The 72089-nt window shown below is 46.9% G+C and overlaps 1 long non-coding RNA gene across 1 annotated transcript; it reads right to left on the bottom strand.

Moving 5' to 3' along the window:
- Positions 1–35019: 35019 nt before the first annotated feature.
- LOC112666112 (uncharacterized) lies at positions 35020–40811 on the bottom strand. Its single transcript, XR_003140743.2, has 3 exons — positions 40570–40811; positions 38533–38725; positions 35020–36553 (listed from the first exon to the last, which is right to left on the bottom strand). It is a non-coding gene; the product is annotated as an uncharacterized LOC112666112 (long non-coding RNA).
- Positions 40812–72089: the final 31278 nt, after the last annotated feature.

The raw sequence follows: 72089 nt of genomic DNA, 5'->3' as shown, positions 1-72089 counted from the left end.
ACTAGAGCCGCAGAGGAGCTGCAGCTGATGCTGGACACACTGCCTGGGATAGAGAGAGAAAGAAAGGGAGAACTACTCTGGTCTCTCTCTACTTTTGGGGAGTGTCCCCCAGTGCCTTTGACTGGCCCGACTCAGTGGGAAGGGTGCTTGGGGAGCCTGAGAAATGTAACATGCAGGGGCCAGCCCCCTGGAAAACAGACAAGAGGAGAGGAAAGATAAGGAAGACAAAAGGCCTGGCACAGTCCCCTGGAAAGAAATCTTTTTCAATAGTTCCAACAGAAGGGCTAGAAAGGAGTGTCAGCCCATTCCTGCATTTACAGAGTGGGGTGGAGGAAGGAGCTGGCAGGGGAAGTGGAGGCCATAGCTCAGACATTAAGAGTGAGGCAGGATGGCCCCAAAGCCAGGACAGGGTGCCCTTACCTGACAGGGACACAGTTATGGCAGACCCGGTTGCCCAGCACATGCCATTCCAGGGAGGCTGGGGGTACGGGGTGGGCGTTAGTGTACTGGAGGCTATGCAAATGGCCCAACTCCCATTCCTTCCACATAGCAAAATCAGAGGTTGGCTATGATGCAAACTACCACAAAGTCAGGACCTTGCTGATAAAGAGTTCCCAGTCTGTGGAAAGGTGGAAAAGGAAAAAAATAGGCGAAGAAGCACTATTTTTGTTTCTTCTAATGAGGCTCCCTCATTCTCAAGCCGGGGTTTCAAAGCCTGAGGCCCAGGGCCCTGGGTGAGAAGGGTGGCTTTAGGAACATAACCCCAGGAAATACAAAAAACTAGCGTCTCAACGGTCTTCAGTGGCGCTTGGCCATCTAAAAGAGACACTTTGCAACCCAAATGCTGAAGCCAAAGGATTTCCTACGAGTCTTTTATGATCTCTATAAATTTCAAGAGAGAGAATTGGTGAGCAACTGGGCTCTGTCACTGTCAGGTTGCTGATTGAACGTGCCTTTAATGGAGTCTCCAGCAGCCATAAAAATGCATGAAAACAGCTTCCTGGACACAGGCAACTCTGATAGATGGAGCAGGGACACCTAGTAAAAGCCAAATGGGCTGGGCTTGTCCTCATGCCTGTTAAAGAGAATACATCTTCTTCTCTTAGGAGAGAATTTGTGCTTAGAGAAATATTAAACAATCTACATGAAATTTCTCCCCCGGAGGATACCCACACATGCGCGCACACGCACACACACACGAATGCACACATGTACACACACACATAATCGAAACTAAACAGTAGTACAGGAGGATGGCTTTTATATAAGATGGTGTGGCCCAATCTTTAAAAATGGGAGCACTCTAGTGAGTTGAAGAGCATCCCTACAAATTCGTGTCTACCCAGGGCCTAGGAATATGACCTTGCTTGGAAATAGGGTCTTCAGAGATGTCACTTTACATAACATTTGAAAAATAAGCTTTGGTTTGACTTTACAAGTTGGGGGTATTAATAATGGCACCTATGGATAAAATGAGTAGAGGATATAGAACACAGACACTATGTAATAAATGCAATAAATGTCAACTACTGTCATTCCATGTGAGAAGAAGGAGGGAAAGAGGGAGTGAGAGGAGAACTCTTAACAGCTAGGTAATGCCCATCCTAACCCTGAATTCACAGAGCTAGGTCCCAAAGGACAAGGCTCTCACTTAGCAGACACATTACCTCCTTTCTCTTAATCCTCCAATTAGCTTTGGAGTCTTCTTAAACCTTCTAGAAGAGGGGGAAATGCTTTTCTGTGAGTAAAGATGCTTGGAAGGTTCCACTGTGAAGCAGTGCAGCCAGCTACCCAAAGATCTGATTGGTCCCAGTCAGGTAGTCGTCTAATGGAGGAAGCTGGCCAGGAAGTGAGGAACCCAATTCAACACTCAGGTAAGGAAAGGCACTGATCCCCTTTATTTCCTGAAAGAGGCATATGGTACAAATCATTTGGCATGCACTAAATTATTAGAATACTCATTTATTTTGGAACATATATAAAGTAAATGGAAGAAAACTTGTACCATTCTCGAAAGAACTCATTCCGTCTGCCAGCAGCAAAATACCTCTTCTGGGAAGGTATTCATTGAAAATCAATTATCTTCAGAGGAAATGTTCTAAAGGGGAACATTGTTCTCTACAAATTTTCCAATTCGAGGAGTATCTGTATCGCACATAAACACATATGTATTCAATGCAAAGTTGGAAAATCATTAACTGTATATATTAAAAACTAAAAATGCATTATGTGCCCCAAATAACGGTTGAGAGAAGTAGAATTTTTTTCTCACATATAAATAAGAGAAATTGCCGTTCAGGTAATTTAGTGTTAACCATGGTGGCTCCATAGTATTATCAGGCATGCATGTTCCTATCTTTCTACTTTGCTAAACTCACAATGAGTGGCTTCCAACCTCAGAGTCGTGTTATGGCCCAAGATAGCTCTGAGAGCCCCAGCTACCATGTGTATTCCAGGCCAGCACTGCATGAAGAGAAAAAAAGACAAAGAAGTATACCTTCCAAGTGTATCGACTTGTTTCATAGTTGTCCCCCCAAGTCCCAAACATATCACAGTCATATATAGCCCCTAACTGTAAGTAAAACTGAAATGGTGCCTTTTCACCATTTCAAATTGCCACATCAAATAGAACTGGGGTTTTGTTACTCGGAAAGAAGGGGAGAATGGGTAATGGATGGCAACCAGCAGCCTCTGCTACACATGGAAAACTAAAAGTAAACTTGACCAAGTTATTCTACATATCCAATAAGGTCTAGAACAGAGATGCGCTGTCATTTTCAGGTTAAAATTAATCATGTTTCTTTGTTTCTATTTGTAGCCTAATTAGGCATATTCAAAAGTTGAAATGCAAATATGAAAATAATCACCTACCTAAAAAAATGCACCCCTTTGTAGATTTAAGCTTACAATAGAGTTTCCTCCCTATTTGTTGGTATCGTAGTCTGCTCAGGTGGCAACAGCAAAAACCACAGATTGGGTGGCTCACAAAACAGATGTTTCTTTTCTCATAGTTCTGGAGGCTAGGAGCCTAAGGTCAAAGTGCTGGAAGGGCTGTTTTCTGGAGGCGAGCACCTTCTCGCTGTGTCCTCACATGGCCTTTCCTCCATGCACACGTGCAGAAAAAAAAGAGAGAGATCCCTGGTGTCGCTTCCTCTTATCACAAGGACACCAATCCTAAGGGATTAGGGACCCACCCTAGGACCTCATTTAACCTTAATTACCTCCTTAGAGTCGTATGTCCAAATATAGTCACACTGGGGGTTAGGGCTTCCACATATGAACTGGAGCTGGGAGGGGGAGGTAGGGGGGGCCGGGAGATACAACTTAGCCCATAACAATTAAAACGTGTGGGTAATGGGAGAACACCATTGCTCTTAAAACCATCTCACTGGTGCCTCATGTCTCCTCTAGATCTACATGAAATAGATATAAAGCAATTGAGTCAACGACCACCAGATCTACTGAGAATAGAGAATTTAAGGATGCTCACCACCCCCTTGTTTTTCCCTGCTATCTGAGGCCAGAGGCCAGATTCATTAAATTCTGTAAAAAGCAGACATGTGCATCTTTCTAGAGTAGAAACTAGTTCAGGATTTCACAAATATTCCACAATGGGTGCCAGAGGCAAGCTCATTTGAAATAACTCAGTTGATTCAAATAACAATGTTTCTTATGTTTTCATTGTTTAATTCCAGGTCTTCTTGGGGACCTTTCCTATATTTGGGAGTGGTGTGAATCCCCAAGATTAAGACACACTACAAAACACTTTCCAAATAACCTCAGATCCTTTTTAAGGGTGTATTTTCAGGGGCTTAGTGTTTTTACAAAGCACACCATGGGTGCTTTCCTCTGTAGTAAAGTTCTTCAAATCAGCACTACTGATACTTTCAGGGACATGATTCTTGGTTTGGGGGACTATCCTGTTCACTGTAGGATATTCAGCAGCATCCCTGGTCTCTGCCCATTAGCAACCCCTCCCCCACCCTGTTACCAATAGCAACCTCTCCCTTTCCTGTCATGACAACCAAAAATGTTCCCAAATACTATCAGATGTCCTCTGGGGGCAAAAATCACTCTCGGATGACCACTTTGCTCTAGGGAAAGTTTTGGAATCAAGAAAAGGCACAGTCGTCACTTTTCAAGAGAACACTCTCTCTCAGGGGATGAATACTAAATCTATTTTTAAGAGCCCATTTTAACACCATCATTATTTGTTAAAAGAGTATTACTGGGGAGGAATCATGTCAAACACCGAGATGACAATACAAGTTGCTGTTCTATGAAAACTAAGTTAAATTTTTATGGAAACTTATAGAGATAAATGAAACTTGCTTTAAAAATGTTAGAGTTTAAAAAAAAAAAAAAAGGTTAGAGTTAGGTATGCCTGAGTGGCTCAGTGGGTTGAGTGGTTGAGTGTCCAACTCTTGGTTTCGCCTCAGGTCATGATTTCAGGGTCATGAGATCAAGCCCCGTGTGGGGCTCTAGGCCAGGCTCTGCACTCAGCACAGAGTCTGCTTGGGATTCTTTCCCTTTACCTCTCCTTTCCCATCCACGCTCCCCTGTACCCGTACCCCCTCACTAGTGTGTGTGCATGTGTGTGCTCTCTTTCTCTCTCTCAAATAAATAAATAAATAAATAAATAAATAAATAAAATATTTAAAAAAATGTTAGAGTCAGGTGTAGGCAAGACAACTATATTATATTTTAAACAGAATTGGATCCCTCCCAAACTCCACTTTTGCACACTGTTTCAGGAAAACATCTAATTGTTGAAAGTCAAGTATAGCACTCTTACATAGTCTAAAATCCCAGGGGCAATCATCCTATAAATGTGGTTCACAAAAATTCTCTTCCTTCAATCAGGTCAGCATTAAACTGTGATAACCCTCCTAGGAGATGTTGGCCGCAAATTATTTCAATGGGAATAAAGAGAGATCTGAGCCTGGAATATCTTACCATCTCAGAAAGTAAGAAAGTACTCAAAGACTCATGAGGACATGTCCAAAGAACATAGGAGTCCGATGGCTGGGCTCCCACTGGCCAAATCTGGGATAATTTGAACACTAAATAGTGAACAATTGTAACATGTGAAATACACTAAGAAGCTATGACCTTACATAAGTAAATAAATAAATAAAAGTGGAGAAGCAAAAGCTCTTCCTTATTGTGAATAAAGCCAACTAGTAATAATAGCAAAGGAATGATGAAATTAGGAAATGACCATTTGACAGCCATCATCATAATAACAGATTCCATCATGAATCATCAAGGAATGCTGAAACTAGTGGGCAAAAGTTGGAGGAGTAACAATATTTACACAATCCCAATGTATCTCATCACAATATAATTAACTGCGGAAGGTAAAATGAAACTTTGCAGCAGAGAAGCCTGGAGAACATTTTACACGATCAAGGTTAACATTACCAGTAATGGGACAGGGCAATGTCAAGGATGTCTGGATGTGATGCACCAAGAAGGATACAGCCTTGCCTAAGTGGTATTCCACCAAACATGTATGACCTGAATTGATTCATGAGGACTCATCAGACAAACCCAACTTGAGGCATGCTTTATAAAATAACTGCCCTGTACACTTCAGAAGTGTCAGTGTCATGAAACACAAAGCCTGAGGAACTCTTCCAGATTAAAGAGGACTCAAGCAAGAGGCATGAGAACCGAATGCAACACGTGATTTGAGGTTCCTTTTACGGTATTGAGACAATTGATAAAGTCCACAAATGGCCTGTAGATTAGATAGTATTAATTCAGTGTTCATTGCCTGGTTTTGATCCTTGTACAGTGATTATTTAAGACAATGTCTTTTTTTTTTAGAAGTTCATAGTAGAAGGCCACCTGGGTGGCTCAGTTGGTTAAGCACCTGCCTTCAGCTCAGGTCATGATCCCTGGAGTCCCGGGATTAAGCCTCGCATCAGGCTCCCTGCTCAGTGAGGGGGTTCTGCTTTGCCCTCTGCCCCTCCCCCTACTCATGTGCACACGCTCTAAGTAAATAAAATCTTAAAAAAAAAAAAGCTGTAAAGCTAGGAGTTTCAGGCCCCCCCCCCCCCATCTTCCCAAACTGAGTTCTCCTTTCCGCTTCATCTCCCCCTTTTTCCTTCTACTGTGCCAGAACTCTTCCAGGTCTCCTCCTTCAAGGGATCCTGACTGAGCACTTTACCCATGAGCTTTTGTCTATGTGGCTTGTCATAAATAGATCCCTGGATCCCATCCCCCAAACTGCCTGGGGACACCAGGAGCACTGGTTTTCTACAGATGCCTGAGTCCCATCCCCAGAGGTTCTGGTTTGACTGGCTTGGAGTGCATTCTGGGCTTCAGAATTTTCTTAAGCTCCCCAGATGACTCTAATGAGTAGCCAAGGGTGAACGTGACTATGAGTCACCTGAGGGTTTATTCAAATGCAAATTCTCCTTCACTAACCGGGGAGGAGCAGGTGCCTGAGATTCTGCATTTCTGACCATCTTGCCAAGGATGCTCCACTGACCGCAACTCGAATAGCAACGGTCTCATCTAAAGGAGGCTCCAAGTGTTTTTGCCCACAGACCCTTCGCTGTCTTGAATTTTGACGACTCCAGGAGGGCAGAGACACCATCTGTTTTATTCTCTGCTGAATATCTAGCACGGGGTGTTCCATAAATAGTTGTTGAATTCATGCACAAATGAATGAATGAAAGTTTCCCTAATACCATGCTAATCTCCACTAGCGACTCCCAGCCGCTTAATATTTAAAAATGGTCATATTTTGCATAAAAATCCCCCCATCAGATTTCAAGAAATCAATGGCTTTTGAAACTAAGAGCCACTTTGGGCCGAGAAGAGCTGGCAAGATCTCACTCGCCTTCAGGAATCGCCCTGGTGCAGGTGCAAACGACTATAGCGGCCTCCGAGTCAGCTGCTACCCCTTCTTCTACACTTCTCAAATCATTTTCGTATTAGCATATCTCTAAGTGCATATAATTTTCACATCAAAGAGTGTAATTTTTTGCAGAAGTGGAGTAGAGAATAATTTATCCGCTGAAGTATCTCAAGCAGCAGTCTCGATAGCATGACATAAAAATTACACAGAAGACAGACATTTAGAAAAATTGGGTGGCGGAATTTGTATTATTTAAGTAGATGTGGAGAAAATTCACCCTTCGAAACTAAAAAATATCTTTTGGGGAGCTAAAAGCAAGCTCCTAGTTCAGTGACAAGGGGGCAGTCTGCCCTGATTACCCACATCATAGCTCACTGAACAAGGAGAGTATCCACGGTGCTTATTTCCCTGGGGTACTGGTCAACCAGAAACACAGGATTCACCAGCTCCCCAACCCCCACTGGTGCTCCAGCTCCCAATGGGTGCAGCCACCTCAAATCCCTCCAAGAGGAGCTCCCATTTTGAGAACGCCAAACCTAACTTTGACTTCTCAGTATCAATTCCACTGTGCAGCCAGCCAGGCTCTTAAGCTTATATCCTCATTCCAAAAAACCAGTCCCTTGCCTTTGCCCCACTTATCATATCATTGGGTTCCAATCTCCTTCCTTCTCCCAGGCCTGAAACCCTTTGCTAGTGACCTGAGTAGAATCACCATACAGGAGCCCTTAACTAAACACACACACACACACACACACACACACTCACACACTCCTAATATATAGACACACCTAATATACACACTCCTAATACACACAGACTCACCTGTACATTCACACACATACCTACCATACATATACCTCTAATGCATACACATACCTAATATATACAGCATCTAACACATGCATACAACCACATACACACATACATGCCACACACACACCTAACAAATGCACACACCTCTATACATACACACATATACCTAACAGATACACATACACACACACACATTTTTGTTTGAGAATATTTGTGTCCCTGCCCCTAGACACTCTATCAGTCAGATATCTTAGATTTTTTCATTACTTTCAAGTATAAAACACTTCAATTCTGAAATAATTTAAAAGTCGAGTCCAGGACACTGCAATGTAGTCAGGAAAGAATGGTCTTTTCAGTAGACACTGGTTATATCTATAGCTATTTCTATGGGAAAAAAAGGATCTTATCCTTCGCTTAATTCCAAATGGATGACAGACCTAAATACGAAAGGTAAAAAATAAAGCTCTAGAGGAGAAAGTAGAACATCGCTGGAATGATGGAGTAGGCAAAGAATTCTTAAAGAGGAATCAAACAGGGGTAAAACAATAAAAATGGCATGTAGCAGTACTCATTACAGTCCTGCTGTGGCAACTACGTAAACATCTATCATAGTGAAAAAGATAAATAAATGGTGATATATTCACACAACAGAACGCCACAGAAGGGAGAATGACCATCTATAACTGCACATACACACACACACACACAAAATGAGACTTAGTTTCACAAACATAAAGTTGTGTGAAAAAACAAGGCACAAAACAAGAGTAGATACTACAGGATTCCACTTAGGTAAGGTGTGAAAGCAAGCAAAGCTAATTTCTGCTGTCAAGCTTTGGGATGGTGGTTACTCTCTGGAGCTATTAATCTGGGAGCAGAAGAGGCTTCTAGTATGCCCGTGTGTTTGGTTTCTCCCATGGAGCACTGGGTGCACAGATGTGCTTACTTTATAAAAATTCCTCAGGTTGCACATGTAGAATATGTGTGACTTCCGGGACCTGTACTAGACTTCAGTGAAAAGCTTTCTTAAGTGTTGTCCAAGTGAAATCACAATGGACATTTGGCACAATGCTTATGTTGTTTTCCAATAGGTGCTTTGTAAGCATTTTTTGAATTATTTAATAGAAAAAAGATGTATACATACGGTTCAAACACAATGATTCAAATAGTACAAAACTATATAATACAGAAACCTTTCTCCCATCCAGACTCACAGTCCTGTTCTTCAGAAGAGCCCCTGAAAATGTTTCTTGTATAACCTTCCAGAAATTGCATATGCAGGTACCTGCGCATATATGCTTTTGTGTGAATCTGTGTCTATCTATGTTTTCTTTGCAAATGAGAATAAACAGTTTCCTCTGTCATTCTCTCTCTCCTTAACAACATCTTGAAGGGGTGCCTGAGTGGTTCAGTGGTTGAGCGTCTGATTTTGGCTCAGGTCATGATCCAGGGCTCCCTGCAGAGAGCCTGCTTCTCCCTCTGCCTATGTCTCTGCCTCTCTCTGTGTGTCTCATGAATAAATAAAAATCTTAAAACAACAACAACAACAACAATAACAACAATATCTTGGAGATAGGTCTATACACAAAGACTCACCTCTTCCTTTCGTCTTGTCTTGTAGAGATCTTATATTGCCTATAGTGCCAAACTATGGGCAGCATGCCAAATTCAGCCCACCACCTGTGTCTATAAATAAAGTTTTATTGGAACATAGCCATACTCATTCATTTACATATTGTCTGTGACTGCTTTGCATGCTTCCACAGCAGTGCTGAGCAGCTGCAACACAAGCTACATGTATGAGTTTCTGATTGCTGCTCTAACAAATCACCACAACTTAGTTTCTGAAAACAACTTACATTTGAGAACCTTACTACTTTATTATTAAGAGATGGTGTCTGAATCCCTTCCTCTTGACTTTGGGGTAGGCTTGTAACCAACTGTACAGAAGTTACACCATATGATTTTCACTCTTAGGTCATAAAATGCAATTCAGTTTCTTTCTTGCAAGAATACTCACCCTTGACAACTCCTGCCACCATGTAAACAATCCAACAGCCCCCAGGCAGCCATGTTGTAAGGAAGCCCAAACTACAACACTGGAGAGGCCCTGGGGCTACTGAAAGACAGGGAGATGCCTAGCCAGACCTGGCAAATGATGCTTCAACCATCATTTGTTTGCAACTGCCTAAGATTCCTGAGCCAGGACCACCCCACCAAACCCTTCCTGAGTTCCTGACCCACAGCAACTATGAGAGTGAACAAAATGATTGGTGTCGCTTTAAGCCAACCACCACAACAAACCAACCCACAGTTATTAACTTACATTTCTGGGAGTCAGCAATCTAAAATGGGGCTCCCTGGGCTAAAATCTGGGTGCTGTCAGAACCACAATCCTCTCAACGCTCTAGGCGAGAATCTGTTTCCTTGCCTTTTCCAGCTTCTCCAGAGGGTGTTTGCATTCCTAGCCTCGTGGCCCCCCTTCCATCTCAAGATGGCAACAGCTGATTGTGCCTTCCTCACATTGTATTACTCTGACACCACGGGCGAGAGTTGTGGGTTTGGTTACTGTCATAGTCAGCTCAGGCTGCTGGAGCAAAAATACCATAGACTGAGAGTCCTGGACAACAGGAATTTCTCTCTCACTATTGTGGATGCCACGAGTTCACCACTAAGGGGTAGGCAGGGTTGGTTTCTCCTGAGGTCCCTCTCCTTGGTTTGCAGATGGCCACCTTCTCCCTGTGAGCTCACACGGTGTTTCCCCTGTGTGCGCCCCCCTGGTGTCTCTATGTCCTCATTGCCTCTTCTTATAAGGACACTGATCAGATTAACTAGGGCACATCCAACCAGGTTGATTTTAACTTACTCACTTCTTAAAGGACCCTATATCCAAAGACAGTCATATTCTAAGGTACTGGGAGGTAGGGCTTCAACATATGAATCTGGGGCTGGGAGGGCACAATTTAGTCCAAAATATTCTCCCACTGCCTAGTTGTCACAACTGCACCTGCTCATACCTGTATGAGCTCATACCTGTATCATTTTTGCATGATAGGAAAGAAGGCATTGAGGCACAGGATCAGCAATGCAGGTGCTGGAGGTAGAGAGCTGCCAGCAGGGACAACGGCTGCCTCAGTGAATCCGAGATGGACAGAGGGGAGGTGAGAGGACATCACAGCATCTTCTACCCCTTCCTTGATGATTCTGTGCTCTAGCATAGCACCTCTCCATCATTTTCAGGCTCTTCATTTTGCTTTATTTCTCATCTTATCTCTCGATACACTACCCCTTAAGATACTGCTTTTATTGAGTTATAAATCACATGCTATAAAATGGACCCACTTAATGTGGGCAATTCAGTTGGTTTTAGAATATTCCTGAGGTTGTACAACTGTCCCCACCAGTCGAACTCCAGAATATGTCCAGCATCCCAGGAAGAAGCCCATTCCCATCAGCAGTTCGCTTTACATACTGGATTTTATTTTCTTAATGACTCCTCCTCCTGTTACTAGAACTTGAGCTTGTTGAGAGCAGAGACTTTGATTTGTCTCTGCTCCCTCAGAAAGGACATGGTACTTGGCAGTAACTCAAGTAACCATCTGTTGATTTAATATAGGAGCCAGAAGCTACTTCATGAAACTGACCTGAGATTTTGAGACAGGAGAGAAGACCAGGAATGGTATTGCGATGGGTATATTCTACTCAATATGACTCTCATGCTGACAGTATGGCCAGATTCTTAGTGGCTGGTCTGCAGTTACCAGCCCAGAAAGGAATGAGGGAGGGAGATTTTCAGATTTATGGTCCTGCAGTTGGAAAGTATTTTTTTTGCTGTGTGTTACATTGGCTGTGATTTCATTCTCTCCCCATATCCTGGTGAGTATTAACACTTCTCAGCTTTAGAATGAGCTGGCAAAGAGGTGATTGGTTGTCTGGCCTAGATATCTTGAAGAACAGTCCAATCTCAGCTTGGCCACTTAAGGGTGGTGTGACCTCAAAGCACGCTATGCAACCTCTCTCAAGTTCAGTTTCTCATCTGTAAAACAGGATAGGAGAGGAGAGATCACGGTTCCTATCTCATAGAATTGTTGTGAGGATAAAATGAGTAAAAACCCATGGTTTACACTTTGTGGTAGTAGACGCCCTTGACCATGAGCTGTGAGCACTGAATGAAGCAATGTTTGTAATGCTCTGAGTATGACACAAGATAAGGTACAAGTAACAAACGGTTTGGATTAACCAGTCACCTCTCTCCTAAATACTCTGAATAATCCCTAAACTCTGTGTATCTGTCCAGAAAAACTAAATGTTACAGTAATACCTTATCTAGCCAGAAGAATATTTAATTGATAAACACAGCAGCTGTGGGTTCTCGGGCAAGTCCTTCTCTGAATTTCAATTTTCTAATCTGCTAAAGGGAGATAATCTATAAAAGGAGTGATCATTAAGATGAAAAGGGACAGCACATGCAAAGGGTCTGGGATATGCGAAGTTTAATAAATGATAGTTTTTAATACCATCTCTACTCCAAGCTCATAGCTCCTTCTCTAGAACTCTGGAATCCAGAAGCGTTTAAGGAATCAGAACTTTTCAGGTATGCAGTGTACTGTGTGATACCCGAGCAGGTTTACAGGAGCAGGTGATCATCAAACATATTTATACCTCCACTGTGGGGCATGTGAATATTGACAGAAGCAGGGTCAACCATATAGATGAGCCAACAACATTGATCAGTACAGATCAGATTTACCCAAAATGATTGGAGGACAGGGCAGGTTTTAACACCAAATGAATAATGAGAGACCTCTCAGTTTTCAAAACTTTTCAGACTTAGAAGAAATAGTGGGTTTGTACTTCCACTTTAGAGATTCAAATCTTTTGTTTTTCCACCCTCCCTAAGAAGAGGCAGTGGTAATAAACATCTTTATTTCCTGAAACATGATCTATTTACATATTTAAAAAGAGGAAAAAAAATTACAATATCTGGATAAGAACAATACATGCAAAAGAAGAAGGAGAAAACAAAGGATTCAAACTTGAAACTAATTTTAGTAACAGCAGTGGATTAAAAAATTTTTTTCCTCGCTCACAAATTCAAAAAAAAAAAAAAACAAACCACTGTCATACTGACGTGTCTTCCCAAATTTGGTTGAAACATCTCCTGGTTTTGGAGAGGTCTTCTCTTGAACCCAAGCCAAGAACACATTCCCCTGTCCACGTTCAAGACTTAAAGTTATAAATGCAAACACAGAGAGGCCCTTCCAGCAAAAACTATAACATGGTTCTGGTGGTCCAGACACTTTCTGAGCTACAGAATTAGCTCTTTTGGTGAGGTACCTTCCCTGGCAAGGTCACCTTTGGTCAGGCTCAGGCAACATTTCAGCTGCCAAAAGCATGTAAATGCTACCCATTTCATCGATTTGTTGTGTTTCTTATCAAAATAATTAATGTGTACCCAACATATAAACACAATCTCCCCCCACTGGGAGTTGAGCATTCACAGAGAGGGAAGTTGGCTGAGCTGGGGACAGCAGCTGACAGGCCACCTCTGCCATCCTGGGCAGATAACAGGTGTCATGGAAGATACGGCTCCTGCTTACGGCTCCGTGCAGCTGAATCCTGCCATATAAATTATTAAAGAACGTGCAGAACATTACACAGTTCATGTACTTAATGATTATAGTTCACAGTCTAGGTCAGATATAATTAGATGTTACATTAAAATAGCTTCACAGAGCCATTTATTCTGATTTAATTACTTAAAATGATAGCATAATGAGCAATGCTTTCAAGGAAAAAAGTACTCTTTTAAATGGGCTCATTTTAAGTTAATACGAAGAAAATTAATCATTTAACTAAATGTAGGAGGACAAGTCCATGTCTTAAGCAACATTGTTTCCATGTCACAAAGGTTATTTCCCGTTAACGTCCTGTTGCAAGTGATCGGGAAATAGAGGTGGGTTTTTTTTCCCCCACTGTGGGAAGACAGCTTGGCAGTTTTCACCATCCCCTCCCAATCTTACTCCTCTTCCATGAGAGCCTGGCGACAGGCAACAATGACTTTAAACACCAGCGCTGAGACACAAACATCCAAACAAGACCCTCTCCATGACCAGCAGGGAGTTAGGAATGGCCCACATCCCCACATCATCATCCCAGCTGGCATTAGGAACTGGTCAGAAGCAACAACATAGCCCAGTGGTTATATATATATGCACAGTGTAACGTACACACTTGAACTAAGAGTTCAAGTCCAGCTCTGCCACTCAGACCCATGGGGCTGCTCACAAACTGGCTTGTCTGGGTGTCCATCTCCTCATCTTGAAACTGGGGCCAAGGGACGCCTGGGTGGCTCAGCAGTTGGGTGTCTGCCTTTGGCCCAGGGCATGTGATCCTGGAGTCCCAGGATCGAGTCCCACGTCGGGCTCCCTGCGTGGGGCCTGCTTCTCCCTCTGCCCATATCTCTGCCTATCTCTCTCTCTCTGGGTCTCTTATGTATAAATAAATAATATCTTTAAAAAAAAAAGAAAGAAAGAAACTGAGGCCAAAATGACACCTATCTCATAGGGTAGTTTCGAAAATCAAATGAGATTCAGCATGCAAAGCACTTACACTGTGTCTAACAAGCAGAAGCTGATAATAAGTCTCAGCTCTTGTTATCCTAAATAGAGATAACCAGTATTTTGTGGCTCCTAGCCCCCGCCCTGCATGCACTTCTCAGAGTCTTCAGGCTCCTGCTGCATTTTTCCAGTAGAAATTATAAAAGTCTTAAAGGAAAGGATGGAGCCTCCCCAGTCCAATTGCTTCCTTCTGTTTTTAATAACTATAAATGATAAGAGATCCCCATCTGATGCTTTTAGAGTAGTATCAGTTCCCTCAAAAAAAAAATCATACATGGTTTTAAAAAAACATATGGCAATGTTTATCTGCTATTTTTCTGTCCTGAGTTAGGCTTTGTGGTGAAAATATTCAACGCTGGGCTCAGGGGAAATTGGGGGAAAAAATGTTAAATCAGGAACGTTCCTATGAATGCCTTCTTAAGACAACTTTAAATACTACTCAGGGGATGCGGTATTTATTTGGACCCTGGGACGCTTAGCAAAGGTGATGACAGAAAACACTGGCTTATGGATACAGGGGGCTGTGGCAGCCAAAATAATGTGTCAAACTTGGCCTTGCATGAGCACACATCGTCCAAGAGAGAACTGACACAATCTCCAAACGTATAACATTCTGGATGAGAAAACCCAACAAGCCGTGGGGTTCTGAGAGCGCGGGCTGTCACGGGAATTGCTGGTGTTGGGAACGAACTCTGCTCCCTTGGGGGGACTGCATGCCATGCAGAGTCCAGGAAGACAGCAGTGTAGGGGGATCTTAGGGACCACAAAGGCTGACTCTGAAGCAAACATTTAGGCAGGAGGAGTGTCTTCGGGAGGTGTGACAGCCAGTTTTATATATCAACTTGGCTAGGCTATCGTCCCCGGCGATTTGATTCAACACTAATCTAAGTGTTGATGTGAAGGTATTTTGTAGACGTGATTAACATCTCCAGTCAATTGATTTTAAGTAAAGGAAATTATCCTCTATAATCAGGTGGGACTGATCTAATTAATCGAAAGCCCTAAAGAGCAGAACTGAGGTAGCCCGAGGAAAAGGAAATCCTACCTGCGGACTCCAATGCCAGCTTCTGCCCAGGAGCTTGCAGCCTGTCCTTCCTGAGGACCTGCCTCGTGGATTCCAGATCCACCACAAGCCTTGCTGCCGCAATCGCACACACGGACTCCTCTCAATAAAGCTCTTAATATATAAAGGAAGTGTTTTAATTTCATTAGTGATTTTTTTCCGATATATTTTTAAAATTATTTCCTTGGTGGTGGCTCCTGAGCTTACGAAAGACATCTTAATTTATCAAATCACCTTCAGATTCATAAGAACTTAATTCCAGTAAGATACAGAAATGTTTTTCATCTGCCACTCCATTCCCCTCTTCCCTTTCTTGGGTTATTTATTATCTTATATAAATTACATCTATAAGTGTTAAAAACCAAAACAATGCACTGTTATAATTACTACTTTTTAGAGTTTTATGTCTTTCAAGGATGCTAAGAGAAGAACTGAGGGTACGTATATATTTATATCTTTGGTTATATTAACCTTCTTTTTTTTCCCCTGGTTCTCTTCATTTGTTCCTGTAGATTTGGGTTACCATCTGGAGTCTTTCCTTAGTCCAATATAGCTTTGTTCCAACCCAGCTCTTTTGTGCTGCTATTGGCAAATATATTACATTTCTACATGGTATAGTTCCAACAATATATTATATACATATTTTCTTATGCAATTGCTTTTTTAAATCAATTAAGAGAAGAAGGAAAAAATATGTATGCATACTGTCTTTTACAATTAATTACCTTTACTGGTAATTTGTTTTACTGTAATTTTTTTTGTATGGATTCAAATTATTACCTTGAGTTACCTGTTTTTATCTGCACAACCTCCTTTAGTATCTGTAAAGTGAGCCTGCTGGCAATAAAGTCTCTCAATTCTTGTTTACCAGGAAATGTCTTTATTTTGCCTTCGTTTTTGAAAGAGAGTTTTGCTGGGTAAAGAGTTCTTGGTTCCCAATTGTTTTTCTTTGAGTACTTTTTTTTTTTTTTTTAAGATTTCATTTATTTATTCATGAGAGACAGAGAGAGAGGCAGAGACACAGGCAGAGGGAGAAGCAGGCTCCATGCAGGGAGCCTGACACAGGACTCGATCCCGAGATGCCAGGATCACGACCTGAGCTGAAGGCAGCACTAAACCACTGAGCCACCCAGGCTGCCCTCTTCGAGTACTTTAAATAAGTCATTTCACGGCCTCTGGCTTCCATTGCTTCTGAGGAAAAATTAGCTGATAATCTTATTGGGGTTCCTTATAAGTGATGAGTCTTTTTTCTCTTGCTGTCCTCAAGATTTTCTTTGTTTTCAGCTTTCAGGATTTGCACTATGGTGTGTCTGTGGATTTCTTTAGCTTTATTGTGGAGGTCATTATGAATTCCTTGAGCCTCTTCAATGGATAAAATTTTCTTCACATTTGTGATGTTTCAGTCATTGTTTCACTATTTTCTTCTGTTTCTCTCTCTCTCTCTCTTCACCTTTTGGTACTCCCATTACACATACATTGATGTGTTTAATGGTGTCCCACAGTTCTTGAGGCTCTGTTTATTTTTCTCATTCCTTTTTTTCTTCTAATTTTGGATTGCAAAATCCCTATTAATCTACCTGAATTCACTCATCCTTTCTTCTATCAATCTACTGAAGAACCCCTCTTATAAAATCGTCATTTGTTACTAAACCTTTCAAATCCAGAAATTGCATTTTGTTCTCTTTTGTAATTTCTCTTTATTAATAGTCTCTATTTGATGTGATATTTCATCATACATCCTTTACTTCTATAATTAGGGCTTCCTTTACTTCTGTGAACATATCTATCATGGCTATTTGAAAGTTTTTGTTTAATCTGATAAGTAGTACCCAAAGCAGTGTTTTTGCTGTTTATTTTCTAGTTAAGGGCCATATTTCCCTGTTTCTCTGCATATTTTGTAATTTTTTTTTTTGGAAATTGGACATTTTTAGATTATATACTGTAGCAACTCTGGATATTAGTCCACCTTCTTCTGGGGGTTGTTATTGTCTGTTTGTTTACTTGTTAAATGACTGGCTACATTATATCAGTGAAGTCACTCTGTAGTATGAAACTTCTTGTATTTCTCCTCAGGGATCTCAGCCTGAGGTATACTCAATCACCCTGGGATGACAACGGTTTTAGAAGACTCTCTTTGACTTTCTTTTACCCCACCCACTGTTGGGGGTTAAGAGCTGTTAAGTGCCTCTACTTACCTAACTGGCCCCTCTATCACTATCACTAATGCTCTGGAGTGTCAATAGCTTACAGACTAACCCCATTAGTTTGGCTTGCTTTTAGGGGATAATTGCTGATGTCAATGTTAGAGATTTTTTTTCTGATGCCATGAGGGCTCTTCCCAGTTCTTTTTCTGGTTCTCTCTAGCAAATTAGTTGCCCATAGTTTAGCATATGCTTCCAATGAGTTTCTCAATCTCCAAATTGCCTTTCAACGTACCACCTCTGTTTTTGCAAGACCCTTTGGGCTTGAACTTCTCCATATCTTGTTGTAAACGAAGTCAGTTCCTTTGCGGAGGTATTTGGAGATCCTTATTCTATGTCCTGCTTATCCTCCAGACACAATCTCCAAGTCAAGGCTTTAATGCTGAGGACAGGACAAGTGTGTGATAACATCTTAACTAGCAGTCTGTGGAGGGAGGGACAGGAGTGCCAAGTCACCCTAGCTTGTCTCTCAACATGGAACACCACCCAACAAGCCAGACTGAGCATTGTCTGGTCCCTAGTAGCCTCCATGGCACTGTGTCCAAGATAGAGTTTCCTTTCTATAAATTGGGGCTTGGGAAAAAAAAAAAAAGGAGGTCCCACCTCTCAGCTACCCTTGCCCAAAACTTAGCCCCTGCAACAGGTAGGTAGTGGGAGGCAGGATGAGAACAGCTGGCATCCTGTCTGTCCTGGGAAGATGGCCCTCTGACTGGGAGCTGGGGGGAAATGGAGCCTTGTGTTCTTGGCTGAATCAGCCTCAAACTCAAATGGAGTTTCTGTTTCTCTAAGCTGAAAGAGAGCAGGTCTTGGTTTCACACATCACAGACTCTCCCTGTTTTTACCAAATATTAGTATATTTTTTTCAATAAATGTTTCTTCATTTGCTGTGTGCTCTTGGAATCCTTTCTAAAGTTTTGTTTGGTCTTTTTTTAATGTTTTGTTTTATTTTGTTCTTTTAGTTTTCACCAGTTTCACTGGGGATAGGTCAGTCAGCAAGGGTCCAAACACTGTTATGCCAGAAGTAGAAGCCAGCTGAGTATTTAAATATTAATTTGACTTGTAATCTTCCTGGAAGAGTGACAAAACAAGGGGATTTATTCTGTACCTTATATGAAAATATATCACATATCCTGTTTCCAGTGGCTCTGTGATTTCAGGCAAACTCTTTTACCTCTTCATGCCTCTGTTTCCTCATCTACTGTGATGAGGAAATTTGATCCCTATGTGGTAGAGCTATTGTGAGGAATTCAAATAACATATTCAAAGTGTTTGACACACAGTAGGGTTTCAGGAAAATGAACTTATTTTGTTATCGTTAGAGTGCTCGCTTCGGCAGCACATATACTAAAATTGTTATTGTTAGAGTGAGCTCAGATGGTAAACTGGCCCATTGAAGAACTGGATCTTAGAATCAGGAACACCTAATAGTGGCTCCAGCTCACAGTTGTTCTTTGATCACAGATTAACCCTTTCTTGGGATTGGCTCATTCACTCATATCCCAGGCCTACACACACACACACACACACACACACACACACACACACTATACAATTCATTGGAACAAAGAGAAAAACAAGCAGCTGACCAATTTCTCTCTTTTTTAAGAATCTAGTTTATCAATAATATAACAGGCTGGGCCACATTCCAGAGAAACTTTCAAAGCTGGAAATGGCAATGATTGAATTATATCCATAAATTATCAACACAATGGGAAATTTGGAGAGGAGAGGTCACCCTAACCAGTGCTAATATGACAAGGAACTGCCAGCAGTGGTTCTCCAAATACAGAGCATAGAACCACTGAAGAATTTTGTAAAAAATGCTGATTGCTGGTCTCCTTCTCTTCCTCCCTTAGAGATTCTGATTCTAGACCTCTGGGTAGGACTCTGGGATGGTCATGATTAACATTCCCCAGGGGATTCTGATGCAAGTGATGTATTATTACTTGGAGAAACAACTCTCCATTGGAAGCTGACTCAAGTATCTGTAACACCTTCCAGGATTTTCCTAGATACAAATATACAGAAGATCCATACATTGGGTCCTCTCTGAGAAGTTCTGAGTAATGCTTAGGTAACCTCGGTTCTTAATTCAAGCTCACTCTCTCAGGAAAGTCTGAAGGGGTCCCAAGTCCCCTGTTTACAACCAGAATTCCTCTATGCCTTCCTTCTAGCAAGAGAAGTAGGGAGGCCTTTCCTCGATCTATTCTTATATTCATTTCCTACTCTTTCCCAGTTCTGCTGTGTATGTCAAAGGAGCTAACTCTGCATTTCCCAGGTTTGTGGGTCAGCTGACTTCTAGCTGAGCTATTTTGCCAAGTTGGAAGTAGTAGGGATCTTTCTCCTTCTCCATCCTATCCATTCCAGCAGCAACATCCCCCCATGTTTCAGTTCCCACTGGACAGGCCCACCAGGTCCCCACTTTCTAGATGGCACTTGCCACAGGAAATCTGCAATCCCACCTCTTCCCTTTTCTCCACAGGCTAAGGGGATGGTGACCCATCCCCTTGTCTTCTCAGCTTCTCCAGTTCTCCACATTCAATTATCTCTGTTGCAAATAGTTAAAGGGGTTTCTGTCTTTCTGGTTAGACCATGTCTGGCAAATAAGGGTAAAGTTTATGATGGGCAGGGGAAGACACCCTCTGCAGAGAACAGAGAAGAGGAGACCAGCAGTTCTCATCCCAAAGGGCCTTGATTGACCAACCCTCTACAACCCACCTGTAAGAAAATGGAGAAGGGATAGGACAACAATGTGGATGGGGCCAAAGAGAAGAGCACATAGGTCTAAAGATCCATTCCATTGGTCACTTTACTACGTACCAGAGTTTCTTGACTTCATACTACCTCTAGTTTTTGTTAGCTAAGTCTGTATCATGGGGGCTGTCTGTACATTGAAGGATGTTGAGGAACGTCTCTGCTCTTTATCCACCAGATGCCAGCAGCACTTTCCCAGAGTTATGACAACCCAAAGAATCTTCAGACATTGGGCATGATTTCCTGGGGGCAAAATGACTCCCTTCCCTCAATGGAGAACCACTGATCTGAACTCAGTGGTAGAGTTCAGGGGTCCTATAGCTATTTTTCTGCTACATTAGCTTGGGTGAAGTCAGAGAAGTCAGCTTAGATAAAGAATAAGTAGTTACTTCCACGTGCTCTCTGAAAGAAGTCACAACTAACCCCAAAGCTCAGAGCTGTCACCAGGAAGTATGGCATGCCAACAAACCTCCCTGCCATGCTCCTTATCCATTGCTTCTCTTCCTCCATTAATCCAGGTGAAGTCAGATACAAGCAAAACAGCAGCTTGGTTTCAGACATAAAGGAGTGGGCAGGGGAGCAGGGAATGTCTTTCCCTTTTGCCTAATTTTCATGAGGTTGTCAGGAGCTTTGGCTCCTGTTCCCTGAGCCTTCAATCTTTGGTGTATAAGTAGGCTAAGGCCTCAAATAGACGTGGATTCTAAACCCAGCTCTGCACTAGCCATCTGTACAATGCTGGGCAAGTCATTTACTCCCTCTGAGCTTCAGTTTCCCTATCTGTCAAAGGTGAACAGTAACTCCTTCCTTACTGATGTTTTTGAGGAATTAAGGGAATACTTATAAAGTGCAAACGTTAGGCACCCACTAGATTCAAAGTTGGGAAACTGGCTCATGGTCAAATCTGGCTTGTCTAAGGTTGCAGGGTTTTAGATTTTCTCTGGCAACCCTACCAACCTGCCATGTGCTCTTATAGATGAAGTTTTACTGCACACATCTTCACCTCTTCGCTCATCGTGCTATTTGAGGCCACTTTCACTATACAAGGCAGGGCCAAGTATTTGTAACAGACCCGGTGGCCCGCACAGGTGGGTGCTGTTTACTGCTGCCTGTCCCATGGCAGAAATGAGGAAAGGCCAACACAGTGGTTTGGGGGAGTACCCTGTGTGCAGTCAGCCTTCCAAGTTTAAGTCTTGGCTCTACCAGGAAACATTGAACAAGTCAATGAACCTCTTAGTACCTCAGTTTCCTTCCCTCTAAGATGCTATAAAATTGGAGCCATCACAGGAAAGCACAGTGCACTCACCTTGGCTGGTTGTTCTGAGTTTGTTCAGAAAGTCCAGAGAATCCTCTCATGGTGGCCTTGTGAAGGTTCAACACATAATGCAAATAAAGGCCAACAGCATGGTGCTGGCAACATGGTAAGTACTCAAGACGTCTTGATTATTACTGTTGCAAGTGCAAGAGCTATTTCTATTACTGCCATTATTTCTACTACTACTACTACCACTACCACCACCATTACTGCGACTCCCACCATTCCCACTACTGCTGCTGCCATGACTCCATCATCACCATCACTACCACTGCGACGGCTGCTAACACTTCACAGCACTGTTGTGAGAACTGAAAGAGCTATAAATGGGCAAGGTCTGGCCATTGTAAAGGCCCAATAAATGCCAGTTTTGCTCCTTTCTCCTCTACCTCATTGCCTAGGCCCTGCCCCTGTGCTACGGCAAGGTCTTGAGCACTGGCCAGACCTGGCAGCTCTGCTGGAAGGAGAGCGAAGTGTGGCAAGTTCTCCCACACAGAATCCAGACTGGACCTCTGGGGACAGCTCCCTGCACCTTGTCTTCCCAGAGGCTTCCTGTGACCTAACTCTCCTTGCAACAGCACCATCTGGGAGGGTCACCATGTCTCTGTTACTCCCCCAAGAGGATCCCGGTTCCCAAATCACATGCTATCACAAAGTACAGAACCTAGGGGAGGGGAAGAGCTATTAATTCCTCCATCTTGGCCCATTTCCTGGGATCTGGCCGAGAATCTCGGGCATCTGAGGCCTTGGCAGAGCCCCATAGAAGATTAGTGCGCTAATGGCCCCATAAAAATGAAACATTTATGGGAAGGGCTTTCTCTCACTTTACCCTAGTTCCCCTCCTTTTAATGAGGTTGGCTCCATCACTGGAAGCTTTGGGAGGAGGGGGGCTCACAAACCACAGTTTGGGGCTGTGGTTGTGAGGAGTTATGAGGAGCTCTGTACCCCATGGGGGTAACTGCAGGATGGGGGACAGGAGCTGAGGAGGACATAGAACAGAGGGAGGGGATTCTGAGAATACCAAGGACTCTCATCTCCTCCGAGAGTCAAAGAGCTTTTCTCAGGGATGGTACTGAAAAGCCAGAAGCACTGGCGAGACTGCCAGGCTCATGATGGACGGATTCCTCACCAACGGTAGGTCCCGGGCCCGCGGAGGACGGCCTTGGCTACCGATTCCTGAGGGAGCTGAGCTGATAGCTTGGCTGGGAAACCTGAACTCAGATGTGGCAACACGGAGCTTCTGCTGGAAACACGTCTGCTGCCCCTCCACAAACACACTCTGCTCCCTCCACCCCTACCTCACACCTCACCTCCAGACCCTTCCTCTTCTGTCTCTGTCCCGTACGGCCTAGGCATGAACCCTCACTCTGATGCTAGGGGGATCTGGATTTCACTCCCATCCCTGCTACTCCCTAGCTGCCTAGTCTTGCACAAGCTCATCCTCCTCTCTGGGTCTCATTTTCCCCACCTTTAAAATGGGGATGCCTATGCCAACAATACTAATGTCCTAGGGCGATCAGATTATGGGAGAGAATGGCATGTCTGACATTGATGATAAGCAGTTGATACACAGAGACTATTTTATTAGGACAGAATGAGATGGCTTCACTTTGGACTCAGATACACCAGGAGCTTAGCTGAAGGAACTGGATGAAGCCCTGGTAACCAGGGATACTCAAAGGATATACTCAGGTCCCTTGTTGCTATATGCCCCCTTCAGCCTCCTTTTTGCCTCTTTTTTAGAATTGCTGGCAGCCACAAACACTGATGGAACATGCCATGTGCTAGGGGCTGAGGATCCTGGACCCAGCAAGACTCCATGCCTGCCCTCCAGGCTCTCCCAAGTTCCTGTCTCATGAGGCTCAGAATACCTGTTACTCCCAAAGACCCTTGGCGACAGAGAATTGTTGGCTGCCACAAGCAAGGTTCCACTCCTCAAAACTGAGAATGCTGATTAATGATCTCACCTGTATGGACTGACTTTCTTTCCTCCCCTGTCTCACTTCCTGCTCCCTCATCCTGTGCCTGTGATCCCCTCCCCAGTCAGTTCCTTGCACCCAAATCCTTGTCTCAGAGTCTAAGGAAGACCCAGAGATCACCCCTCAAGGAAGAGACTTGAGAGGTTGTGGTCAGGAGCAGTTCAGTGCAGAGGCCAGGCTCTCCCAGGCCAGGACATTACAGCCATGGGTCAGGTGACACCTGCTGTAAAGTTCCCCACTGACTTGTCAGAAGCTGAGGCTTTGTCAGGCCTACTTGCAGCTTGCCTCCTTCCTCTGTATTGCTCCCTCCCCGATCATCTTCCAGGCCTTGACCCCTAACAAATATCTTGTATCCCAAACTCCCTCTTAAAGCACACTTTTGGAGAGCTCCACCTGCAACACTCTCCACAGGCAAACACATGTGTTAAATCTCACCCCAAGATGTGAGCAAGGAGGAAGGAAATAGCCACTAATGCAACTTCTCAGTCATTAAGACAGCACAGTGGGAGAGGGAGAGGGAGAGGGAGAGGGAGAGGGAGAGGGAGAGGGAGAGAGAGAGAGAGAGAGAGAGAGAGAGAGAGAGAGAGATGGAGATAGAGACAAAAAAGAGCGATAAAGAGAAAAATAGAGACAGAGAAGGCACCTGGGTGGCTCAGTGGTTGAGCATCTGCCTTTGGCTCAGGTCATGATCCTGGGGTCCTGGGATTGAGTCCCACATTGGGCTCCTTGAAGGAAGCCTTCCTCTCCTGCCTATGTCTCTACCTCTCTCTATGTCTCTCATGAATAAATAAATAAAATCTTAGAAAGAAAGAAATACAGAGACTGAGAGAAAGAATGCAGAAGTAGGGTACTTAATGGTGCCCAGGACTGAGCTGGCCTGAGCCTCATACCCTGTCAAACTGCCAGGTGGGAGGAAGGCAGGAAATAGGATTAGAGGAAGGAGAGAGATGGTGGCCTCTTCCCACCAGCTCTGGTCCCCCAGCTCTCTGGTCACAGAGAAGGGAGAAGCAGGAGAGAGAGCACAATGCCTACTTGTCCTGCCTTTTTTAAGTTTTTATTATTATTATTATTTTAGGAATCTCGACACCCAATGTGGGGCTTGAACTTACAACCCCGAGATCAAGAGTCACATGCTCTTCCGACTGAGCCAGCCAGGTGCCCCTGTCGTGCCTTTTAATGCAATAACCTCACCACCTAAGAAGCACTGGCCCAGTGCTTGCCCTGAGGGTGAATAAAAAGGGGTAGAGGCACAGGGACACCCTTCCTCAGAGGCCACCAGTCTCCCTGCTTTCCTTTGTCCCAAGCAGTAGTCTCCCCACCTATGAGCAGCAATCAGGTTTCTGCCAGCCCCACCATTGGGGGTCCAGAGAACCAAATTCTGCCCCAACCTGAGCTTGGCACTAGGCAACCAAATCCCTTGAGAATCAACAGTGTGGCCAACAGAGAAACCTGCCTCACCAAATCAATGCCTTATCAAGAGAATGGCAAGCTTCTGGGAAAGAGACAGCTAGACAGTGTGTCTCCTTGAGGAACTGTTGAGTTTGGTTGGTGAACAGACACAGACCCACATCCCTACAGAACAAAGTGATGATAAATGACATAAATGATTTTTGGAAAAGAATGCCTGTGGGAAATACCTCCTTCAGCTGGAGTGGTCAAGAAGCTTCTGGAAGGGGGAAATTGGAAGCCTGGACCATGTCCAACAGACCCACAATATGAACTCTAGCAAGCCACATATATACCTTAACATTTTTAGTAGCCACACTGGAAAGGGTAAAAAGGGACCAAGTGGAATCAATTTGAATCATGCTCTTCGTTTGACTGCTACACAACTCAAAATATTAATTTGACAATATTAAAATTAACTTGCTGTTTTACAGCCTTTGTTTCAGACCAAATTCTTCAAAACCTGGGGTGCACTTGACATTTCCAACACATTTCAGTTTGGAGTAGTGCTCCAAAGCACATTCCAGGTGCTTAAAAGTCACGTGAGGTTAGTGAGGGTCATACTGGACAGCGAAGTCCTAGGTTCTTGCCTTGTGGTGTGTTCACAGACCAATGTGTTCACTACAGTGGCATCACCAGAGAGCTGGTAAGAAGTGCAGAACCTCAAGCCCTGCCCCAAACCTCCTGCATTTTAACCAGATCCCCCAGTGTCCTCAGGTCAGAATTTAAGAAAAAGGGATTGAAGCGTTTTTCTCCTCCCTCACTCCACACATCCAATCCATCCATCACCCAGTCCTGTCCAGTTCAACTCCCGGTATTTCAAAGGGTCACCTGCATTTGTTCCCTGGCCCTGTCACTGCTCTGATGCAAACAACCATGCTCTCACCCTGTTCTGGGTTGAACTGTGCCCCCTGAAAGGATGTTGAAGTATCAATCCCCAGTACCCACGAATGTGACCTTATTTGGAAATAGAGTCTTTAGAGAGGACCGGTTTAGGATGAGGTCATTAGGATGGGTCCTAATCCAATACCACAGGTGTCCTTACAGAAAGGGAGGCATTTTGACACAGACACAACCAGGAAGAGTACTGTGTGAAGATGAAGGCAGAGATTAGATGTTGTAGCAGAAGCCAGGAAGCCTTAAAGATGGCCAACAAAGCACCAGGAACTAGGAACTAAGGGAGCTTACAACTAGGAACTAAGATTCGCCCTCACAGCCTCAGAAGGGCCAACCCCATGGACATGCTGATTTGGGTTTTGGATTTCTAGCCTCCAGAATGATCACAGAATATATCTCTTTTGTTTTAAGCCACCAGGTTGAGGAACAGCAGCCCTGGTGAACTACCACCTATGCAACAACTATATAGCTGCCAACACCTCTCCCTTTTTCCTCTAACACCATCTCTCACCACAAAACCCTGACCTACAAAGGATGCTTCAGTCACAACTAGAGGGACTTTCTCAAGATGAATATGGGGGCAGATCACTCCCTCAGCCTCACTCTTCCCATTGCTCTACATTCCATTTCTAATCAACCCCTGATTCTTAATATACCTCATGCGCAAACACACACACACACACACACACACACACACACACACACACACACAAACGGGGTCTTTCCATTCCTTGACAAGCCAACTCTTCACCTCCTCTGGCTTTGGTACAATGTTTCTTACTCATAAACACTGATTCCTTCACTCCCCTGTCCCGACCCAGGTTGGTTATTTCTATTCATCTTTCAGGTCTCACTTCTCCAAGGGTCCTCTATCAGTCACCCCACCTAAATAAGGCATCTGTTTTTGTCTCTTTAACCCCTCACTCATCCTTAATGGAACACCACTCAAAGTGCAGACCAGTGATAGGCCTCGACAGGTCATATGCATCCATACCAACATATAGAATCTGAGTGTTTAGAAACTTTTATTGTAAGACCTCCAAGCAAGTGATGGGTGGACCCATGTCCCTGAGCAGGATTTAGACAGGCTCATGTGTTACCAAATGCACAGGGTACAAACTACACACAAATCATGGAAAGTAGGACCATGTGTCACTTGTTAGTTGAGAAGAAATAAAAAATAACAGGTCCTTGCCCCACAGATCCTAGAGAAGCACTGCTTCATAGAAACCATCACTAATGACCCAATTTTAATTGGCCTATCTCTCCACAGACTTAGTTTCATAAGGGTGGCAACTGTTCTGCTCACCGCTGACCCCAAGACCTACCAATGCTCAGCACAGAGAAAGGGTGTGATAAACACTGGACATACAAATGAACGTGTTGAATTATGATAGGCAGGGGAGTTATGGCAGGCAGGGGTATGGGGAATGTTCTAGGGGGACAGAGGGCCTGAGGCCAACATTTGAAGGTGAGAAACCACTAGCAAACGAAAGCCTGCCTGCAGTATTTTTAAAGCCTGGTGACTTCACATTAAGGAATTACTCAAATTTTAATATGGGGCCCAGCCGGACAGATGGGGAATTCCAGAGGAATGGATAGATTCTTTCGATCTTGGGCTGCATTCTGTTTTCACAATTGTTTCTGGCAGAACCCTAAAGAAAAATGCAAACCAGATGTACAGAGAAATATTTTCTTTGTCAGGAAGAAAAGAAAAAGTTGCTTATCCTGCTTTCACACTGCTGCCCCTCCAGCGCAGGCCAGATTCCCAAACTTTACCTTGAACAGCTTGAAGAAACTACAGAACCTTCTCCAGCCTCATGTGCTTGGGGTAACTGGGAGGCCAGTGCTGTGGTGGCCGCAGTTTTCTCCCTGGGGTCTCTCCAAGCTCGAGAAGCAGATGGAAATCTGATTTCTGCTTCTTGCTATAGAAGCATGAGCTCTGGGGCTGCGTAATGAGCCTAGGGCCTAATTGAAATAAAGAAGAAGAAAGCTTATGCAAGCAGTTTGGGCGGGCTGCAGGGAATTCATCTGTCCCCTGGATTCTCTGGAGACCCTGGCTCCTCCTAGGGCCTCCCTGGTCCTCCTTCAGGCCTTGGACTCTCTGCCGTGATCGCTGGTGACCCCAACCGAGAAGAGGCAGTGTTTGCCAAAAGAAAGCAAGCGAAGTATGCCTTCAGCAACCCTAACAAATCCTGGAGTGCCCCAGTCCTCAAAGCACCTCCTGGCTGATTAGACCTCTCCCATCAGAGCCACTGCTCCTGTCCCCAACCCTAGCAAAATGTATCCATCTCACAGATCACTCCCAGGTCCTCGGAGAACCTCATCTGCAATCATGTGAGGAGGGGTGCTTTGAGGAGGACATGCTCCTTCAGTGCTTCTCAAAGTGTGGTCCCTGGACTGGCAGCATCAGCATCGCCTGGGAGCTTGGAAGGATTTCAGGTTCTCAGGCCGCACCCTGGACCTCCTAAATCAGAAGCCCTGCAGGTAGGCCCAGTGAGCCATTGTAATGAGCCCTCTGGATGATTCTTACCTGCTCTTAGGTTTAAGAACCAGTCTGCTACTTATTACCCATCCTTAAGTTCTCCCACTCAAATCCCTAAGGAGCCACGTGGGGGATCCAGCTGAGGAAACTCAAATGTGCCTGCCCGGCTAAAGGAGGAGCTGCCAGCTAGTGCTAAACAATAGATGCCAGGTAGAAGGTGGGTTCGATTTTGCCAGATCTTTCCATTTTTCAAGAGTGGCTGGAAATGTGGTTTTTTAAAAATGTGAGATCTCCCAATTTTTAAACATTGGCTTAATTTTTTTTTCTAGATGTAATGCTGCCCTCCCCATCCCCATTGAGGACATCTTCATCCTTCCAGTTGCTTGGACCAAATGTTCTCCTTGATTCAGCTTGCCCTTTCTCCATCCTCACCTCCCATCTATCAGGATGTCCTGTGGACTGCACCCTCAAAATGCATCTAGCATCCAGCTGCTTCTCCCTGACTTCACTCACCTACCGCCCCGGGCTGAGCTACCTATGTCTCTGTCCAGGTGAACCACACAACCCTCTCCCTGGTCCCCGACTTTCACCCTTGGCCTCTGCATCTGAGTTTCAACACAGCAACCAGAGCGACCCTTTAGAAACATAAGGCAGATCATGTGCCACTTTGGCTCACACCTGGCAACCGTGGTGCATTCCACTCAGTGAAAGCCAGAGTCCTCAAGGCGCTACACGACCTGTTCTCACCTGCCTCCTCAGCATTACCTCCACTCTCTCTCGCCCACCTTGTCTAGCTGCACTAAACACCTTGCTGTATCTCCAACAGGCCAGGCATGCTCCCAACATGAAGCCCTCACACTGGTGCTCTCACTCTCTGGAACATTCCTCACAGCTCATCTCTCACCTCCTTCAAGTGTCTGCCCAAAAGTCTTTCTCAATGACACCCACCCCTTCAGTCCTATCAAACATCCCCTCCTTGGCACTCTGAGTCCCTCTCAGCCAGCTCTATTTATTTCAGCCCATAATCACATAATATTTACTTGACTGCCTTCATCTGCGAGAATTTAAGATCCACAGGAACAAGAATTTGTTGGATTGACTGGATGGATCCCTAGTACCTGGAAGTCTGTGGCACACAGTAGGTACTCAGCAAGTAGGTGTCAAACGAATGAATGAAGGCAGATGAAATATTGCCGCCAAGTCACTCTGCATTTATAGTTCAATAGGAATCTTTTGAAGATTTGCTCCAAACCCAAATCTTGCCTCCACTCATAGGAATTTCAGTCCCGTTGTTGGCTGGCCAGAGGGCCATTTAAGGACAAACAGTATTTCTGGGGTCCTTGAATCAAGAGCTACCTCCCTTTCCCTCATAGAGGCCCATCCTGCCCACATCTAGACAAACAGTCATGCCTTTGCCAAGCTTTTCATTCTGGAAAGTGGCCTCTCTGAAGCCTGCACAGGAACTGTCCTCTAAACCAATGTTTTCAAAAGCATATTCTTTGCAACACTGGTCCCATGAGATGCTCCAAGAAAAATAAGTTCTGGAAATATACACTCACTCTCTTTCTCTCTCCTTGGGACTCACAATACATGTTAGCATTTTAAAGGCTTCAGTCTGGTAGCGCATCCTTTACTTCTTTATTTGCTCCTGTGTTTCTCATATTTGTTGGAGCACACAACCCCTTCCCCAATGAAATATGCATTAATACTCCGGGACAGTAATGTTCTGGGCAAACAGTTTCATAGTCTTCATCCTTTTGTGGGGCAGGGCAGAGGAGCTCTAAGAAAAGTATATCCTATTCATTTTTCCAGCTGGTTACACATCGTGAACTTGCAGAGACACTGAGACTTCTTCATGCCCGCACTTTCTGGCTAATGATGTGTTTCTCTCCCTACTGCTCTCCCCAACTCATGCTACTCCACCAGCCTCATATTATCATATCAGCTATGGCTCTTTCCATTACAAGTGACAGAAAAACAGACTCACATAGGTTTAAGTAAACAAACAGAGGGTTTATTGGTACATTTAAGCTGAAAAGTTTAAAGGCATGGCAGTTTCAGGCATGGCTAGATCAAGAGTCTTGAGCCATGAATGTTAGGATTCAATTCTATCTGTTTTCCAGTTCAGCCTTCATGGCAATATGGCTATACCACAGCACCAGCTTCACCTCCTCTCCCATTCAAATACAGCTAGATAGAACCAAATCCTTTAATGACAGCCTTTTCAAAAATCTTTTGCTCTACTTTGATTGGACCTGCTTAGAATATATCCTTGAACTGTGACCAGAAGGATAAGATGCACCAAAGCCTGATATTCCACTCTTGGAGCTAGCTTAGAATCTACCCAGACAGACCATAAGGGCTGAGAATTGGTGACAGTGGGGCTCCCTACCCCCTGTCAAAAAAAAAAAAAAATCAGGCACTATTTCTGGAAGCAGGAAGGATGGATACTGAGAAAACAATACTCACATATGTGCCACCCAGCCCTTTGTACACACATCCAAACACTGAACCTCCTCTAGGAAATGGTCCCAGATTCCCTAAGCCAGAACTAAGCAGCCCTCTTAAGGAATTGACATACACAAACAAATAACTATGGAACATAGTAGGAACTTTCCAGGTTCCCAAGTATGAATACAAAAGATTTGGAGTCAGACTTGAATTCAGTCTGGATGTATGACCTTGAATGAGTTACTTAACCTCGCTGATTTTCAGTTGTTTCATCTATAAGGATTTGAGTTTTTTAATAATTCACACTCATGGTGGGAAATGTCTATAATAAAATCTAGAGAGCAAACGCAAGTCAGCCATTAGCCCAGCTCGCTATGGCTGGATCTTGCCCATTGTTCACCTCCAGACACCACTGTGTTCAAATCAGCCCCTAATAACAGGGTCAACCCTCCCTCAGATTTCTCCAGAAACAACCGCTCCCTGGCAACTTGGGGAAACGTGTCCCCGTATCACCAAGTCTGCCAGTAGGGAACTATTCCTTGCTGTCTAGCCTGCAGCCCTGCCCATTACAATCAGTCAGCTCCTGTGTTCTCAGCCTATGCTTCTCCCACCAAGATGAGCTGGAATACCAGAAACAGAGTGCTTCCGGCAGCTGTCAGGACTCACATGAACCAGACAAGCTCTGGGAATAAAACAAAAGTAAATACTAGTATTCAGCTTCATGCCATACAAAAGCCCTACTGACTTGAGATGACAATGGAAGAAAGCATGCCCAGGCACCAAGCATACATCTTTCCACCCCCGCCCCCCCTTTAGCAGACAGCCAATCACACTGAAAGGAGAGCTGCAAAGCTCATTCTCCTTGTGGCAGAGATAAACCATGGAGATGGGAAGGAGAGACGAAAAGCAGAAAGATATGTGAAGGAAAACAAGGACCAGGCTTGTCAGCCACGGGGCTTCTAATTTACAAGAGGGATTCAAAGATCAGTGCTCTACGGGACAGTGACAGACCCCGAGGTGGAGCCTTCAAGCATTAAGGCAAGTGGACACAGTCTGAAATTCTATGGGGGCTGAAATGTATACCCATTCATTTATTCATTCATTCCCCACCTAAATATGTATTAAACATAGAACCTGTGCTGAGTATATCTGGTACAGATGGACACAAAATGCCCCTGGCCCTCCCCTTGCTGAACTCAATCCAGAGGGAAAGACAGGTGATAAACAAGCAAGCTCTTCAAATAAATATGCAGCTACAAACTGTAATAAACACTAAAAGAAAATGTACCAGAGCAGTAAGGGAGAGTACCAAGTGAGCCATGCTTGCTCACAGTGGTCAGGGAAGGCACCTATCAACCCAAAGGGGGAGAATGAAGAGCAAGCCTACAGATGCCAAGGAGGAAAGACCCATGTTCAAGGGCAGAAAGAAGCCAGTGGGACCGGAGCTTACTTAACATATGATGGGGACAAAAGAGCAAGGCAGGTCACAGGAGGAAGGAGGAGCCAGTTCATACAGGGACAGCTGGGTCCTGATACAGTGTAACCCTTTGCCAAAGGGCAAAGCCTCTTTCCTAAACCACCACCCACCACTGGTGTCCTATGCATGGCACCTGCATACATTTGAGAAATACAATTTGCATGAGGCCTCACTTATTTGAGTAACAGGCAGCACTCACAAGAGTAGAGGGGCCCTTACAGTAATCTCAGCTCTCTTAGAGGGCCGGAGCTCACAAACCAGGAAACCCCCAACTTGGACCATATCAAGAGACAACCAAGGGACCTCAAATAATCTCTGCATAGGGAGGAACAAGGAGACACAGACAAAACAGGATAATGAGAAGCTGTCATGGAAGCCACTGAAGAAATGGCTCTCTCCCACCTTCAAGTTGTCACCCAGGTCACCCAGATAGAAGTGCCACACTTGGCCAGTCTTAAGCCTCAGCATCACCTGGGAGCTACTCAGAAACGCAGCCTGAGTTTGCAGCAGTAACTGCAAACTCAGCAGTAACAAACCACCACAACATTAGTGGCTCAAAAACAATACAAAAGTGTTACCTCACAGTTCCAGAGGTCAGAAGTCTGAAACAGGTCGCTCAGGGCTAGAAGCAAGGTGTTGGTGCAGCTTTGGGCCCCTGGAGGCTCTAGGGGAGGATCCGCCTCCTTGCTTGCTCCAGCTTCTGGAAGACGCTTGCGTTCTTTAGCTCGAAACTCCCTGCTCCCTTTCCAAGGCCAGCGGAAGCAGCTGATTGCTTCTCATACTGTATCCCTCGGACCTCCTGTAGGCCCACCTGGATGGTCCAGGATAATCTCCCAGCTCCAGGGCAGCTGAATACAGTCTTTATCCACCTCTGCACATTACCCGACATGGTCACAGGATCCAGGGATTAGGATGTGGACATTCTAGGGGCCCCTCATCTGCCTACCTCATCAATGCAGAGGCTCACTCCAGACTGACTGAAGCAGAATCTACATTTTTAAAGACCCAGCAGGTGGCTCAGGTGGACATTCAAGTTCTGGAAGCCCTGGCCTGGCGGCCTAACCAGTCCAGACCTCTCAGACCAGGCACAGGACCACCAGATGAGTGAGTTCCTTCGGGCCACAAGGAGAGATGACGTTGGTTCTTCTGGGCTCTGTGGCCACAGCTGCAAACATTCCTTCTCTCTCCACACGACCCCAAGCCCCTCACGAGAAATGGGCCTTTTGTCCAGAAGTCTGGACTTGAAGACAACCTCTTATAGGTGATTTGAGCATTGCAAAAGATTCCTCAAGGGTGAGAAAATGGGATTCACACGTGGGCAGAGATGTGCATGCACCGCAGGGGAGGAAGAGAGTTTGCTCACCTCCCTCTGGAGGCCCAAGACTGGCTAGCCACGGGAAAAGGTCAGCAGAGCTGTGATTCCCTACAGTTAGGGACCACTACAGGAGGGGAGGGGCCTTGGAGGGTTCACAGATGAGGCTCAGGCTGTGATTTGCTCAAGGTCACACAGGTGAGCAGTGGAGATGTTTGGAGAACAGGAGCTAGGGCCAGCAGGGCTAAGCTATCCCCTCTGCTGTTTCTAATAGGCTATTATGGGGAGCTATGCCTCAACTAGGGGGTCACCCCTTTCCCAGGAAGGAGAGAGCAGAAATTAAGACCACTAGACTTCTGCCTCTGTTCTGAGGGAAAGCTAATCCCAACAACTGGCTGGACTCGGCCAGTTCTGGCAGCCTCCTCATGCAGCTGGCCAAACCTGAAATTTTCCAAACATGCAGGGAAGCCACAGAAGGGGATGTCCCCAGGTATCACTGCCTGGGCCCCAGGGTGGGGGATGAAGCACATGCCCTCCCGGGAGTGCTGACCGGGGCATTTCCCACCTGGAGTGGACCCATCACAGCCCCAGCCTGTGCCCATCACCAGCAGCCGACGGAGAGGACGTGGCCGGAGCCCCAGCCAGGTGCCAGCACCTGGAAACTTCCTGGGGATGTCCGCTTCCAGGCACAGCCTTCCCTTTGCTTGTCCCAGAGCCCCCCCAAGGAGCTGACATTTGGCAGCTTCCCTCCACACCCCAGCAATGTTCAGCTTCCCCGTGCTGCTGAAAAACATCTGGCTGGCTTGGCACCTAAGCTGGGTAAAAATAGCGTGCCATCTTGTGAGCGGGCACCACGCCATCTCAGCAGATGGAGAGCCGTGCTGGCAGCCAAGAGACGGCCGGACGGTATGGAAGGCATTTGCAAAGGGCAAGATTCACAGCTGGAGGGGTCGCAGGATTGAATGCTAGGACCCGAGGGGGCAGGGGCAGAAGTGCAACATGGTGACCACAGAAGGGGGCAGGACCCCTCTGCCTTTCCCACAGAGGACAGGACAGGAGAAGACAGAAAACACACTTGGACACTGGAAGGCAGTGGGGCGTGATGGTGAAGACCTGGTCTCGGAACCAGATGGACCCACACTTTAAACCTACCTCTTCCTTTACTAGCTGTGTGACCCCAAGCCAGCATGTAACCTCTCTGGGCCTCAGGGTAAAACCCACCTTACAGGGTTCTGATAAGGCTATGCAATCACCCTTTCATTCAATATTCTTTTTAAAAATATATATTTTATTTATTTATTCATGAGAGAGAGAAAGAGAGAGGGAGAGAGGCACAGAGGGAGAAGCAGGCTCCATGCAGGGAGCCTGATGTGGGAATCGATCCCAGGACTCCAGGATCATGCCCTGGGCAGAAGGCAGGTGCTAAACCACTGAGCCACCTGGGAATCCCCTTCAATAAGTATTCTATTGAAATTTTATTTATGCCGGACCCTGTGCTTGGTGTGGGACATGGCAGTGAGTGTGTAGCATTGAGTTCTCTTCTCCTGTGGGAGACAGACATTAATTTAACAAAGGCAAAAAGAAACCAAAATGTCAACTGAGGTAAGTGCCTCAAAGGGAAGGTTTGTGGTCCAAGTAGACCATGTAATTGAGGACTAGGGGAGCAGAGGCACCGGAGTTGAGAAAGATGTCCCTAAGGAGGGACAGTTAAGATCTGAAAGGTGAGTGGGGAATTAAATAGGGAAAAATGAGAGAAGGTAGGTTAAGCTTTAGCACGGTGCCTGGGACCTGATAAATGTGGGTAAGTGAAATTGGTTATTAATGACTACTTAATAGTCTAAACTGTATCAATATAAAACTGTATCAATAGCAATCTCTTTAGTGCAGGGTCAGAGCACAGGGATTCTGACCTCAGGATGGTGAGAGGTCATGGCTTAAGGGACAGTCTGACCTTTCATCTCCACTTGGAGATCCAGAGGCAGGTGGACTCTAAAAACTCATATGGTATTTCTCTTTCTCCGACTGATTTCACTTAGCATAATATTCTTTAGCTGCACCCATGTTGTTGCAAATGGCAAGATTTCATTCTCTTTTACGGCTGAGTAATAATCCACATCTTCTTTATCCATTCATCAATTGATGGATACTTGAGCTGCTTCCATAATTAGGCTATTAGAGATAATGCTGCTATAATATCTGGAATTTAAGAAACAAAACAAGTGAGCAAAGGAAAAAAAAAGAGAGAGAGGGAGGGGAAGGCAAGCCAAGAAACAGACCCTTAACTATAGAGAAGAAATGGATGATTACCAGAGAGGAGGAGGGCAGGAGGGATGGATCAAACGGGTGATGGGGCTTAAGGAGTGCACCTGTTGTGATGAGCACCAGGTGTTGTATGGGCGTGTTGAATAACTCAATTGTATACCTGAAACTAGTATTACACTGTATGGTAATGAACTGGAATTTAAATTAAAACTTTTTTTTAAAAAAATCATTAAGAAAATATCTAAAATAAATAAATAAATAAATAAATACCTCGTAAAAACGTCTCGGGCCTCTGGTGATGCTCACTTGGAGGTCCTGGATACTGCAGAGTTCAAGCAACAGAGCTCCCGAGACTCTCCTCTGCCATGATCTTGGCTGCACTCCAAACCAGGTTCCAACCTAACTTTCTCCCCCATTCTCTGGGCATACTGAGCAAAAGCCAGGCACCTCACCTGCTCAAACTTCCATAGATGGCTCCCTTGCTGTCCCCATGGAGTGCAGGCCCTGGCTACAGAGCTTGAGGCAGAGCCTGCTTGTAGGGTGAACAGGATGCAGATTCCCTCCTCTGAGTGCCTTCTGCAAAAGTAGCACCTTCTGACCAATATAAAGACTAGGAGAAAAAGATGTCAGGAAAGCAGTGTGAGGTCCCAGTGGAACATCGTTCATCAAACTGTGCTGTGCAGATAGTCAAAGGTGGAATCTTCTTTACAGACTTGCAACCCCACTGAGCCTCCTCTTCCCTGGCATCAGGCACATGTGCACATCCAAAGAGGGATGGGACAGGGGGAAGTGGCAAAGGGGTTTTCGTATGGGACACCTCTGGGGCCCTGCCCTGCTTCCTCCTCACCCACCTTTGCCTCCAGCTGATGCTGCAGTACTTATGTGCACCCAGGGAGGGGGGGGCGGCTGACAGCACCTGGTCTCAGCTACACCCTGCTTCTCACATTCCCCAAAGTAAAATACGTGTGTGCAAGCCTTCATCTTGCAGCTCTGCTTTCTTGGGGAACCCAAGCCAAGACAGGTGCCTTCCTGCCCTTTCCCCACCAGCTGTCATGAGAAAAGTGAGGCTTTCAGTTCTGTGGTTAAGAAACCAGAGACTTGGGGTGCTTGGGTGGCTCAGCGGTTAAGCATCTGCCTTCGGCCCAGGGCATGATCCTGGAGTCCCGGGATCGAGTCCCATATCGGGCTTCCTGCATGGAGCCTACTTCTGCCTCTGCCTATGTCTCTGCCTCTCTCTCTCTGTCTCTCATGAATAAATAAATAAAATCTTTTAAAAAAATAAAAAGAAAGAAACCAGAGACTTGGGGCACCTGAGTGGCTCAGATGGTTAAAAGCCTCTGCCTTGGGCAGCGCAGGTGGCTCAGCAGTTTAGTGCTGCCTTCAACCCAGGGCTTGATCCTGAAGACCCGGGATCAAGTCCCACATCAGGCTTCCTGCATGAAGCCTGCTTCTCCCTGTGCCTGTGTCTCTGCCTTTCTCTCTCTCTCTCTCTCTCTCTCTCTCTCTGTCTCTCATGAATAAATAAATACAATCTTTAAAAAAAAATGTCTGCCTTCAGCTGAGGTCATGATCCCAGGGTCCTGAGATGAGCTCCCTGCTCAACGGGGAGCCTGCTTCTCCCTCTCCCTCTGCCTGCAGCTCACCCTGCTTGTTCTCTCTCTCTGTCTCAGTCAAATAAAAAAATCAAATCTGAAAGAAAGAAAAGAAAAGAAACCAGAGACTGCCACTTTCTCATGTCCCAGCTAGAACACAGGATGAACATCTCTGATACAGGAAGGACCCCTTAGCCCAGTGCCTTCTAAACAGGTTAACTGTGGAACTGCCCTACAAACAAAAATTAATGCATATAGTGGGCATTTGTTCTTTGGGCGAACACCCACTCCTTCTTCCTAGAGAACCTCGTCTCCTTCTTAGTAAACACCTTGTGCCTATTTGTGGGGTCTTGGTTGGAAGGGCTTTTTGACCTTCTTTTGACTATTGCCCACTTTGGAATTCCAATGAGCCATGTCCCCCTTTCTGCCCCAGAGGCAAGCTTGGCCTACTGAATGGCTTCTTCTGGACTCAGTCTTGACCCAGAAACCAAAGGCCAGGAGACTGGTTGGATGGTGGTCTTCAAGATGGTGGCGTCTTGACAATGCAGCCCTTTTGGGTCTCTTGTACTATTTCTCCCTAACTAGCCTCTGGATGAATATTTGAACACAGTCCCTGGCTCTAATATCCTTTTACAATTTCCTTGCTCTTCTGTTAGGAGAGTCCATTTCTGTAGTTTGCAACTACTAATGATTACAGACACTCATAGAATCCCAATATATAAATTGAATAAGGGGTGCCTGGGTGGCTCAGTCAGTTAAGTGTCTGCCTTCAGCTCAGGTCATGATTTCGGGGTCCTGGGATCGAGTTCTGCATTGGGCTTCCTGCTCAGTGGGGAGCCTGCTTTTTCCTCTCCCTCTGCCCCTCCCCCCAAAGTAAATAAATAAATTAATTATTTTTTAAAAATTAAAGTGAATAAAAGTGGAGATGTTCTGTTGAGATGCACCACAGTGGGCAGGGGCTCCTCCATCTCATACCCCTCTCATCGGTGGTTCTTACCTCCACACCGCCACTGGAGCCCCAGAGAGCTTGGCTGGAAACTCCTGATCTGGCCCCATCTTTTTTGCACAAATAAGGGGAGTGAAGCAAGAGGGGTCCACTGACTTGCCAAGTGGTGGTGGTACAGTCCAGCCTCCTATCTCCTTGGGGCTGTGCCCTCTCTGCCACACCACAGCAACAGGCCACCCAGAATCTGAGAGGCAAGGAAACAACAGAATCAAGCCAAGGGGCCATGTAGGGATCAGGTGTATGGCGTGGTCTCTGCTACACTTCTGGAGGTCATAGGAAACAGCAACGACAGGATAGCCTCGGAGGGCTCCACTCGGGCAGCTGGCTCATTGCTCTCTCTACTCTTCCTGTCCACCTCTGCGAGCTGGTCCGTGCAGACACACCTACCCCATGACACCTTCAATCAGAATGACATTGGTGCTTCGCTAAAGCATTCCCATGGTGCAGCTAGCTCCCTAATTCTCAGTCCTACAAGATATTCTACAGAAAATGAGTCACATGAACAAATGCTTCATTTTCTGGACCCTAGGACACATTTTTCTTTTTAGTTTTTGTACATATTACTCTGAAATGAGAGGTTGTACAGGGAAGTGGTTATGAGTTCGTGCTCTGATATGCCTGGGTCTGGTGACCGGCTCTAGCCCTTCCAAGAGGTGTGACCTTGGACAAGTTATGTAACCATGCTGGGTTTCAGCTTCACTATTATAAATTGGAGATGAAATAAAAGATCCAACAGAAGCCGATGCCATGATAAGATGGGATTTGCTGGCCATGTTCTGGGGGAATGACCTGTAGGAGAGTATGGGGAGAAGTGGGGGGTGGCTGGGAACATTGGGAGGCCTTGGGGCAGACTCATTCCTGCCATAAAAGAAAGGGGAAGAAAAAAAAGCCTTAGATGACTGTGCAGTTCGAAGAAAGTTTTGGCAAAATTTTGAGGAGCTCTTGAGTTAACATCAACTGTTAGAAGAGTCCTTCATCCCCCAGGAAAGGGTCTGCCTCAGTGTCTCTGACAGGCTCCATCACTGGCTTCTGCCCAAGATGGAAATATGTTCAGAGCTCACAAGTGGGGCCCGTGGCCAGTCACCCTGCAGGAGCACTCTGACTAGAATTCTCCAGCCACCCCCAGCTCCACGCCAACCTCCAAAGGTAGGACAGTCAATTTAGATAAAAGCTCTTAAAATAGTGCCTGGCACACAGGAAGGACTCTGTAGACATTGCCTAAAAACAAACAAAGAATGTTATGAAACCAGGATGCTTCTTACAATCAATGTGTGTGCCCCATGTGATAGTTTTCCCTTTTTGTTTTGAATCCTGGAAAAGCTGTTATTGAACTGCTGAGACATCTTACAATCAGCACATCCTGGCATTGAAGAAATACGTTTGGAACATTTGCAAATTATATACCGGAGACACGCACTGGCGTACTGAAGATTCTGGGAAGTCCTACAATAGACAGATCTGCTTCACTTTGCTCCACTCACTGGTTCCCAAACTTCTTTGCCCACAGATCTCTGGTTGGCATCCACCTCCAATAAACTCCTTTTCTCTTGCGTTAGAGAAGTGAGTTTCTCTTGCTTGCATCCAAGTCCCAGCTGATCCATGGGCAATCTTCAACGTATCAAAGGAGTGAAAGTGGAGCTGCTCTGGGTGAAGGTGAGGCGGGGCTGGGGCTCAAATTCGTGGAACACATCTGGCAAATGCTGTTTCAGATGACTTGCAGGAATTAGGTTCAGATGAAACGGCACAGTGTAGACAGAAGGATGGGAGAGGAAGGACTGTTTCCTGGCACATCCAGCTCACCCCACCCCACTCGGTCCCTGGAGGACATAACTGGAAAATCCTTGTGCAACCCAACGCTTTGCCTGAGGTTTACTCAACCAGCCTCATGCTGGAGGCAGCTCACCTTCTCCACCCAGGCCCCTGAGGGGCATGCAAGCCCCATGGAAGGAGAACCTCTGGCCACCGTGACCAGAGGTGGCGCACCATGAGCAAGTTCAACAAGAGATGCTCTCTCCATCCCTCACTTACCATTGGTTTACTGTCTGTGCCCGTCAGCATGCTCAGAAGTGGAGACTCAGCTGTGACAGGGGCAGTTTCATCCCCGGTGTTACCGTTTCCGTGCCATCGCCCACTCTGGCCACCCATGACGTTGTCCTGTCCCCAGCGGTGGCAACTGGTGGGGCCGTGCTTCGGCTGCGTGGCTGTCTCTCAGGGTCTGCAGGGCTTCTCTGCCCCGGGCACGATAGGTCCCCCAGGGTCCCGCTCAGCCATGTGGCCCCTGGTAAGCATTTAAGTGCAAACATTTAAGAGTAGTCATAATCCATGGGGGGAACAAATACTCCCGTCTGTGTGTCTTGAGTGGATGCTGCTGCCATGTGCTCCACATTCTGGGAGGCTCCCGTGCCCACAGCAGTCATGCATGGATCGACCTACCTGCCTAGCCTGGAGGCCTCCCCTTTGCCACCCCCTCCCCACGCCTTTTCTGCAAGAATCACTTCTTCAAAATAAACTGTCTACATGTAACCCTTGTCTCATCCTCCGCTTTTTAGGGGAACCCATGGTGGGTCTTTTTTTAAATAACAATATTGTTTTACATTTGTAGCAACTAAAATAGCATGTACTGGGGCCCCTGGGTGGTTCCATGGTTGAGCATCTGCCTTTGGCTTAGGCCATGATTCCAGGGTCCTGGGATCGAGTCCTCCATCTGGCTCCCCGCAGGGAGTCTTCTTCTCCCTCTGCCTGTGTCTCTGCCTCTCTCTCTCTCTCTCTCTCTCTGTCTTTTATGAATAAAAAAATTAAATCCTAAAAAAATAAAATAAAATAGCATGTACTTCTAACAATTCCTTTGACCATCAGAGCAACCAGGAATGACATATAAGCCTGGTATCAACCTCATTTTAGAGAAGAGGAAAATGAGCTCAGAGAGGTTGGGTGACTTGCTGAATGTCACACAGCCAGGAAATAGCAAGAACAAGGGCTCCCATAGCTCAGCCACAACTGTGATCACTAGAGGAGTCTGTTGAGGGCCTGAGAGCCTCAACCCAGGGCTCAAAGGCAGACCCAAAGGTAGACCAGACTCAAAGGTAAACCCAAATTCAAACGTAAGCCCTTTGAATTAGCATAGGCTGGATTTTGAAAAGCATTTATGAATTAGCTAGATGAAGAATGGACTGGACAGAGGGTAGGGAACGGGATTTCTCACTGAGAGAACGGCAGAAGCCCAGAAGTGGGGGCCATTTGTCAGGGTTTCCTCATGAAAACCGTAAAGAACGTGACTTGGTAGAACAGTAAGGCCAAGGAGGCATGTGGGGGCATTGGTGAGACTCACACAGGCCTTACGAAGTAAGCATTTCGAGTTAGCTGATGATGAGCACAGGAGGCCATGGGGTGGTGGTGCGGGGAGAAGAGGTAAGGCTAGCAGAAGAGTACTGCAGATCTGCGGGGTTGCCCAGAGTCAGCTGGTCCCTATGCAGAGCCTCACGGCCTAGCACCCAGAGAAGGCTCTTTTCCCTGGGGGCTCCGGGCTCTGTTCCTGAATGATTACCCCCTGCATTGTTCTTGATTGTCTAAAAGAAAACAAAAGAAAAAAACCTGTTCTTTTTCTCTTGGGAAGAGGCACATCTTGAATCTCTAATGAGTAACTAATTAAGGCCAACGAGGGGCTAGAAAAGAATGTAGCACACTTAGATAAACCCAGAATCCGCAGGCTGGGAGGAGGCTACCTCAGGTCTCTTCCACGTCTTCCAGCTGTGGTTCTTCTGGGGAGGAAGGTGGAGCTGCTCTATCCTCAGCCGAGTTCACCACTGAAGACCTCAGCCCTCATCCACACCGGATATAAAGAACCATGTTTAGTGAGTGACCTCACGTGCCCAGGCTCACACAGACACCCCAGCAGAAACCAGCCTCAGTGGGCAGGCTCCTCCTTCCTTGCTGGGGCAGCACCGACCAGTGGAAGGCCCCTGAAGAGAGATTTGGCAGTGTGTATCCAGAACCCTAACAAAAAACCCCAACAAAACAAAACCCCAACAACAATAACAAGAACCTTAGCTACGCTTATACTTTTTGTCGCTGCCATGTCCCCTCTAGGAATTTATGCTAAGAGACAGATGAATGCAGCAGGATGCTTGTTCCAGCCTCATTTATATGAGGAGAAAATTAAAATCAACCTCAATGTCCAGCAGTTGGGGCTAGAGTAAATTATAGCATGTCCATTCAATAGAAAATAATGTGGTCATTGAACAAATATGAAGTATGTGGTAGATTGATTGCAAAAATAGCCACAATTATTCTCTTTTCTCTATGCCAGCCTTTTGCAAAGTGACTTCGCAGCAGCTCACATCCCAGGGATGGGGTCCATTTTATACTCTCTGACCAAGTGACTCACTTTGGTCAACAGAACACAGAGAATGTGACAAAGTGCTTGTTCTGAGCTTAAGTCTTAAGAGATGCTGAGCTCTCCTGCTTCTCTCTCTCTCTCTCTCTCTCTCTCTCTCTCCCTCACCGCTCCCTTTCTCCCACTCTGTTGGAAAAGCACCCATTCTGTGACTTGTGGAAGCAAATGCACCTTATGGCACTTGGCCAGTTCACCAGTAGATCTGCCCTCCCCCTCCTGTGGAAAGGGAATGAGATCTTTGCCTGTGGCACAAGAGAGGTGTATGCAGTACATCACCCTGCACTGGCTATTGGAAAGGTCCTGTGACCATGGGACACTGACACACACTACGCTGCATCTCTTCCGCGTGTGAATTACAACATTGTTCTAACCAGCGCCTTGTGTGTTGAGTCCTCCCTTGTGACTCTGAGCCTCCAGAAGATGCAGTGGGCCAGGCCTGTATTCTCTTCTGGGGTTGGTGTAAGAATCCTTACTTGGGATTGGTGGCTGTGTTTTCCAGCTCAACATTCTCTAGTCACTCAGAATTCTGCCACCACCATGTGCACAAGCCCAAGCTAGCTGTTAGAGAAGAGAGACCACAAGGGGGGAACCCAACTCTCTCAACTGAGGCCATCCTAAACCAGCCCCTAACCAGCTGACCCCCCCCCCCAACATGTGTGAAGCTGGCCGATACCCACAGAACCCCCCCACTGGCCATAGATGATTGCAGAGACATCAATGCACCCAGCTGAGACCTGAAGATCCATCCCGGTAGTCTGATGACTCAAGAGCAATAGTAAATACTAATTTTTAAAATCCAGCCGTTCTCAAAGTGTGGTCTGGCGACTAGTGAAAGTCTCCAACCCTATTAGAGGCACCACAAGGTCAAAACTCCTTTTGTAAAACTATGAAAACATTATTTGCCTTTTGCTCTCATTCTCTCATGAGTCTTCTAGAGGCCACATGGTATGTAATGACATCATCACCATGATGGCTAGGGGAATATTTGCTTGCGTAGTCTTGATTTACAATTTTCTGTTTTCATCTCCAATATAGTAAATATTGACAGATCAGCTGGCATAACCAAAAGTTCTTCAAGGTATCTAATGATTTTAAAAGTGTCAAAATGTCCTGAAACCAAAGGCATGTGAGAACCACTGTGTAAAGTCACAGGGTTTGGGGCTAAGGTATTATGCAGTGTGCATATCTGATACAAGGGAGATGCATGTGAGCAACATAGAGTGAGGTTTATCCCATACAGTCTTTGAAAACATTGCAAGGGTGCCTCTTTTGTTTGAAAAATTTCATACGAAAATATGCATATAATCAAAATGTTAGTACTGATCATTTTTTCTATAATCACCCATATTTTCTCATTTTTTCTAAGAAATGTCTTGCTTATGTAAGAAGAAAAAAGCTTTAAAAATAAAACATTTGGGACACCAGGGTGGCTCAGCAGTTGAACGTCTGCCTTTGGCTCAGGTCATGATCCCAGGGTCCTGGGATTGAGTCCTGCATCAGGCTGACTATAGGGAGCCTGCTTCTCCCTCTGTGTCTCTCATGAATAAAAAACAAAATCTTTTAAATAAATAAACAAACAAAAGAGCCCCAGACTCTTAAAATACGGAGAACAAACTGGTGGTTCCCAGAGGGAAGGGGTTGGGGGTTGTATGAAACAGATGAAGAGCATTAAGAGATATACACTTACAGGGCAGCCCCAGTGGCCCAGCAGTTTAGCGCCGCCTTCGGCCTGGGGTGTGATCTTGGAGACCCGGGATTGAGTCTCCCGTTGGGCTCCCTGCATGGAGCCTGCTTCTCCCTCTGCCTGTGTCTCTGCCTCTCTCTCTCTGTGTCTGTCATGAATAAATAAATAAAATCTTTAAAAAAAAAAGAGAGATATACACTTATAGTTATAAGACACATCAGTCATGGAGATGAAAAAGAGCAGCATAGGGAATATGGCCAATAATGTTGGAATACCATTGTACAGTGACAGATGGTGACTACACTTATTATATACATTAATGTATAGAATTGTCGAATGGATATGTTGTACACCTGCAACTAATATAACACTGCATGTCAATTATACTTCAATAATTAAAAAGAAAGTTAGCTAGTCCATATAGTCTTGTTGTTGTTGAGATATAATTGACATATAACATTGCATTTGTTGTAGGTGTACAACCTAATGGTTCAATGTGTGTATGTACATAGGGTCTTCAGAAAGAAATGTCAGCACCCTCTCTTTCACTACAACTACGGCTCCTCCCACGAGAGGGTTTTGGTGGACGGGCATCAACCAGTTAGAGGGGTTCTCCCTGTCACCCTTTTCATGCACGCCAGAGAATTCAGCAAAGGGACCTTAAGTCTCCACCTCGTCGACTTCCAGGAGCAGTTCAGTGATATTTCCTTTGCTGCCCTCTTTTCAAATAAGAAACGAGCCTGGTAACTCCCAGTGCAAGAAGCCCACTCCAAGATGTCCCCAAACAAGAAGTGAGCAAGAGGCATTTCCTATTCCTGTGTGCAGATCCTCCCCAAGTTGCCTGCATTCCGGCAGTGGTTGCCTAGGGAACACCAGTGACATAAAGGAGACGTGAGGACACACTAAATAACTTTAGCAACTATTTACATTTCGCAGATGCAGCCAGGGGCAGGGCCTGGTGTGGCTCCCTGTGGAAGAGACACAGCAGGGAGGAAAACCTCAGAAGGAATGGGAGCCAGCCCATTCAGGGGCAGGTGGTAGCTAATTGAGGGAGGGGAGCCCCTAACTCTTTCACGCCCCCCCCCCCAGCCTGCTGGGGCCAGAGATGAGCTAGCGGTGAGTTCCAGGCAGGGTCCCAGGCTTTGTGCATTCAGGATAATGTACCATAGGACAGCAAACCCCAGTGAGGGGCAAACTGGGACTGGCTGCTCCCACACACCCCTGCAGCCCCCAGGGTCTTGCTCCTGCTTCCACTACTTTGGGAGGCAGGTGACAGGACTGGCTCAGAGGCTGCCGGGCTCTGCATTGCTGAGGCGGTTAATTGGGATCCTTTTCACCTGACAGGTGAGAAGTCTGAGCGAGCCACGGGGAGCCCGTTCTCTGTCAAACCAGCTCCTTCTCTCATCTGTCTCCTCTCATTAGAGCTGAGCCCTTCCCACACAGCCCCAAGAGGGGAAGAGGCAAATGAGCCCAGCCGTTCCCCCTGTGGCCTGGAAATTGGAGCCACTGCCACTGAGTTTGGCAGGGCTCCTTAGGTGAGCTCCTCCAGCACTCCCAAGGGCCCGCACTCCCCGCTGTCTGGGTGGGATGGAGAAAGGCCCAGAAGAGAGGCCAGCAAGGGCTCAGACGGAGCCTGGCTTTTCTCACTACCCACCCCAACCCCGCACCCCCAGAAAGTTCTAGTCAGATAGAATTCTATCAGCAATGATTGGCTCCCTTCTTCCCCCATCCCTCCCCACTTTGACCACATCTGTGGGCCGCGTTGAAACAGAGCCAACATAAACAAAAACAAAGCAGCCAGGCGGGCCACCCAGCTGGGCAGTCTGCAGCAGGGACGGACCGACTGCCAAGGCACACCTCCTGCTGGTACGCCGAGTCATTAACGAGCGGGTCCGACAGGCCGCGGCCAGTGCAGTGCTGGGTACCCATGCGGGGTAATTGGAGAGGAAGAGGCGAGGACTCTCCCAAGTGAGTATTAAAACGTGTGCGGACTGAATGACCCTCTTGAGCAGGACGGCAGTCGGCTGGCAATGTCCCACCGTGTGGCTGCTATCATTTGTCTTCTAAATTGTTTCTGGGCCTGAATGGCTTCTGCTTCTGGACACTTCAGCTTCCATGTAGGTATGCATAAAGAGATTTCACTTAAAACCATGCGGAATTTGGGTTTGTTTTTTATTATTATTATTTTTTTAATGAAAATGTTCAGAGCTGGCAAAAGCAGAGGAGAAATATACACACTAGGAGATTGCCCGTGAGGACGATGCTTGGCAGACATTTCTGGGGGTCCGGGTGGGCTCCCTGTGTGTATGCATGAGGTGCAGTCACGATGGGGCTAGAAGTCTGGGAGATTTTGCGGCCTTGGAGTACCTTTTGCAGTGAAAATTTGCTCTCACTGCCGGTGCTGGTGGAGCTGAAAAGCCACCACCCTCCAGAGTCCCAAACCTCTACTGGCACCAGCCCCTGGGTAGCTAGCAATTCCCACCATCACCTGGGAGAAATAAATGGAATGTTCTCTGTGTTACACTCACTTGGAAAGGTCACACCACAAGGTGGCTTCAGCCCTCAAAGCATTCGTTTAGAGAAAGCTCCTCTTCAGGTGACAGTTATGGTCTCTTTCCTCCAGAAAACGCACATGCCAGCATGAGCTGGGGCAGGTGCTGGCCTTAACCACACAGTACCCAGAACCCCTTCTCTCTTTGAGAGAGACATCTGGTTTATGACACCATACTCCATCCCCTGTGAGGAGGGTCCCTGAAACCAGACCACCCTTGGAGCTATCAAAATTCATCAGGCCTATCAGTATATTTCAAGCCCAAAGGTGGAAAAGACAGAAGACTTGGATTTTTCAAAGGTTGCAAACAGACCACCAGAGAAAGAATTCTCATCTAATTCTTTTCACCTGGTCATTCAAAGTCTGCTTCCTACTCAGCCAAAACACCATTACATGAGCTTAGAACCTGACGGGATTATGCAGACCCACGTAACAGCAGTGCACCCCTCTGCGGGGTGGAATTAAACTGATTTTCTGTCTTTGGCCTGTTTCTTTGCCCTGTGAGGTATTTATGCACATCCGAGTGACTTCAAATCTATTATTTCATGGGTGTAGCAGATCACTGGCGAAAAGGGCCCAAACTATCTCCCTCCCTGTATCCACATCCCTTTGCAGTGTGATTTTGCAGCCTCTCCCATTAAGAGATGGAGTCCATCTCTCTGCCCCTTGAAGCTGGGTTAGCCTTGTCACTTGCTATGACCAAAATAATGCAGCAGCAGTGAGGATGTGACCTGCCTAAGTCTACGCTTCAAGAGGCTGTCTGCTTGGGCTTTCTGTCTTGTATTCCACAGAGCCCTGGGGCTAGCCTGCTAGAGAATGACAGACCCATGGACAGAGACTGTCTCAGCTGGGCCAGCCTAGACCAGCCCCTAGCTGACCGGCCCTGACCCCTGGTGCATGAGTGAATCTAGCCAAAACCGAGGAACTGCCTAGCTGAACCCAGAATCGTGGGCTCCATAAGCCGTTGTTGTTATGACCCACTAGGTTAGGGAGGTTCTTTTCGTGCAGCCAAGGCCTGATGCCATGAGCTCCCCAACTCAGTGGGGCAGGTATCATTTTAACCAGTTTAGAAGTCAAAAAGTTCTGGCACAGGACTCGATGTTTTATTCAAGACTGGAAGGTCAGTTAGTAATAGATTTGAATCGCGCTGTCCCGCTGGTTTATTTTCTCATTTGCATTTCCTCCAGAGTGGTAAATGCTGGAGAAGCTTCTGGACGGCAGCCCTTAGGAGTCTCTCCTGAGAGAGCCTGCTATGTTTTCTTGGTGATATATCCTATTTCACCTGCTGCCACGTCACCTCCCTGCCTTGCCTCCAACCCTCAGTGGGCAGCAAAGCCACATACCAACTACCAGTAATAAGCCAGCTGGCACTGCCAGCTCTCAGTTTTCGAGGTTCAAGCGGCTCCCATGCCAGCCGGCCTCCTTCTCTTCTGCAAGCCGCAAAGGCAGTGGCCCCCGAGAACATGAAAACGTGTCTTTTCAGCCCCACTAAATGGGATCGGTGGGTGGGCCTGTCCACTTGTCGGCATCAGTTGAAGATCAAAGCGCACACAGGATGGAGCAGACCCAAAAGAAAGAAGGGGAGAAAAGCCCCCCTCAACCCACTCCAGACGTGGCCAGGGCTCCTAAGGGGGAAAAGATGTGGCAATAGTCCCAATCTAAAGGCTACTCCTTCCCAAGGATCCCGGAGGAGAAAAGACCACAAAGAAACAGGATGGTTGGGGGTGGAGGGTAGCAAGAGGAAGCAGCCAAAAATACAAAGGAAGGAAGGAGGGCAAGCAGAAGGAATAACTCCACCCTCGAGTAGCTTCAAAGCAGGCCTTTCTCTGCGACAGGGCCTTCGGGGCAAGACAGGAGAGCAAACGGCCCTCTCAGGAGACAGCTGCACGCAGGTCCGGCTGGGCACAGTGGCACGGGGGGCCGCCAGCTGGAGGGAAAACAGGCTGGCCTGGCTCTGGAAGGGAGAGGGCCGGTGCTCTCTGCTTTTCTCTCAAGAGTTGGAGAGAACAGAGCTCAGCCCCATGAACCTGGCCAGGCCCAATTTCCTCCCACAAGGCGAATTCTTTCCTGTGCTTGGGAAACACACCTGGCTAGAATTCGCATGCCCTGGGCCAGGAGCTCAGAGCTTTCTGCCCAGTGGATGGTCCCTAGGGGAAATAAAACGCTTGGCCGACACGAAACACTTTGATGTCAAAAATCGCTGGCAGGAGACAAAGAACAAGCACTAAATGGCTGCTCAATTTGCTGTGAGTCAGTAGCAGTCAGAGCAGTGGTGATGGCGAGGATGATCAGAGTAATAAGGCTGGGCACCGTTTAATGAGCACGTACTAGGTGCCAGGCACTGTTTTACTGCCTCCTCAGAACGGCTCACTGGGCTGTGTGTGGGAGACAACGGTAGTGCCCTCCACCTGTCCCCTCACGGACAGTGAGGCCCAACATGGACCACCAGCTCCCAGGGTCTCCGTGTCAAAGGAGTCTGCTCACTCACCCGCAGGCTGGAAGGGCCCGGGGATTAACAAGCCCACCTTAGAGCAACCCCACCGGTGAGGGAAGGATGTGGGAGGATCAGTACCCAGCTCCTCTGCTCCTTTAGTGGGCTAACCCCCTGGGTGGGGTCTTCATGGGCCCCCAAGTGGGCTAAATCCCAATGGAATTAAGCTCTGGTGGCCCAATGTGATCATTGCTTGATAACACACTCAGCATACCTGCCTTCCCTCCGTATCTCACCCCCCACCCCCCGCCTCCACCTCACATCACTCCACCGGGATCACCTAGCCAAATGAACAGGATCCTTTCCCCAAGGTTGGCTCCTGGGGGATTCCAACATAAGAGGGTTATAGCTCCATTTTATAGGCAAGATAGCTGAGAGTGGAAGCTCTCAACAGCCCACCTAAGCCTGCCTGATTCAGAAAGGCTCTGAATGACTATTCTTTGCTACAATCACTATGATTTTTGCTGAATCCTTTGGGAGCCAAGTCAAGGTCAGTTCAGGCCAGAAAAACCCCAAAGGATGCCCTCCTCCATTGAAAGCTGTTTCTGGCATGTGTGTCTGGAGTCTCCTCCGGGAGACTGGATCTGGGCCTGACTGGTTAAGAAGACAGACTTTGGCGTCCATCAGGAGACCTGGGTTTTCCTCTTGGAGGTGCCATATGGGAGTTTTACGGCTGTGGGCAAGTCCCTTAACCTCTCCAAGCCTCCTCCATAAGGGAGGCTACGGTGGCTACCTGGTAAGATGGAGATTCTAAGTGAGAAAGAGGAGGGCATGTGGCAGCATAGAAACCAGCCTCAGCCTGCGGCTCACTTGCCTTCTTAAGCTTTCCCTCCCACTTGTGAACCATTGGGGTGTGTCTTTTCACGTGGATGAGATGAGAACATGAAGGTGAGGCACTGGCCAGGGGTCCTGATTCAGGGTCCAGAGCTCTCCTTCCTTTCTTGTCTTCTAAAACTTCCTGGGTAACCAGGTTGACCTGAGCCCCTGAGGACATTTAAATAATAACAGCACTTTAAAAACCAACTTGATTCCAGAACACTCCATGGAGACTCCTGGTGCCCAATTAACATTCCGAATTGTGCCAGGGAGCCAGCCCCACAGGGGTTCCAGAAATGCTCAGCTTCTACAAAAGGCCTCCAAAGCCCAGAGCTGGAGGCCCGGTGGGGAGGGGGGGGGGTCACTGCCCAGAAACCTGGAGACCACTTCTTCTTAGAAAGAGGACATACATCAAAGAGCCCTCAAAGGTTAAGGAGAGCTTTTGGATAGCTGAGCAGTGGTTCTCCACCGGCAGAGTGTGGCTCCCTGCAATGCCTCAGACCCTTCCTTAGGGAGCCCCTGAGCTAGAGACCTCCCATTGGCCCCTCCAGATTGACCCCCACCCCCACTCCGTGTCCTGGGAGGCTGCCCCATACAGAGTGTATCCACAGGCTCCTCTGCCCTCTGGCTTCCTGTGAGTGCTGTCAAGACTGGAGGGAGGAAGGAGGGAAGGGCGGGGGGGGGGGGGGGGGGGGAATATATCCTCCTGCTGGGTCTCCACAGGCTAGCAGTGTTCTGCTACCTCAAGCTATACCACCGTCAGGCCCTTCTTCACCTGGCAGCTCTCCCTGGTAGCAGGTAATCAGTTACTCTCTTGTCCTTATAGCCTAGGGGTGTCTCAGCCCCTGGCTGGTGGCCCTGGGGCACTGATCAAGCTCTTGATGTTTCCCTAGACCCTCTAGACAGCTTTGTAAATGGCCCCGGCATTAAACTCTCTTCAATTAACCTGTTTGAGTGTATCATCAGTTCCCTGCTGAGACCGAGACACAGCCACCAAATTTGTAACATGGTGCAAAGTTTATCTTTGCCACAACAAAGCTTATGCACTGTCGCAGTGATATACACCTGTCTCAACGCCCAGCTGAGCGGGTCATGCGGTGCATCTGCTGAAAGGCCATTTGGCTGCAAATAATAGAAAACTGGATTCACACTGGCTTAAACAGAGAGGGGTTTATTTTCTCAAACAACAGAAAGACTGGAGGTAGACAGTTGCCAACATGGATTTTAATGATTTGGGGACCAACCTCCGTTTTTCTCCTGGCCTTTGTCTTGTGACACAAGACGGCTACTTCAGCTCCAGGTGACCCATCCAGCCCAGGCCAGAAATCAGTTGACCACTGGAAAAAGTGATCATCCGTCACTTCTGGGTAGGAAAGAGGAAAATTTCATAGAGACCCCGCCCAGCATTTTCTCACTCTCAGCCTGGACCTCTGTAGCCAATGTCCATAGTGGCAAGAGAGGCAAAGAAAGGAATTATCTGGGATTCTCTACTCTGTACAGGGAGAGAGCCAGGGGAAAGCAGGCTGGAGACTAAGTGGATCTTTGGGATGCACCAAAAAATAACACCAGTACAACTTGCAACGAGGAACATGACTATGGGCCAAGCCAGTCTCTATCACCTCCCGTTCCCTGTATTTCCCGGAGCAAGTGAGACTTTTGCTGGTCGAGGCAGTAACTGATGCTGCTCAGCTAGCGACCTTGTCCCTTCAAGAATGCTGCCAAAACTTCTGAGTATTTTGAAAGCCTAATAGGCCCACAAGAAAGTTAGAGCGATTCATGTTTTCCTGGTACTCAGAGTCACATTCCAAGCTTCCCCAGTGGTTGCATGGCACAGAGGTTTGAGGCTAAGGGCAGAATGTTCTGGATTACCTTATTTGAGGGACTGAAAATGGGACGAAAACCAGGCTGTCACCCTCCTAGCTCCTCATCCCCATGAGAACGCTCTTGTGTCTTCTCAACCTTCAAATGTATCCTGTATTGTAAGCAAGATGATACTTCTTCCCGATTTTTTCCTGCAACTCTGTCTTCCCTTGGCACTCGGCTCGGATATCTAAGCATAGGACCATTTGGCCATCACATCACCGTAAAATGACACCAGACCAGTTGTTACTTTCTCCTTTATGCTCATCTGTCTCTTCTCATTTTCCTGACAGTGAACACGTATGGTGGGTAATCATATTTTTTTCAGTTAGTTTTGTTTATTTTTCTTTTTAATGACATCAGGCATATATCAGAAAGGAAATGAAAATACCCTTTTGGCAAATTATACCTTTGCTTCCATTTTGCCCCTCTAAGGGGGACTGAAAAAATATAACCCCATACGCAGCTGCCAATCATTTGTCGAGGCAGACTCAAAAAACCTTTCAGATGAGTAGTTCCATTTGGTAGACCTCAACCCACCCCCTCTGAGCCCACTGCACAGTCTGGGGAGAAAAAGGTTAATTCCACACTGCACTTGAGGTTTATCAAACATATCAAACTTTTCCCAAACAGTTTTGGAGACGACTAAGCAATGGAGTGACCCTGCAAAGCCCTTTCCCACTTAATTTCGGAGCCTCTGTGTATTTTGATGGAAATATAATCCATATGTTTGCTTCATTTATACATCCTCGTCCACACAGATCTAAGAGCCAGCTGATTGATGGCTTAAGGCCCTCAAGACTTTCTGAAGGATTTTTTTCCCCCTCAAAAAAGAGAAAGCTGCCTTCGCTGGCAGCAGCAGGAGCTTGCCGGCCAGATGTCTGAGAGTGAACCAAATACAGAAGCCAAAGGTCTGGAGAAGAAGATGAAGGGTCAGGTATCATCCTTCTCCAGAAAGGAGGCTCACAGCTATTTTCCATATCCAGTATTTAGTAAGCATCTAGAACTACAGGATACAGCATTGGGGGTGCAGAGCAGGGAAGCTGCAAAAAACGGCTTATCTGTGGATTCTCTCTCAGGACTTACCACTTAGACTGAGGTCAACAACTTTCCCTGCAAAAGACTAGGTAGTAAATACTCTGCTTTTATAGATTGCTAACGATTCTAGCCAGGTGACCCCACACTCATCACTCTTCACTACCCTGCCTAAAACCCAAAATGTGCTAAATCAACCTCCATTTCTAATATGAAATGTGCAGTCCTAGGGTTGGGGCTTTATGGGTTTTACTAGCATTCACAGAAGGGAGAAGGATTGACTCCTTCGAGGATGCTTGAGAAGCATAGGAGTGACTGTTGTTGAGGAGGTGGGAAACCTGCAGGGCTTATCAGAGCCTTTGACATCCTAATGGGCTTCTTGAAGTCTCCTGATGGGGATGCAGCAAGAAGCAGCTCCCTGAGTGATTTGTTCAGGAAGATCTTTGTATGTGCAAAGCATCCCTCCAAACTGTGGTTCTGGGAACTACCCTGTGGCGATACATACTTGAAGTTTCTAAGAAGACCAGCCTCCCCTCCAGACAGATCTCATTCCTAGTGGCCATGTGACTCTCCTGTGATGCTAAGAACAAGATGAGTGGAAGAAGGTGGATAAGATAGAGATTCAACCATTTGCCCGACATCTGTCCTGGACCCAGAAGAGAGGTTAAGTGGGGCTGGTCCCTGAGCAGCACTGATTGGATCACCACCACTTTCCATCTCTTGCTTTAAGGGATGTAATTTGACACCCAAACTTGAACCTTTCTGGGAGAATTCGTATAATGACATTATGACATCTTGTGGCCATTTAGAGGAACCCACACTATTCCCTCTGGGTTTCAGTCCTGAAGGAGAGAAGACCCACTTAAAGGTCACCACCCAAAGGAGTCCTTGGAGGATGTCCTTGGCCAACTGGGTCCATTTCTATCATTCAGTGTCTTGCTATTCAAAGTGTGACCCTCAGACCAGCAGGACCGATAGCAATGCATATTCCCAGGCCACCACAGAGCATCAGAGTCAGAATCAGCATTTTAATAAGATCCCTGGGGACTGGTGTACACAGCAAAGTTTAAAGAACATCGTTCCAGGGGTGCCTGGGTGGCTCAGTCGGTTAAGCTTCTGCCTTTGGCCCAGGTCTTGATCTTGGAGTCCTGGGATTGAGCCCTACATCAGGCTTCTTGCTCAGCGGGGAATCTGCTTCTCCCTCTCCCTCTGCCTGCCGCTCCCCCTGTGTGTGCGCGTTCTCTCTCTCTCTCTCTCTCTCTCTCTCTCTGTCAAATATAATAATATTTTTAAAAAGAAAAAAAGAAGCATCACTCTGGCTGACCTCTTTTTGTGGGTCAACGTCAAGTTTTGGTTCTTTTTTCAGTAAGCGGAGGAAAAGGGAAGCACCAAAGGCTAGCGGACAGAATGTTAAGCTAGATGCTCTTTGGTAGAGTCCTAACTATTTCATTGTTTCCAGGGATTTCCAAAGGCCCTTGGATTGGGTCAATAGTTTTAGTTATATTCCTAGTATTCATCAGATATTGTTGTCAGATCCCACACTCAGCATTCTATAAGCACTACCTTACTTAATTCCTACCAACTTTGAGGTTGAAACTATTACTAGTTTCACAGATGAGGAGCCTAAAGCTTAGAGGGGAGTTTGATTTCCAGCTAATCATGCAGATGTTGGTCTTTGCTCAGGCCCCAAAACTCCCTAGAGGTAGGATCAAGAAAGGACAAAGCCATAAACAAAAAGAAAGGAAAAAGGAAAGGGAACACCAGCAAATGGGAAACATCAACCCAATGTAGGAAGACAGAAGAATGGACCGACAAGTGACAATGGATGTGGATCTCAGCTTTCTCCTCTCTGCTAAGTGCCTGCAGGAAGGAAGCCAATAATAAGCAGAGGTGAGGCGCTGCAGAACCTTGGAAGGTTCAAGAATCTGAAGTACCAGGTACCTCTGGAGGTGGGCATATGGGATGGCACTGAAACAGGAGGGTGGGTTGAAAGTGGGTGCAAGCTTAGAGCACCAGCCTCCTCCCTAGGCCCACGTTGCCAGGCAAGTGCCCAGATCTGCAGCTGCCAGTGGGAAGTCAAGTCTCAAGAGAAGCTATGCCAGAGACTTTGGCTTGGGGGCCACCGGGTCCCACTTGGGGTAAGATTGAGGAGCTGTACTGAAAACAGTGAGTCAGCGAATGTCCATCAAAGAGTATGGCTCGGTCCTTTTCTACCAACTCAGCTCCAGAATGCCTGCTGTCTAGCTCATCGGCATCCTGCACCCACCTCCAACATACACACATACACACACAGCACCTTACGCACGTTTATTCTTCAGGGAAGTTGATTGAGCCAAAAGCAAAGACCTAGAAGATTCAATATCTGGGGCTCTGCGGGGAAAAAAAAAATGTCCACCCCCTGGTTTTCTAATCAGATGGCTGTACACCCTACACTTGTACCTTGACACTTAGACACTTAGAAACCAAAACAGATGAAGGGGGGAAATTCTAATTGAGAGGATGCAAGAGGCAGAAGAATGTTTTAAAAACAGCCGAACAAAGAGCAGATAATATACCCTTTAAGCAAGAATGGGATACTCTCAGCAATGTATAGAAAATAAGGGTTTGTGGGAACTGAAAACAGGATAGCAGAAGGGGCGGGTAACCACAGTGAGACACCTGATGTGGTTGTGCTTTCTAGCCCTGGTTTCTCTGCTTCCTCCCCGTCCTGTTGAAAAGGTGCTCCCGCAGGGCCTCCTTTGCACACCGTACTCAGCCACCCACCTAAATAGCCCAAGAAGAATAAGATGGGCTGAGCTGTGTCCCCACAAATTCATATGTGGGAGTCCAAGCCCCCAGTGCCTTAGAATGTGACGCATTTCGAGGTCAGGCCTTAAAGGGGATGATTAAGTTAAAGTGAGGCCCTTAGGGTGGCCCTAGTCCAAGGTGACTGGTGTCCTATAAGAAGAAGAAATTCAGGGGGTGCCAGGAAAATTCAGCTGGTTGCGCATCTGACTCTTGGTTTCCACTCAGGTCATGATCCCAGGGTGTCTGGTTCTATGCTCAGAGTGGAGTCTGCTTGAGATTCTCTCTCTCCCTCTGCCCCTTCTGCTTATGCTCTTTCTCTCTCAAATCAGTGAATAAATCTTTTAAAAAAGGTGGGGGGAAGAAGAGGAAATTCAGACATAGACACACGAGGGATGCCCGAGCACCTAGGAGAGGCCAGGTGAAGACTGGGGGAGGGCCCATCTGCAAGCCAAGGAGGAAGGCCTCAGGAGAAACCAACCCTGCCAACATCCTCACCACGCACTTTGAGTCTACACCACTGTGAGAAATAAGTTGCTTTGGTTTCAGCTGCCCAGTCTGTCATACTTTGTTATGGCAGCCATGACCAAAAAAAAAAAAAAAAAAATTGAATTGTTTAATTAAAACTAATGTTCTTATTCCAAGAGCTGAGAAGAAAAACCAAAAAACACAAACAGGCAACTGATCCCTAAAATAGTGAATCTTTTCTCAGAAAACAGAACGCTGTAGGCATGAGTGAGACATAAATGGTCCTTGCTATTTCCTTCATCTTTCTGAGAACTGAGGATGAAAGGGAAGGACCCCTTCAGGCAAAGGAGCGAGGGATTCTGGTACAACAACGGGAGACCAACATGGTCCCAGGGAGACCACCAGGTGGGAGCCCATCCAGGCCCAGGTTCCCTAAGCCTCAGCCTGCTCATCTCTACCCACCCCCCACTCAGCCCCAGGCCCTTTTCCATCTCAGAGTTTGTCTCCTAGAACCTTCTGTAGCCAGAACTAGCTAATCCAATCAACTTAGAAGGTATTTCTCAGGTGGCCTGATCAGAGCCCTCACCTGGGGCAACTATTAAATAAACAGCTTCCCTCGACCCTCCCCTGCAGATTCTGATTCAGTGAGTTATATTTGGAGTTTGTTGCCCAGAAAATTCTAGTGGAGGCATATCGGGAAAGCAGCAGACTAATGCCTAGTTAAGAGAGGAGGAGCCACCCGGCAGTCCGGGTGGCTCAGGGTTTTAGCTCTGCCTTCAGCTCAGGGCCTAATCCTGGAGTCCCAGGATCGAGTCCCACGTTGGGCTCCCTGCAGGGAGCCTGCTTCTCCCTCTGCCTGTGTCTCTGCCTCTGTGTGTGTGTGTCGCTCATGAATAAATAAATAACATCTTTTTTAAAAAGAGAGAGAGAGAGAGAGAGATGAGGAAGGCCTCTCTTCCGGATCCAAGGCCATTTGAAATCCACCAAGTTGCCTTTGGAATCCTGCTCTCCAAGTGCCCCTGATGTGTGACCCCTGCCAGAGCCATTCAGATGAGGGGCAGCTCAGAGCACGGTGGCTTCCCTGAGCTAGGCTGAGCCACACTCAACAAAGACGACGGGATGGGCTTCCACGGATGCTGGCTTCTGCTCAATGAAAGGAAGGACTTGCTAATCATCAGAGCTGCTGTCCAGCAATGCAAGGGGCCTCGGACAAGAGAGGGTTCTGCTTCCATAGAGGAACTCAAGCCAAAGCTCAAAGGATGAGCTCTGTAAAGGGAGATAGCCCCTTCTGTCCGGCACAAAGGTGCTTAGATGCTTCCTGGAGCAACAGGAGGATTGAGTAAAGCCTCCATACTCAGTTTGGGCCATGGTCCAGAAGCATCAGCACTATTTAAGAGCTTTGAAAAACCTCTTTGAATGGACCCCATCCTCCAAAATTCCAGTTTCCTTCATCCAAGGTCAGGCTCTGGCATTTATGCTTTTGAAATCCCTCCAGTTTATTCTCACATAAAGCCGAGAGTGAGAGCCAGAGATGCAGGGACCCCAAGGTTCATCCAACTGTGAGATAACAAGGCTCTCTGGCTGAGCTGGTGGGGAATGAACTCACTAGAAGAGAAACACACATTAAAAGCTACAGTCTCTTTTTCCCTTTCTTTTCTGCATGCCTCAGCAGGAATTTCTCTCCCAGCTGCCTCCAAAAACAATGACTCAGAGAAGTGATGTGACCTGCCCAAGGTTACTCTGCCCATGATGGAAGGCAAACCGGACTTCAGATTCTTGGTGCAGCACTTTACTACATCCTGGGTCACTGGAGACGGCCTGCAAAGTGTAGAAAGAGGAAGAAAACAAGTTCCCACCTCTAGAGACAGCCTGACAGTTGAGCTACATCAAACTCAAAGTGTGGCAGAAGCAGAAATCACAACAAACTTCCATAGAGTATTTACACATACACACCGGCCACTAAGTATGCTCTTTACTGATGCCACATCATTTCATCTTGGGAGTAAGCAATCCTCCGTGTAATTGTCAGGCACTATTATTAACCCCCAGTGGACCAGAGGAAACTGAGGCTGGGAGCAGGGTGGCAACTTGCCCAGGGCAGCACAGCTGATAAGCGTAGAGCTGAGACTTAAACCCGAGGTTGGGGGAATAACTCAAGAACATGAACACTTAGCCCTGTGTCTACTCCCTTGTAAGTGTGGGAGGGGCTGTCTGTGGAGGAAAGGCTTGTTGGAGGGAAGATGGCTTTGACTTTGGCCATGGGGAGACAATAACATGTTGTGGGGTGGAAGTAAGCTGGAAAGCTGGGGACAGGTGTCCATGCTGAGCTCAATCCAGGATTCTGGAGGAAAGGGTGGGCTGATGATGCCCTTGGCAGAAGAAAGAGGAAGGTTTTGCTTTGAAGTCCTAGAAAAAATGCATTTGAAAAATGGGGGCAAGATGAGTATGTTCCTTTCAGAGTGTCATTGGGTTCTGAGCTTCTATGGGGCAGAGGTGGGGAGAAGAGACATGTGCCAAGGACATGTATCTAAGACCCCAGGAGATGTGGGGCCAGAGCACGTTTCTTCAGGCACCCTCCTCGTGCTGGCCACCCACACCCTGCCCACGTGTTCTCTGGCTTGCTTTTATTATACCACTCCACTCTTCTTATTCTGAAGGAGGCCCAGGCTTTGAAGGAAATGGAGCTCAGAGAGGTCAATGTACTTGTCCAAGGCCACTTAGCTGAGAGGCTAAGCCAAGAAGGAAACCCAAACTGGCCTCACATACTGAGGAAATGAGACTTCCTGTTAAAAATGTCAGAAAAAAAACACATGTTTTACTATGCTCCTTTCTGAAAATTGCTAACATGAGAATAAAGGAACATTTTTTTAAGTCATAAAAAAGCCAGCAAGGAAAAGGAAGCAGAAGGGAAGAGCAAGCGAAGGATGTGCAAAAAGATTTTTTTTTTCCATGGGAGTGGGAATGGGGGTACTGAAAAGCAGGTAGATGAATGCTAACTAATGCATCAGAGCTAAGGAAGCTAAAGCCAAGCCTAAGGGAAAACACCATGAAGGAAGGTGATCTATGTCCCCAGAATCCCAGAAAGCATCAACAATCAGAGGCACTGGGGAGCTCTGAAAGCAAGTGGAGCTGAACACAAGAAGAGAGGCAAAAAAAAAAAAAAAAAAAAAAAAAAAAAGCTTTAAAAAGAGAATTTAGATCTCCAGGTTCCTTCTCTAACCCCAGGCAGTAAAATAACTAACCAGTTCAGTAAGGAAAAGAGGCTTAGCCTCTAGCCAGCTTTGGGCAAAGAGCCTCCGGATTTGGGGCTTAGGGGCACAATGGAGGGCCAAGCCCAGCCATCAGATTCAAAACAGGGGGATTAGGTGAAACTCAACACATTGAATGATGAGGCTCTCCCCAACCGGCTGAAATCTGGGTGACCAGCTGTCTCCATCTGCCTGGGATTCAGGGGTATCCCAAAAAGATGGCCTTTGAGTATTAAGACCAGGAAAGTCCTAGGTAAACCAAGATAAGGTCTTACCCTGCCTATATCTCTCCAAGGGCAGAAGATTCCTTTCTGGGAAAAGTGATCAGCCCAGGAAAAAAGACCTTAGGCTTCAAGGGAGGAAGGAAATGCCCTCATGAGCCAGTAAGGTCCCCATCTTGTACTGAAAGCAGCGTCGCCAGGTCCTGCCCCCCAGGCACACCTTGCACACAGCATATCTGATAGGATGAACTTGCTGGACTGGGGCTCAGGGCTTCAGGTGGTGCTGTCCGCCCACAGAGGGCACTGAGCTCAGAGGCTGCAAGCAGGCACCTGGAACAGAACATCAGTCATGCGAAACATCCCCAGGGACACCCAGAAATACCTGGGGGATTCTTTGCGGTAGGGCTTGTCACTGTGTGAGCAGTCGGGCAGCTGAGGGACTCTGGGTTGCATGGTGGCTCTCTTCATAATGGCCAATGGGTAGAAACAAAGTAAATGCCCATCTTTCAGATGAACGGATAAAATGGGGTCTAACCACACAAGCAGTATTACTCAGTCATCAAAAGGAACAAGGTACTGATACATGCTCCAACGTGGGGGAACCTCCAAAAACATTGTTCTCCAAAGGCAACCAGACCGAAAAGGTTGTATACTATGGGATTCCACTCCCATGAGCTATCCAGAGTAGATAAATCTGCAGACAGGAGAAGCAGATGACACACCAGGAACTGGGGGTGTGTGGAATAGGGCATGACTGCTTCATGGGTATTTACTTTTAAGGTCATGGGAATGTTCTGGGACTAGCTAAATGTGATAGTTTCACAACAATGTGGATGCACTAAATGCCACGAACTGCACTTTAAAATTGTTTTCTGTTATGTGAATTTTACTTCAATTGAAAAAAAAAAAGAAAAGATCAATCCAGCAAGAATGGAAAGACCCATATGACAGGCTCATCCAAGCTAATACCAACAAGTATGGCTTAGATTCCAAGAGCTGTTCTAATTTATCCCACCCAGGCCCCACTATCAGGAAGCCCCAATGAGGGAGAAGGCAGGCTTGCTCCCAGAAACGCAGTAGCTGAACTGAGGCCTGTATGTCTCACCTCCCCTAGAGCCGCAATTAATAACTAAGCCCCCAAAATAAAAGGGGAAACACACACACAGAGTGCTCTGAGTTTCCTCTCCTCCTACCCCCACCTTGCCTCCAGCAGGCCCACAGGGTCCTCCTGACACCCTCCCAGGACTCGGTGAGCCCCACAGCTCTCTGGAGGGCATGAAGTCGTGCTGCTTTTCCAGAATGTTCTCATGAGAAATTGTCAATAACTGGGCGTCACAAACTAGGCTTTGTGCAACTCCAGATAGGTTTTCTTAAGAAACACAATTAGGAAGGAAAGGCACACTTTTTTTTTCCCTTGTTAAGACCTGGGGGAATTGTTGGTATTCAAGACAGCTCTCTGGAGGCCTCGCTCTCCTCTGAAGGAGCATAAATACACAGCATTCCAGCGGGCCACAGGCCGACCAGGAGCCTGTTACAGATCCAGCCCAGGAATGCACGGCCCCCAAGCGACTACCAGGCCCTGTCTGCTCCATGCAGAGGTCTGGGGAGCTTGAAAACTTCCCCATCACCTGATCTGGCGCATGCAATATTTCTTTCTTTTATATATATATATATATATATATATATTTTTTTTTTTTTTTTTTGCAACAAAATGCTTTTTCTTTTTCTCAAGGAATTTTACTTTTGATATCTCACAAGACAAGGCAGGTTTATAAATGGAAGCTTCTCGGGTTGGTAAAGAGGCAAGGAGGGACCCTGATTTCATTTCTCCCTTATTGCGTTAGTGTCCACCTCAGGGACTTCCGATGGTTCCCCAGAGCACCGTTTGTTAACCGCCAATCTGGGCCATTGTGTGTGTCAAAGAACAGTTTCCAAAAAGTTAAGAACATGACTCTCACACAAATAGAAAACAAGCACATGGTGGGGATTTCTTTGAGCTTTTAAAGAGAGATTTATTAATTGATTAATAGGGGAACCAGCAGGATGGGAAAGCCGACCCAAAGGCTTATGAGAGAGACCAAAGTCAATATAGCTAAAGACAGAAAGAATGCCAGAATAGCGTTGCCAAGTTAGACACGGAAATGATGAATATCCTGCAGGTCAATAAAATCGTATACTTTGGGGTTGTCTTTTATACTGGACAGAAATCATTTTCAGAGCTACTGGACCAAAATCATTTGCAAGTTATCAATCTTCCACAAATTAGCATCACACTTTCCAGGGTCTGGGCCCAAATCAGCAGTAAATAGTAAATCAGAGAACGCTACACTCCCCTAGAGCAGGGGTCAGTAAACCTCTATAAAGGGACAGACAGTAAATAATTTTCAGCTTTGTGGGCCATCTGGTCTCTGTTGCAACTAAGGGACTCAGCCTGGTTGTAAAGTGGGAGGGGTGGAGACAATACGCAAATGAACGGGCGTGGCTGTGTTCTGATAGAACTTTATTTACACAAACAGGCAGCAGCCAGATTTGGCCTGGTCCCCGAAGAATTAGATAACCCAAGGGCGGGCCTGTCAGCCGGTGCCCTGGTGTGACATTCAAAGGACACAGAGTCATCCTTTTGCCTTCTTTCCAAGTTTTGGGTGAAAAATGAAAAATCCTAACTTTTTCTTACAGAGGTGGAAACCAGAGAGGGAAAGCAATTTGGCCAAGGGAACACAGCCCGGGCTGGCTTCGAGTCCCAATCTCCCATCTCTTGGTTCTATGGCAGTGGAAACAGTGCCTATCTCTCCTACACGGAGGGTCAGGCGGTGGGGGCAAGGCGGGGGAGCTGCAAAGTGCCCAGGGGAGCAGCCCCTCTCACCTCCCCCAAAGGGCCCTTCCAGAGGGAATTTCCTTCTCTGCCTCTGAGTCTCCAAGGGGGACCCTTTTTTTTTTTAATTTATTTTTTATTGGTGTTCAATTTGCCAACATACAGAATAACACCCAGTGCTCATCCCTCAGTGCCCCCCTCAGTGCCCGTCACCCAGTCACCCCCACCCCCTGCCCTCCTCCCCTTCCAGCACCCCTAGTTCGTTTCCCAGAGTTAGGAGTCTCTCATGTTCTGTCTCCCTTTCTGGTATTTCCAAGGGGGACTCTTGAGTGAATGAGACTTCGCTCACCCAAAGCAGGTGCGCCAGGCCAGCAAAGCACAAAGCAGCCCAGATCAACGCGCCTCCACTTGACGGGAGCCACAGTCTAAATGCAAGTCAAATAGGAGAACAATTAGCTGGGGGAGCGAGGTTCACAGCCAGGGTCTCTGGCAAATCGCGGAGGGAGAAAGTAAGGAAACGATTTGACATCAGAGAACTTGGAAGTTTTTTTTTTTTTTTCATGCAACAGGGAATAAAAGCACTTTGTTTCCTTTTCCTTTCAAAACTCGGTGCCTGCCCCCACTCCTACCCGAAGCCTGCACAATCGACCCTCACTGTGTGGCCGATGCACAGAGATTGTTAATGGGACGCTGTCACGTGATGGCAGAGTCAAGCCCTGGGAGCAGGGGGCTCATTGTCTCAGATGAACAAGAAGCGAATGGGACGTGGGACGAGGGACCCCAGGGTGGCTCTGCTCCAGCAAGAGCCTGAGGAAGTGGATCTGCTGCCCTGGAACACGGCCCCGTGCTGACATCGGTGACCTCTCCACTCTCCCACCTTTGTCCCAGCGCCCGCTCATGGACAGTCCCTGAGGCCAGATCCCCAGACACATGGCAGGTGTTATGTGATGTATCTAAGGTCACAGATCTAACAAGAGCCCACGGGTGGGGGGGTAGGGAGGCAGGCAAGTGCGCTCAGCCCCAGATATTTAGTAACTGATTCCTCACCATCTCCTTGTGAGACAGGCACCTTGGCCATCATCCCCATTTCATAGAAGAAGAAACTAAGGCAAGAAGGCTGAGCAAACCTTCAGAGGGCCTCCGCCACCACCACCACCACGCCTCCCCCCAGCTAGCAAGTGGCAAAATGGGAATTTGAACCCAGGCCACCAGGTTCCAGAGACTGAGAGTATGAGCCTCATACACACACCTTAAGCTCTTAAGTCTGCCTTTGTTCCCCCAAACTAGCTGGTCCTGAGCAGAAATGCCAAAACGGAGCCTCAGATTTCACCAGCAGAGAAGAAAACATCTGTCAAGCGTCTCAAAATCCAGGCTCTATTTTTACTTTTCGTTGACTTGTTCTTAGAAAACTCTGTGAGTTGCAGGGATACAGAGAGGGTAGCGGGTGGGGTAGGAGGTCATCAGGTGAAGCTTCTAGACCAGGCCTTCGGCTCCTGCCGAGATGGACAGTAAAAAGACATTCAGTAGCCACGTATTTATTGAGAAGTGACTGTATGCCAGCAGCTATTCTAGATACGGGGCAGCTTTCTGGATTCTCCCCAAATCACAGCTTCCATGATGACCATATGGGAACACGTTCGACCTAGGCTCTCCCCGTGGACTCGCGCCGGGCACTCAGAGCCTTCCCTGAGGCTCCGGCTGGCCCCTTTAGGAAATAGGCCCGCTCTTTTGGCTGACCCGTACTCTTACTGGTGATTCAGGGTCAGTTCCCCATCTCAGAGGCTCTGTCATCCACAGCCCTGCCAGGAGCCACAAGGACTTCTTCCTTTTCAAAAAGGAAAAGATGCTGGACAACAGAGATAAGAGAAGTGCTCTGTGCTGTTCTTCCTCACAATGTTGTGTCACTGAATATGCGGTGTCTTTCCCATAGCACTTCCCTGCCTCTCCAGGACCTGCTGGGTATCCTATTACCCCTAACTCTGACACAAAGTACCTGGAGTCAGTGTCAGATCCCACAAGCGAAGGCAGGGTCCCACAAGACGGCCCCCGCTCCCCTCAGATGCCACTCACAAGGCCCAGGTCAATGGTGCTTCTCACTGGTCAGCTGCAAATTCAAGTGGTTCCCATAACCCCTTCCTCAGTTTGATAACTCACTAGAGTGACTTTAAGAGCTCAGAAAAGCACTTTACTTACTAATACTGGCTTGTCAAAAAGGACACCACTCAGGAATAGCCAGATGGCAGAGGTGCACAGGGCAAGGTATGGGGGTGTGGGGTGTACACAGACATTCCATGCCCTCTCCAGATGCCACTGTCCGGTCATCCCAATGTGTGTACTAATGGGGGAGCTCTTCAAACTCTATCATTTAGGGGTTTGAGGTGAAGTTCCATTATGTAGGCATGGTTGATTAAATTGTTGGTGATTGAACACAATCTACAGCCCGTCTCCCTCCCTGGAGGTTGGGGTTACGGCTGAGAGTTCCAGTCCTCTACTCCTGCCTTGGTCTTTCTAGAGACAGCCCCAATCCTGCAGATACTTAGGGGTCCCAACCATCTGTCATCTTATCAGCATACAAAAAATACTCATCACCCTAGAGATTCTAAGGATTTTAGGAGCTGTGTGCCAGGAACCAGGGACAAAAACCAAATGTGTATTTTTTTTTATGCCACCAGTGCCATAGGGTCATCTATATCAACACCACATAGTATAAGAGCACCCTTTGCTGCCTTCAAAAAACATTCAACCTGGCAGAAGCAATGAGATACTTCTCCCAAATGCCTGAAACATCTCTGGTAGAGAAGATATTGTTGATGGTTATTCCACATCCAGGCCCTCCTTTCTCTAGTTTACAGGCACCATGTTCAGGTCTTTCCCTTCCTCCCAAAGAACAAGTATTCACTGACACAGATCTGGAGCCCCAGCAGGAAGGAGTGGGCGATGATATCTGTAAAGTATTCATTGGTGGTTCCATCCCCTTGCCAGGGATCAGTTTAACCATGAGCCTTTGATTCAATTCAGGCTGATGAGATGTGACAGGGCAAGTCTGCTGATGGGTATCAGATAAACAGAAAGAAATACATGGGAAGAGCCCCTCTCTTTCTTCCACAGGCTGTTGTCGTGTCTTTATTAGCTTCCTGGAGCTTTGGCAGCCACTTTGTGACCAAGGGGGAGAGGAAATCAACACGGTGATGGTGGCAAAGCAGAAAGATGGAAAGAACCAGTCTTGCTGCTGAATTAACCAGCTCAACACCACCCTACCTCCAGACTTCTGCTTTTATGAAATAATTAGTTCCTTATTATTTAAAGCACTTGAACCAAGCTTTTTGTCTTTCTCACAGCCCAAACACCCCAGGCCCATGTCATTCCATGGAAATATAACGAGCCACAAATGCAAGCCATGCAGGTAATGTTTAATTTTCTAGTACCCATAAATAAAAAGTAAAAAGAAACAGCTGGAATTCAATTTAATATATTTTATTTAACGCAGTATCTCCAAAATGTTCTTCTACATATAATCAATACAAAAAGCTATTAATGACTTAGAATTATGTGACATTCTTTTTTCCTCCCCAGACTTTGAAATCACTGTGTATCCCCCACTTGCATCTCAGTTTGGACGAGCCACATTTCAAATGCCTAATAGCCAGACTGGTGAATGGCTACCTGCCCTAAGTGCTACTCTGTGCCATATTTCTCCAGTTCTTTTTTCTTCTTTTTATCTTTCCATGGAGCACCCTAGGGTTGACTCTGACCTGAAACCTCTATCACTCAAGGCCTCAGTGAAGGCTGGGTTCCCTAGGCTCTTTACTGGGGCTCCAAATGGCCCACTTGCTCCGCCCAAAGCACTAGGAGCTGATGCAGAGACAGCTGGCCCTGTCCCGGCCCATAAAGAACATCTAGTCAGGCAGGGGCAGCAAGGGCTGGGCCAGAAATCCCTACCATGTGAAGATGCCACAGGGAGACAGCAAGGGGAGGGGGCAATGAGGAAGAGAGAGGTAAAACGGCATGCTCTGCACCTTGATCACAGATGGAAGGCAGCGTGGGCAGGGGGTTAGCAGGAAAGGTAGCTAGCCTGGGCTCAGATGCCAGCTGTTAGTTATTTGTTGTACGACTCCTGGCGAGAGACCTAAGCTTCCTGGCTCTCAGTTTCCTCATCCATAAAATGGGCATATTAATAGTACCCACATTCTAGGATTCTTAGGAAGCTTAGATGTGTTAATTCATTCAAGGTGCTTAGCACAGCATGTAGCACAATGTTTGCTGTGAATTTATTATTTTTTTAAAAGGAAGGGAAAGAAGAAAACTAAAGGTTTTTTTACCTCTGGGAAGAGGTAAGAAGAGAATGGAGGGGTGAGTGGCAGGGAGTGGAAAGGAAAAGAAGGGAAAGAGGGAGGGAGATCTTCCCACTGAAACCAGGTTCGCTACCCCAGAGACTGCCTGCAGAGCAAAATCCCAGGAGAACGTGAAATATTTGCAATATTCACTCACACAAAGAACATAAAGCAGGTCCAGGCTAGAGGGTGACGCTGCTCTGTATTAAATGCCCCAGGACCCCGAGTTTCCCTATGGGCAATTCTCACCAGTGAGGGTCTGGAAGAGCCATAGAAGCTGGACAGAGGACCTGGGCTGGGAGGGGGAAGGGGCATGGTAGTGAGGAAAAGAGGGGAGGGCTGCCTGGAGAAGCAGGCCCTGTGGTCCAGGATGCTGCTACGGGGAGGTAGGAGCCTTCACCCACCTGGTAGGCCCCCAAACAGGCCAGGAGAGAGCCACAGTACAGGAGTCATGGGGCTCTTTTTGCCTAAAGCATGAACTGGGGACTTTCCACAGTGAGATGTCAACAATGGCAGGGAGGGAGGCAGAGGGCAGCAGGAATGAGAGAATGGGGGATGGGGAGAGGGAGCAGGAGGGCGGAGGGGAGGAGGACAAGCAGCAAGGAAGGGAGGAAGGCCTACGAAAGAGGGGAGGAGGGAGGAGAGGGGAAGAGGAGGGAGGGGAGGAGAAGAGGAGGAAGAGCCACTTCTGAATTCAGCCAGAGACTAGAGTGTCCAAGTGTCCCTTCTGGCCCCACCCCGGCCTGTCCACACCCACCTGTAAGGGGTAATGGGAAGCCCACTCATCGCCCGCTGCAGCCCACCTGCCAGAGCATCCTGCCCCTCAGGAGGAGTCTATCAGAGTTGCTCCATACAGGGGCTGCTAAGAAAATGAGCTTTCAGGAAATTGGGCTTCCCCTGGAGCTGGGATCCAGCCCCCAAGCTCTATTCATGTGTAATCCTGGCAAGCCCTCTGTCTCTCTGAGCTCAGTGTTCTCACTTTTACAGTGAGGTCAGCGACTAAGTGACCTCTTGGCTCTCTCTCAGCCCAGACTTTGGAACCCGATCAACACGCAGTGTCCAGAATCAACCTCTCCTAGTATTCTGTGCAAGAAGTCCTATTGTAATCCCATTTCTCCACAGCGGGGGTGGGGGGAGGTGGGGGTTAGAATTTAAATATCTTGCCCAAGGCCATTCAGCCAGAAGCTGGTGGAACTGGGATTTGAATCCAGCCCCTGCAGCCTTGAAGCTCACCTCCCTTCCCCAGCACCAGCACTCTAAAACCTCATCTGCCCTGCGCTCCGGGGCAAATTCCTGTCCTGCAGTTAGAGCACTCCCTCCCTGAGCCCCGCACATGGCAGCCCCGGATCCAGATGACAGTGCTGCGTCCCCAGGTCCCCAGCAGCTGCGTGAGCCAGTGACTCGGTTCTGAGGTTCTGGCTGACAGGAGGGGTGAAGAAGCCTCATTGGCGACCACTGGCCATGGCCTTACAAGGAAGGGGCCCGCCTCCCCTTCCCCCTTCTCCTCTTCCTGCCAACACCATGTGAGTCTGGAGAAAAGCCAGGGCAAGAAGGAGGGAAGTATCTAGGGGGCAAAATGTAAGCAGGCGCTCGGGCCAGAAGGTTGCACCGTGCAGACCAAGACCAAAGTCTTGTTCCATTTCACTTCCCAGAGTGCTTGCTCATCTCACCCTGGTCCCAGCCTGCATCCCAGGCCCTGCGGACAAGGGCACAGGCTAGGAATGGGGAGACCCCCACCCTGCTAACATCATGGAGCAGAGCCTTTGTCTCAATCACGGCAGCTCAAATAGTTAGGCTGAGGAGGGGGCGGGTGCTGGCCACTGGGGAGAGAGGACCCGCTGGATCACTTGGATGGCCATGTCTTATACTGTGCGGGGGGCTGCTTTCTCAGCAGGGGCTGAGGGCCTGCTCTCCCCACATAAGCTCTGCCTCTCAATCCATTCTCCAAGACACAGCTGGAGCCAAATCTCCAAAAGGAGATGTGTTCCCATTGTTCTCAGAATAACACACGAAAATAGTAAACAGAGGAGCAGTTTTCATGGGCACACTAGGTCCTGCCCCCTGCAGTCCCTTCCTTCCCCCATAAGCCTCTCTCTGAGATGTCACCACTTGGCCTCCTTTGCACACCCCCATCATGACATACGGTGTTGCATTTCTTGGACTATCCTTCCCACACCTCTCCCTTTGTCTCTTTATCTGCTCCCCTGTGCTTCAGACCTTAGCTGAAGCGTCACCTCCTCAGGGACACCTCCTGGATACCCTCTTATGCATGCCCGTGGCACCCAGTGCTTTCTCCTCACAGCTGCAGCTGTCCCTCAGCGTATGCACTGAAGTCCCTATCGCCTCCCCTGTAGGCCACCAGGGCCACTGCTGTCTCATTCCCCTTGCCATCCCCTAGGTCAAGTACAGCATCTGGTCCCTGGTGATGCTCAATAAATATTTGATGACCGAGGAAGTGACAGAAGCTCGGAGGCCATAAGGAACCTGGCACAATTAATAGGTCTAACACAGCAAAGCACCGGGTGGAGCTACCAGGAAATGTGCTCTCATCCAAGTGACACATTCTCTGACTCTCTGGTTTGGTTCTCACTATGCTACTTCCAAGGAAACCCACAAGAACTCTTCAGGGCTTGCCACCACCCTTCCTACTGCTCCAAGTCCACAGCTTCCTGACCACTATCTTCGATGGGCCAGCCCCATCAGCCCTCCGAGACTCGGTTTCACTGCCAGAAAGTGAGAAAATTCATGGGATCTGCCCACGATACTTCTCAAGATCATCATGATTCTCAAGATGAGGTCATGTGAAGGAACATGTGCTAAAATAGAATTCTTTGTCATTCCCCCCACTGAGAAATGGGTCTATTTCCTTCATCCCTTGAATCTCTGATGGCTTTAACCCACACAATATGGAAGAAGTGATGACACGGCAGTTCCAGACCAAATCTTTAAGAGGATCCGCAGCTTCCACTCCCTCCCTTCTGAAGCCTGGCCACCATGCTGTGAGGAAGCCCAAGCAGCCAAGTAGAGAGGCCACAGGAAAGAGAACTGAACTATGCCTCGAGTCCCAGCTGGTCCTGCAGCTGACAGCCTGCAATGTGTCTGTTATCTGAGTAAACCATTTGCGAAGAACCAATTAAGTTGCCCCATCAAGTCCTGCCGGAATTGCAAAACTGTGAGCAAATGTTTTAAAAATTGTTGTTTTAACCCAGCAAAGGGCATTAGTACACAGCAATAGATAACCAAAGCAACATTCTTTGGACCAGTGTCATTCTTAATGCTTGCACTTATTTCCAACTCAGGGAAACTACTACTTCCCTGAGGGTGTTGTGGAAATGTCGGGGAGAAGGGACATAATGTCGTTTGTCACAATTTCCAGGCTTAGGGAGTGGAAGACATTGTGCTACTAGAATTTAATGTCCATGGGGCCAAGGATATCAAATGTATTAAATATCCTATAATGTTCGAGATAGTCATCCACAACAAAATGAGAGCAGGGCTCCCCCTGAGAAACAGTAAGTCACAAAATTAAGGGGCTGAACGGAAAAGTGGTTTAAAGATAAAGATGAAATTAAAATCTAAGGATTTGATATAAACTGCTTTCTTAGGAAAAACAAATAGGGTTCATCGTGATGGCAACTTTAATCACTTAGAGTGGTTGCCCAGAGGACTGTATTGAGAATGCCTTGGAGAATGCACGTGAAATCACCACAGAAAGAATGCTGTGATCAATTAGTGATGTCTGTCACTGGCAAGGGAAGGGAAGGTGGTGGCCTTAATGTGTGGAGTGAGCATATAATTTAGCATCTAAACTGGAACATTCTGGAAAGTAAAAGGGGGCACTATTAATAAGTACACCGAGACAACACGCATTCACTGAGACTGTCCAGTAAAAGCAGGGCGTGTGGTCACCCAGCTTCCACGGCATGGATGTCATCCCTCATACATCCTGATGTGTAGCTCAGAGATAACCAACATCGAGGGGCTGTCCAGACTGGCAAGCCCCTGAAATTCGAAACGTTAATTTCTCTTTTAAGTACTCTGTTTCAGTGTGTGGTTAGGTATGAAGAATTGTTCTAAAGAATGCATTAAAAATTAATTAAAAGAGTTTCCTCTAATATTTAATCTTACCAGTCATGTACTCTGAGTGATGTATTCCCAGTCAGCGTGTCGGTTCTTGAATAATTAAAAGAGAAGGGGAGCGTGATTCAGCCCCTCGACGGGGCTTTCTGGGGTTTTAGATGCAGCACAGAACCAGAGACCGTGTCACCCAGGGAAAAGTTCTGCATTGAGTGGCAGGGTCCAACCCTGTCAAGAGTCACGATGCCAGCACGTATCACTAGAGTAACAAGAGCCCAAATGAATGGTAGCCTCAGAGGGAAATGGAGGCAGAGACAGATTCGGCCCTGCTGAGCCATCAACCCCTGAGACGTCCCACCTTTGCATCCTTCCTCCTGGGAAGGAGGCAGGGGAGGCAGCGGTGAGTTATGGAGACCTTCCCGGGGCTCCTCCACTAGCCGAGTGCTTCTATATTTCCTCACCTCCAAGACACGTGCTTCTTCATTTTGTAACATTTCGAAAATCAAGATGTGACTTAAAATCAATCAGAGGATTTAAGGTGGGATTTCTCGGGAGATGTTCCAGAACGACGGTCAAGAGCCAGGCTCTGGACTCCCACTCTGGGCTCTGTCTCTCTCGCCCGTGCGGCCCTAAGCAAACCACATCCCCTCTATAGGCCGGCGTTGCCTCCTCTGTAAATTGAAGCTACTGATAATCGTACCCAGTTGCTAATAAATGAAAGAGAGTGGGAGTGTAGTGCCTGGCAGGTAGTGAGCTCTCAACATACGGTAGCTATTA

The sequence above is a fragment of the Canis lupus genome, chromosome 20, assembly GCF_003254725.2.
Source record: "Canis lupus dingo isolate Sandy chromosome 20, ASM325472v2, whole genome shotgun sequence".
NCBI classification, from domain to species: domain Eukaryota; kingdom Metazoa; phylum Chordata; class Mammalia; order Carnivora; family Canidae; genus Canis; species Canis lupus.
The sequence above is the reverse complement of the archived record's forward strand: the minus strand, read 5'-3'. Positions and strand labels throughout refer to the sequence as shown.